At 49.7% G+C, this 71,656-nt stretch overlaps 2 protein-coding genes across 2 annotated transcripts in view; both read right to left on the bottom strand.

Annotated features, from left to right (window-relative positions):
- LOC128271176 (uncharacterized) overlaps nucleotides 1-7,364 on the bottom strand; it is an 8,802-nt gene extending 1,438 nt beyond the window's left edge. The window contains exons 1-7 of the mRNA XM_053008617.1: nucleotides 7,355-7,364; nucleotides 6,206-6,394; nucleotides 2,067-2,207; nucleotides 1,706-1,825; nucleotides 1,288-1,371; nucleotides 1,005-1,112; nucleotides 1-916 (exon numbers count right to left, since the gene is read on the bottom strand). The exon at nucleotides 1-916 is cut by the window's left edge and continues 1,438 nt beyond it. Coding sequence (XP_052864577.1) covers nucleotides 1-916; nucleotides 1,005-1,112; nucleotides 1,288-1,371; nucleotides 1,706-1,825; nucleotides 2,067-2,207; nucleotides 6,206-6,394; nucleotides 7,355-7,364 — 1,568 coding nt within the window. The remainder of the gene's footprint in view (nucleotides 917-1,004; nucleotides 1,113-1,287; nucleotides 1,372-1,705; nucleotides 1,826-2,066; nucleotides 2,208-6,205; nucleotides 6,395-7,354) is intronic.
- A 16,750-nt stretch (nucleotides 7,365-24,114) lies between these two features.
- LOC128274281 (nitric oxide synthase) lies at nucleotides 24,115-69,366 on the bottom strand. The gene is made up of 19 exons (XM_053012421.1): nucleotides 69,265-69,366; nucleotides 54,373-54,509; nucleotides 41,807-41,969; nucleotides 39,092-39,183; nucleotides 38,463-38,604; nucleotides 38,085-38,399; nucleotides 37,829-38,010; nucleotides 37,642-37,756; nucleotides 36,805-36,899; nucleotides 31,706-31,850; nucleotides 29,400-29,504; nucleotides 27,241-27,648; nucleotides 26,926-27,180; nucleotides 26,635-26,782; nucleotides 26,380-26,549; nucleotides 25,883-26,314; nucleotides 25,679-25,816; nucleotides 25,420-25,611; nucleotides 24,115-24,222 (listed from the first exon to the last, which is right to left on the bottom strand). The coding sequence occupies exons 1-19, from the start codon at nucleotides 69,349-69,351 to the stop codon at nucleotides 24,115-24,117; spliced, it is 3,429 nt and encodes a 1,142-aa protein (XP_052868381.1). The 5' UTR covers nucleotides 69,352-69,366.
- Nucleotides 69,367-71,656: the final 2,290 nt, after the last annotated feature.

The raw sequence follows: 71,656 nt of genomic DNA, 5'->3' as shown, positions 1-71,656 counted from the left end.
GTTTCGGTCGCTGCCGGTGACCGCTCGGTGTACATCTCCTGATCGTACACGTTGTCGTCCTCGCCGCGCTGCAGCCCCTCGACTTCCTCCACCTGTATCACGGTGATCGGTTTCGGTTGGTTGTGGTCGACGATCACGAGCTTGTCACCGATTTGCACCACGGCCGGGAGACCGTTGTCCGACGGTTTTGCAGGCTTCATGCCACTGTCTTCGTTCCGATCTGGGGCCGGATCACTCGTGGATGGAGCCGGTGGTGGCGCGGTGGTCGACGAGACACTAGCCGACGGGGTCGTGGACCAAGCGGAAGACTCGGACTGTTCCTTCACGTCGAGCCACTCGTCCGATTCGGAGACCGTTCCGCCGGTGGACGATTCATACGATTCCACCCGGTTCTCGGCCGACGTAGACTTGGGCGGTTCTTCGCGCGGCCCGTCCAACTCCGACCGCATGCTGTCCCCGTCCGGGGTGTGTCGCACGATTTTCGTTCCGTTGCCCCCATCGTCGTCCGGTACGTTTACGTCCAGATGCTCCAGGTTGACCAGTTCTTCGCTCTGCGACGGAGTCGGTTCCGGCGCCGGTGCCGGTCGGTTGTCGGTCAAGCGGATCTCTTCCGGTTTGGTGATTTCTTTGATCTTGATACCGAGCGGATTATCGTTCGACATTGCCGTCGCGGTCGCCGCCGTCGGACCGGTCGTCGTCACCGGCGCTGCGGTGCTGGAACTCGCAGATGCTTGTTGTTGCTGCTCCTGTGGCTGGGATTGCTGGATCTTTTGATGTCCCGCAGCGAGGTCCGTGGCCTCCGAAGCAGCGAGCGGTGGCTCGGCGGCGTGACTTCCGTTCACTTCGTTCGTTTCCTGACCGCCGGCGACGCCAGCGCCCTCTTTCGGGCTACCGGATTCCGTCAGCTTGAAGTGCTCTGGAGAAAGAGTGCGAAAGTTAGTCCTGTGTGTCCCGACGGCACAAGTGCGCCAGACCGGAGATAACACGGTCTCTCGTTCCCTTACCCAGCGGTGGACAGTTGTCGTACTCCGGGCAGCACCGGCCGGGGATGTATTTTGGGTCGCAATCGTTCCGCTTGTAGCAGCTCACCTCATTGCACGTCACCTCGCCGCCTGCGATTGACCGTCGTGAATTGACGATTGAAGTGGATGAAATTGAAAAATGGCTTATTGAGAAAATTATCCACCGTGTGGCCAATAACGATGCCTCGAAACTATTTAATAACTTTGCTAAATTTTAAAAGCTTGACGTTTTGGCCGTTATCAATATTGTTATCAGGAAACTTACCCTGACAGTAACAGGACCGGCACGGTGTGTTCGGGTCCAAAAGCTTCTCGCCATTTGCGTACGTTTTGCCATCGCGTTGACACTCTGCAAATTGGCGAAGGAAACTCAAAGTTAGTTTAGTAGCCAATCCCTAGCAAGCCACGGCGCAGAAGAAAAACAAGGTGACCCTTGCCTCAGTGTAAATCAAAGTACAGGGTGTTCCTTTTTGTTTGAGTTTCTTTTGGAAATAAAAAGCTGATCAGTTTGTCAAAATTCTGATCTATTGTCGACGACAACTTCCTCAAATTTTCAACAACTGGTTTTGACAAACTCCAACTTGTAGGAGAAAGGACCAAACGTAAAGGAAAATCCTGACGTGCGGCCCGTTTTGCGTAACCGGATTCACCGGGTCAAGGGGCAACCCGGATTCACGACGTACCGCACTGAAAGTCTGCACAACACTCGCCAGTCTTCTGGATCGCCCGGCAACCGTGCTTCTTTTCGCACGAAATCGCCGACCGCTCGACGTACGCACCGTCGTGCAGGCACATGTCACTTGCTGCGTTGGTCCGCAGTCCGCGTGGCATTCCCAGATGGCATTCGTGTGTCCAGCGATGGTTGTGGTGCACGGGAGAGAAAACGAGAGAGAGAGAGAGCGGGGGGAGGAATTTTAATGAAAGTTTTCACTTTTATTGAGCCGAATTCAGAGCAGCGGTGCAAAACGCCCGCTTCACGCCCTCTTTCGACAGTCCGCTGCGCTTGGTCACGGTGACGTGCGTGTGTGCGACTCTGTGACTTACCGACAAAATCTGCGGCCGGGCTGCTATCGCCGCCATCGCCCGAGGCCTCCACCGAGGCGCCCTCGGGCGCCGCTACGGACGCCGACGGAGAGTTTTCGACATAAATCTCACGGATCATGCGGCGCGATCGGATCACTGGACCTGGGGACGGTAAATGATGGGGTTAGCTTGTGGGTCATTAATCATGTTCCAGCGTGTTTGTGTGAGTCGGTGGAAAGAAATCTTCTGCTTCTCGGATACGTGGAGTGAATTTCACCACTTTCGGAATGAATTCGAGGAATACTTTGCAAAGAATCGCACACAGGAGCGTTCAGCAATCGTCTGACGTTTGTCAGCAAAACACCGATCACGATTCCACCGGGGGATCGTGATCGTGATCCCTGGCTGATTGGCTCCCCGCACACATGACGATGGTGATGATGACGGTAGCACCGATGGCTGATGAGTTACGAGATCGTTAATCGAAATTAACACCGACTTAAGTACGACTTATACGGCTGCCCATTGTCTTCCTTTTCACCCAGAAACATCCACCAAAAACTGACCCCTCACGGTGGGCCCGTTAGGATATGCCCGATCGAACATCCGGTTCCTGGTCCTTTTTTTTCGAGCACTTACATACGGGGTGCTCTTCCTGATCCGGACCTGTAGCAACCTATAATTTGCCCCCTAATCACAATTACCGGCCGTCGATCGTGTGGTCATTGCTGTTGTCATTGGCCGCAATCGGCAGGCGGCAGACATACCCGAGCAGTGAGATCATCTTGCCGACCGTCCGATGTCTGGAATGTTTCCTTTTTTTGTGCAAAGTCACACAGTCCACAAGAGTCTGGAGCGAGAGCAAGGAAAAAAAAGCCCGCTGCATCCGTGTTCTAGGCTAATCTCAGCTTCGCACGGCTGCGAAGTATGTTATTATCGCGCCCCGAGCCAAATGAAGAGCCGATGTAATAGTAGCCGTCGTCGTTGGTCTTGCCTTCCGCCGGGCTAGGCATTGGCTAGGGGTTTGCAAATATCTAGCCTCGACCGCGACCCCCCGCCAATGACAAATGAACGTGACATCCTGGCGGGTCTGTCTTGCTTGGAAGGCGTTCCGTCTTCGAATAAGCCTAGTGCGTTCAACCGGGTAAAAAAAAAAACATCGAAAACTGTTAAATGCATCTTGTGTGTGTGGCTGTGTACGTGGAAAAACAACCCTCGGACGGAGAAACAAATAGACAAACAAGAATCCGAACTCATTCTCGCGAACTGTGGCGGCTCGGCTGTGGCAGAATGGCATGGCCGACGACCGTCATGATTGGGCAAAGTCGTGGAGAGTGACCATGAAGGTGCCGCCGTCACAACGAGTCACACAAGTGTGGTGACGACAATGGTCCCGCCATGCGATGATAAATAGTTTCGCACAAACAAGCGGCCAACGGCGGAGCTGCGCTTTTGACGAGGAAATTAATACACCGCACGGCTAGGAAACGCACCGGAACGTTCTGCTGCAGAGTTTAATTGATTTTCTTCGGTTTCTTTGGCTTTGAAGTCCGCCGGATCAACAGGCGTCTTCGAGGCACAAAAGTGCCTGCATCCATCCGACCAAGGGTGTCCCAAGAGTCGGTGAAGGGTATGGACGTTTACTTTGGCAACGTTCCATGTCGCGCTGTTTGCCGAATGCAAACGGTGCAGTTTCGCAGGCTCTGGCCAGCATCAAACGGCCGTCGGCGGCTGGTTGTCTCTGCCAAGCTGTTATTTCCCGAGAAAGTGGCGTGACATTCAGATCCTTTCAGCATTAGTGGTCAGCCCACGATCGTTGCATAATGGTTCGAAAGTCTGACATTGACCCGATAGCGACACTTCGTGCCCTTTACGTCGAGTGATATATCCCCGGAGGTGGCGAGTTTCCGTGGCCGATAACCGACACCGGCGACGTCATCGTCCTCCGCGACGATCGCCACCTAGAGATAGAAGCCAAAATTTGCATAATTTGCATTCCACATATGGTCAGGGCGCTTCTTTCCCTACTCTCTCTGGCCAAGGTTACCGGTGGGCTCCGGAGTGTTGCACCGGACACCTTCCGTTCGGAGCGAGGTTCAGGTTTCCACAACGGTCAGCCGTAGGTCGCTTCGCGGTTATTTGATGGTGTGTGTGGTTCGGGGTGGTTCGGGGTATTCCGAGTGTTCCGTTTCCCGATCCGCTGGTGCAATTCGAAGAAGTAACCGATCCTTCTAACTCAGCGATAAAACGAATCCACAGAGTCGAGCCCACGGTCAAAAGCATTGAACTTGGGCCAAACTAGTTCCAGCTGGTGGTAGGTGATGCAACAGAAACGTGGCACGGTGGCCCCCCCGGTGGGAAAATAACTGGATTTACCGAGACGGCAGACTGTGTCAATGAAGAAATTCCGAGAAGTGTCAGTCGACACGCAAGCCGCGCTGCGGTTCATGTACTTCGGGTTGTTATTGGTCACAAATTACGAGCCGTATGTCCTTTCGTGGCCTTCCACGGGATGAGCTACAAGCGTGTCTCGTTGACTGTGTAGCGGTGCGCACTGTGTCATCTGTCTTTCCGGAATTTCCTGCCCAGAGTTGCGGTATGTTTAGATGGCCTGCATTTGGGAATATCCAACCAGTTTTGAGTCGTACACTGGAACGGGTTTTTTTTATACGGAACCAGACCACGGCAGTCAGGTCGGTCGTCAACCAAGGTAGACGCCCTCGTAGTGGTGGGACTTTTCAGACGATAACTCGCACGATTTCTCGGAATTCGGAAATTCCACTCCTGCTGGGTTGATCGTAATCATCGATCGATCGTACGCGCGCGTGCGAATGTCCTGCTGTGCCGAAGACCGGCCGTCCAGTACCGGAAGTAGCTCCCTGTGGACACCTTAACTCCCAAGGCGCACGGCGGCGCCTGACCTTTGGCAAGGCTGGAGCGTGCGGCGTGACAATGTTTCCAAATTTGTAACCCTACACCGGTGGTCAACATCATCGTCGCCGTCATATCAGTCCCCGATGGCGGATGGATGTGCTTTGCAAGCGTAATTAGCAAACGGACCTCGAATATCGGCGGTCACGCTAGGTTCCTCGGCCGGCTCGACCGTCAGCCGGGTGCACTGGGTTCGAAGGTCACACGGGACGTTTCGATCGGACTCCGGCGGCGCACTATGGGCTGGGTTGCCGGCTACGGGGAACGGCTTCTCCGGCACTAGGACTCACTGGTATGTACGGCGCGGTACTCTGGACAAAAATGTTCCATAAATGAGTTGGGCCGGGCCGGGTTGGGTGTTTATGGCGCCGTGCGGCTCGGTCGCGGTTCAAGGTCAGCCCCGGCCCAGGGTTTCGCTATAGACCATAATTCGCTGACCGACGGACCTAGGAGTCCCCGGGTAGACCCCGGGTGGGGACATACATAAATTCGAGCGTGACGAGAGCGTGCGGTGACAGCATTACGGCGGGGCGAAAGGCAAAACGGTCGACGCAAATAAACTCCGCCTCGGCCCCGTCGTCGACGACTGTCAAGCTCCTCGTCTTGGAGGTCCGGTCCGATGACCATCCGGCATTAGGTCGTCTGCCCGACCGGCGTGGATGGTTAATTGCATTCAAATTAAACATAATTCAAACGAGCGTCTAAGTTACGGTCGCCTGTAAATTATTCTGCTGCGCCTCGGGCGGAAATCAATAATGGTGGTGGTGGCCACGGCGATGAAACTACTATTTTGATGGTCACGGGCGTTAGGGCGGAAGGCGTAATGGGAATGTCAAATGCATAACTAGACGCTGCGAATTCGCTTGCGACAATCACCTTAGTGAGGGAATTTGATGAATGGGACTGTCGGAAGTCCGTAGATCAGTTGTTCCCGAATTAGAGCACACTCCGCCTGGAAGTGAGACGCGGGCTAGAATGGCGAGCAAAATGCTCCCGCTATCTCCGATCGGTTCGGTGGCGGAATTTCTCACTCCCGTTAAACACGGCAGCAGTGATTAAGTTGTTTATCGCCACCGATAATTGCCGGTCACGTGTGGAACGCGGTGGTCGGGCTGCCCAGTTTCCCAGGCGAGGTTGCTTTCCCGGCGCGGAACTCTCTTCCCGGAGGGCTTTACTTTTTACTTTACAAACGTCGGCCGGCGATATCGCGTGATCGCGTAATTACTCACCGGTCTGTACGATGGACGCACTGAGCAGCAGCCCCAGCAGCAGCGCCAGTCCCGGCGGCCAACATTGTGTAGTCTGGGAAGTTTGCGGCCGCCGCCGCCGTCGTCCGGTGGCGTCCGGCTTATCGGTGTGTCCCATCTTCGGGCCCTCGGACACGGCTGTGTTCCCCGTCGTGGCGCTGAAGGTGCGATCTGAAAGCAAGAGCGTGAAACGAGCGTGAGTTTAGAGATGTGGCACTATAGATTGTAGGCTAATGCTATTTATGGAGCGAGCTTAACCGATCGGCTAAGTGCACAACTCGCCGGTCGGATCGGAGAGAAGTCGAACAAAACAATCGATCCGAACAGTGCCGGAAACGGGTTAGGAAAGTGAAAGACCACGCCACTCACGGCAATTAACCCGGTGGCACACAGAACCGAAGAGAACAACACCCGCAAAACCCGCACGTCGCTGGTGAACTTGACTGTCAGCCAAACCCTTTCGGGTTCGGGCTCCGGAACCCCCTAGGCGCTCGGTGAAAGTTGGACCGGCAAAAAACCGATAGACACCGCTTACGGCTTATCGGCTCGTACCGGCATTCTTAGGGCAAACCTTATTCCTTCACCGACTGGCTGGCTGTTGGCGGCCTTCCGTGGCACCAAGGAGTGGCCCAACCAACCCAGGCGGCAACCCAGAGACCGGTCCAAAGGTGGCCGCAAAGGTCAAGAGAATTTATTGCCCGTACGCTGGGCTGGCTCGGTGTGCAGTGCAGTTTCAAGTTCAGCTGTGGAAGGTTTCTTGTTCCCGGGCCCGGCTTGCAATTGACAGGCCATTTGCAGGACCGTACCCGTGAGAGCTTTGCAGACCGGGAGGAACTTCCGGATGGCCCATCAACGTCCGGATTACGGGTTGGTGATGAACGGTTTGGTGTAATGGTTTATTATGTCACGTCGGGCATTAGTCTGGGCGAGGTCGGAGATACGCCGGCTTTGATTAATGACAGCCAAATTGGCACACACGTGCGGACGGAGCGCTCTGTTATACGTTTCATAATGACAGTTTTAGGCTCTAACGGCGAGCTGAATCTGGGTTAAAACCAATTACAAATTTTGTTAGGTTCGAAGGGAAAAGAAAGGACAATTTCACGTAGCTTCACACTTTTCACTTTCTACCGTTGCACATCTTTGCTCTCCATCGACGCCCATCGAAGTTTTCCTGCAGTTCGATTGATCGAAGCAGACGATGCGTTCCGGCAGAGTAGAGCAGAAGTAATGCAAGGCATGCTCCGTGGCGATCCGTGCCGCTCGTGACACTGATATAGTGTGTGGTTTGTGAAAGTGACAAAAAAAGAGTTCACCAGCACCGCACCTAGGCGGTTACTGTCCTTCCGCCCACACGACCGACCGCGCGAGGCCGAGCCTAGACGACACACACACACTCAAGCACACCGCGGAATACCAGATACTATACGCTACGCTACGTGGGTTCTGCTGGTGGTTTTCTGGTGGGCCGCGGAGGGGCAAGAGTTGATGATCGGAAGAATTATCAACAAAACAAACGACGACGTAAAAAGTGAAAATCTAGGTCAAACCTCACGCGCGCTATTCACCAGATCGGGCTTTGTCGGGCCCACAAGGGGGGTTGGAAAACTCATCGAACCCCTCGGACGGTAACCCCTCGGAGATGGGAAAAAACAACCCCCGATGAGGCGCGCGATGACAACCGCAACGGAACTGACATTGTATGGACCGGGCGGGAAAAGCCCCGTCCATCGGCGAGGCAGGCAGCGAGAGTAACTGCGGCGTTATGTGGGCCGGAAAATGCCGCCATGGTGAACGCAGAAACTTCCAAAAACACACCACGCCACGTGAAGCGCCATGTGGCTCATAACGGCATGTGGGGGCACCGGAAACAGATCGAAAGCCGGAACGCGAATGGCGGATCGAAGACGAGACATAAACAGCGAACATACGCGAACAATCGGTCACCAAAAAGGTAACAGTCAGTCGGGTGCGTAGCAGCAGCACCACGTTGGCTGGTTACGGCGTAAAGCTTGGAGTAAATCAGCAAACACATTTCTCAACCGGGGAAAGGGGCACATCGGTGCGGCTTACCCACCGGGGACTTTTGGGAAGCGGTGGGTTTTTGGTTTTTAGAGCGTAGGTTTAAGAACAATGTGAGCACACAAATGTTATTCAAACTACAATTTACAAACAAAGAAAATTTAAAGAAGTTTTGAAAAAATCACTCGAGTTTCAGTAAATTTTATGCACAATGTTACCATGCAAATGACATAAAACACATTGTATTAAAAAAGGTAGGTCACGAATAGTGTAGAGACCATTACGAGAACTTTATTTTACTTCTCTTCAGACATTAAAACTCTGTGTGTGAATCACGTTTGTTGGTTCGATAATGTTAGTGGAGGACACTGGCACACTGTTCGTCACGAGTTGGCCTTATACAACGCAACACGAAGCGCTGCCAATTTCATTTCATTTCCTACAGAATATTAAATGTATAGTGTCTCATTCAACAACCCGTATTAAAATAATCTAGCGGAGATCAAGGGGTAAAATTGAAGTTACTAATAGCATTAGCATTAATAGCAAAGCAAAACTCTTCGCAAAGAGAAGCTTAGAATGGCGTGAAACAATTAGGAACGGAAGAAGCGGAATTGCTTCTTGTCACACCGGTAACCGAGTAACGCAATAGGTAACGGGAACTGGCTCCGAACCGTTCACTCCCAAACTCAAACGCCGCTGCTGCTCGGGAGTGTCCGGGTTGCGTCATTAAGTGAAACGACACCTTCTCGAATGCGCTTCCGGCCCGAAGTTATGCGGGCGTCAGGTGCTCACCAGACAGTCACCGGGCACCGGGTTGGCAAGGTCAATGCTGTAAAACCGCGAGCTGTACGTAAACCGATGTGTTGAATGCCTTCGACTGGTGCGAGGATCAGAGTTGACTACGCACCGGAACCACCTATCGACGCCGGCAGGCAGGAGATGATTCTTCGCGCGAGCGCACACTTGAGCCTCGCGGTCACGTACGCAGCCACGCAGCCTTCGCGTCGTCGATCACGTCTTCATTGAGTGCGTGCGTGTATATTAATGGTATGCGTACGATTTGCTTGCGAACCTGCTCCTCCGGATTCGCCGACCCCGGCAAGGCTACCCCGGCAAGAATGAAAGGTCTTTCGCACTGCGGTAGCAATTCCTTCGTGATGTGAATCGTGTTATCCGTTCGCCTAGCCGGGAGTTCATTCTAGTGTCGTGTTAGAAAACGAACGGCGTGTGCGTCAAGTGAAAGATGACAGCTCCTAGACTCGCAGACCGACGGTTCAATTGCACCCGAGCCACTCGCGAACCGCGAACGTTCATTCATAACTAATTTCATTCATATTTAAATGGACGTGGTGGCCGTTTTTTGAGCGCACGAGCCAAGGGTGCCCCCGAACCGTAGACCACTTGGCGTGACGACTTTCGGAAACGCTTCACCATCGATAGGGGTCATATCAAGGCGCATCATCTCGCTCCTCGCGTCAACCTGCCGTCGGCTGGCTTGCTTTGCATACTCATTCTGCGTGCGCAACAATTGAACGGCCAACGAGCCGGGCGGGGGGCAGCTGTCCTGAACCATCTCTTGGCTTTGTCTCCTCAGATGCCTGCGCTTCTGAACACCCCCACTGGCCCCATGGGGAGCGCCGCGCATGTAGCATATGGCAACCCCGGGCGAACAGGGGGGACGATGCATAATTCATGGGCGTGCAGTTGTGCTGGAACCATGGCCGTACTGACGTTATTATGCGCCACGGTTAGGTAAACGGATGCGGTGTGTCAAAATGTCCCGAAAACAAAAAGAAAAGAAAAGTGAGTGAATAAATGTGATCCGCGCGTGCGTGCTGGTCCGCGATATGGTTGGACACACGATCGTACGATCTAATCAAAGGTTGGCGAAGAAGGATCATGCAATGTTTCCCGACGGTTTAAGTCGATCCGATTCCGGAAATTTGAAATGTAAGTTGTAAGTAAGTAAGAGGCTCAAACCTTTTTGGCAATGGATTCTTTTTAATTCTAATGGAGTAAAACAATCCATTTCCATCATCATCACGGCGAATGATGAAAGGGAATGATTGGTTACTTCAAAATAAATTGATTTTAAACAAATAATTAAAAAGACAAATTGGTAATCCATTTATAAGAACCAAACTTTATTACATTCTTCACGTAAAACAGCAACAAAACAAAGAAAAGGAAAATGTTTCACTTGAGTATTGACCATATCTATTCGTATTGTCTTAATTCTATTTCGGATCACACCTACGAGTAAGTAATTCACTGGCCAGCTTGCCGGTGAGAAAGGTTTCAACCCAACCCAGCTGGAGCTGAGGTCGATGGGGACACAAAAATCAATAGGCACAGACCGTGACATTTATCGGTCACAATCCGATCGGACTGTGGGCTCGACCACACCACCGGCCGTAAGCCCTCATCGGTCATCGGGAAATCATGTATTTATGAAGACGATGAGCTCCTCCCGAGGTGTCCTAGTAATTGACTTAAGAAACGGGCTGCCTAACGTTTCAATCACTCTGGGATAGCTGATTAATGTATCACCTAATTTTGGCCATCGAAATAATCGAACCGATGTAACCGTGAACCGCCGCCGCGTTTGGGTGAAAGTTAGAATGTTGCTGGCTGGTGCTGGCTGGTGCCTAACCTTCAGCATTATAAATTCAGAACCGGCATTTAATATGCAAACTGTCGATCGGCGGGCGGCATCATTGGCGGTCCCATCGTACGGCGCACACGTTCCGGAAAATGCCCGCACCGTATATTGCGGAATGAATCATTCAAACGGGTAGGGTGTAAGTAAATTTGAAATCGTCTCAAAAACACAAACCTTCCACCAATGTCTACGTGTGTGTGTGTGTGTGTGTGTGGTAAACAGAAACATGGCCACCCGCCCGGCCCGGCAGCCGACAACCGTTTTCCGCTGGCAACGTGCTCAAACATTTGCGGAATCGGTTTCGGAGGGTCGAGGCCGAGAAGCACCGTCGTCGGTGTTTAATCAGTTGCGCCCGGTAAGGCCTTTTGGGCTAATTAGTCACCGGTAGGTTTCGGGCCTCGACTTGAGCGCGAGATTTGAGGATGTGTCTTGCAAATGATGACGGCGATGACGGCAACTCTGCACCCATTAACTATGTTGCCACCTCGGGCGTATTACGGGTTTACGTCAGAACCGCCGTCGGTGCTGCCGCAACATGCCACGGACCGATTTGTTAACCAAAATGACCATTAGTTTATCTTCATCTTTTGACGCTCTCATAACCCGCGGCCGGCCGGCCGGACGGAGCGCTGCAACGGAGTGCAGCGAACGCCGAGGGCACGCAAGTGGCGGAGTTGGGCGCAAAATTGCACGCGGGGCCGTTATTTTGGGGGCTTTTTTGGCAACGTACGATGGTAAAAGATATTGCGCATTACGCAATACACGGTGTGGCAAGAGTGAGAGATACTATCAGGGCGTTGATGTGCACTTCCTTTTGCTGTGATAGAGTAGAGAGAGATGAGACCCACTGGCGCTGTGTGCGTGTCGCGGATTCGAGTCGATTGCGATTCGAACGCGAAAACCGTTACACAGGTGCGCGGTTACGGTTCGCGTACCCCAAGAAAGAGAGCCCGGGGCCGGTATCGCGGCTATTCCGATGTCATTGGCACTGCGCGGAGCGAATGCGTCACGGGCAGGAATTCACGTCGGCCGAGGCGAGGATGAGACCGGTTCCATCCGTTTGGATGGTTTGGAGCCACTCAAGCCGTGAGCCACGTGAGCGCCCAATCCGATTTATTGGTTAAATGTTTCAAACGAAACCTCAATCAGTTTAAATGGCGCCGGTTTTAGTATGGGATAAAATTCGTGCAAAATTGGTTTGAAATTAACATAACCCGGTGCCGAACCCGTTTCCGCAGGTGGCGGTCAGAAAATGTAAACCATGGATCGGCCTGGATCGGTCTCCGGCGTGCGACAGTCGAGTTTCGGTGTTTTCGGATCCGGATCGGATCCGTTCGCCGCATTCCTCCCATTCCAATTCGGAGATTCATTTCGTTTTTGGTGTGTGTTACTTTTTGGGACTTCTTCTCGACGGATTATCTCTTCGGAATCGCCGTCGGAGCCACCGTCATCTGGTGAGCCGCCCTCAGAAGAAATTCGGAAGCACCACCTCGGGCGTACAGAAAACAGACAATGTGATCTTGAGACGGTATTTTATGGCCTCTTGTAGCGTGGGAACCGAAGGATGGCGGGATGAGTAATGCCACCGAACCGGACAAAAGGGAGACCTGCTACGTTTACGAGCTGCTATCGGAAGTCTCCGGTGTGTCCGGGACACGACATAAGGTAGGAATGCAGCAAGGACCGTCTTGAAGAAGGCCTGAGACCCTCACCGTCAGGTAGCAATGGACTCCCCGTGGCTGTGGCACGATGTAAAGCCTACAAGTCGACGTTCCGAGAGCCAGCCAAAGAGTAAAGACTGATAATGAGTCTAACGCTACTGGAATTAGAACTTCACACGGAATGTGCAGAATCAGGCCCGCTGGGGATACACAGTAGCAGCGTTCTTGGCCTCTTCTGCCGTAGATTGATGATTCGCTTCATTGCCAAGATCAAGATCGATCGTGCTCCTGTGTGCAGAGTAAGAGAGAAGGAGCGTGCACCAGAGAGAAGTTGATGAAGATCGACTCCAGCACACACACACACACTTGCGCGTGTGGCCAGTATGTTGTTTCGCGAAATTGTCCATCCGTCGAAAGAGGAGTCGTTAGGGCAAATTATATGTTGTTAGAATCCATTCCACGGCTTCTCCGTGCCCCGAGCTCGTATCGGATTCCTGGGCCGATGCGCAGATGGCTGGACGGCCCGGTCAGATATGTTGCCCCGCAGTGGAAAGGAATGGGACGGAAAAAACAGGCCAAGGAGATGTAGCAACATACGACACTCGGAAAGAAGCGAAGGTATTTGGTGCGCAGTAGAAATTGATAAAATTCCTTCCGGATAAATTAGCCGGTCACCGTTGATCATTCAGTTTTTTCTGTAAAGCTTTGAGCAATTTGCCAGATGGGTCGCGCAGCTTCCGCTAACGCAAGGATTTACTCACTTCCTCGGTGAGCTGATATGACACAACAGTTGCAATGGATTCTGATAGCAAATACTTAGACAGTTAGACTGTTCGATCGTACCTCAGGAGTACTTGAAACGAACTCAAGGGAACTCGATCGTGCGGAATGCACCACTTCGCGGACGGACCAATGTCGCCCGGTTACCTTCGAAATTCCATTACCTCAGAACAATGGTGTGTGCGCCAGCGAGAGCTATTAAAGATAGCTTTACGGATAGCCTAACGGGCGGCATTCTCCAACTCCAAGCCCACGGGTTGACAATTTCTTGCTGTACGAGAGATTGCTCCGATTGTCCTTTTGGGTTTGAAATGGACAAAAATTTACATTTGAATTGGGCGACCTCGTACGTGCCTTCGGCCAGCTGCACTTTGCGGCGGGCTATCAGGATCACGGTCCTCAGATCATTGGTAGTCGATCGACGAAGCGACCGATCGACCGTCTACATAATCCATTACTTTGGTTCCTCAAAAAGCCTTTTCAGCGAAGTTAGTGTCAAGCGTTTTCAACCGTCCCTTGATTCGGAGGTTAAATTTTCCACCCGCCAGGCCGGGGGGCCGGTGCTCTGGTGCACCGACACGGCCACATAAATCACAGTCCCAAGCTTGTTGATGGTCACTCGTCGCAGCTCGTCGTCGTGTGATTTGTGGTGGAAGGTCGGCACTGCCCGGTCCGTTTGCTTTGGCTCCAGAGCGACCAACTCACCGTTTGTGTGGGTTTCTTGCCTCTTCGCTAAAAGAAGAGCCAGCCACGGTCGTGGGCCAGAACCCCGGGCCATGGAATGCGATCTGGGTACGATGCATACGCGAAGCATAATTAACACAATGGGCTACATGCGCCCGAAGAAGAAGGATTCTCGAGGTGCAACATTTTATGTGGCCACTCTCCGAACGGACCGGACCGACCGTGATGGGTGATTAGGCGCTAAATATAGACAACAATTTGTTGCACCCCCCTCCGTGGATTGGACCTTCGTCCCGGGGATGGAAAATTGCGCGGCGCATCTTTTTCTTGCGCCGGTGGCCCTATCACCCGACTCGCGATCGATTCGCGGCCATTCGCCCGTCGGCCCGTAAGAATGTTGATTTAGAAAGTGGTGGTGCTGGTGCAAGGAACGACGGTGCGAATGGTGCCGGTTGCAGGCCCAGCTGGGTCCGCGCGGGAATGCAACGGCCGTCCATCGTAATTGAATGCTTCTCAGGACCGTGTCGGGTATGTGATGTAATGGTCAGCCGTAGCACCCTCATAAAGCGTCCTCCGGCGGCGGGACGGGCACGGTAACATCATCATTATCATCATCGTCCGGCTCCGGCCTCCTCTGCACCGGGCCAGCTGAGAGCGAACTAAGCGAATCAAAGTCAGGGCCGCGCACGAGACCGTCCGGACCCGAGACGGGAACCGTCCTGTAGGACACACCAAGGGCGAGTGGGGGGGCGAGTGCAACGCAGAGGGCCCGTTGAACCGGAGCCAGAAAACCAGAACACCAGCGTTCGGGCTATCCCCGAGACCCGGGGACCATCTTCGGCCGGCCAGCGCAATTATCACATAGTGAAGGAATCAATGAACTTTCCGCCGGCCAGCAAGTAACTCGTTTCGCGTCCGCCGGGTTCGCTGGAACGGGTTCGACGCTGGAACGATTGATTGTGTGTGGCTGTCGATCTTGCCTTGCGCCGTACGACTTATGGGGAATGGCACAAGAAGAGGAGCACAGCACAGCAAGAGTGAGACCTTCGAGTCCGGTACTTGCATCACGATCTGCGAATCCGGCCGGCCACGGAATTATGTTATGCCCCCGCCCGAGCAGACGAAAGGTGCTAGAAAGCCACCGCACTCCGCGGATTCCTTCGAGGCTCGATCTCGATCTTACATAAATCGCCGCGTTCGCGTTCGCAACCTATTATAGATGGAGAACACGCTGGGCTGGGCGGTGGCAGCAGCTGGTAATGGGTTGGCAGGGGCCCTTGGGCTGGGCCCTGGGTTGGCTGACTGATTGTCGTAATAAGTGCCGGGCCGGGCAAAAGATGATGCAATAAAAGGATACTGAACTTGAACTTGACGCGCGCGGCGTGCGATGCGGTTGTACGGCCTGCTCCCGACCGGCCGTCGGGTGTCAAGTGGGGTCGGGCGCAAAACAGGGTGAACATTCCGGTACCACCCGAACGCCAGCGCGGTTGTTGAACCGTGTGGCAGGGTGAGATGTTGGACTTGTGTGTTTCACACCGTTTCGGTATTTTCATTTACTGTTTTTACAATTTTAGTGAAAGAGTTTTATCTGCATTTAGTGCATTTTTAGGTTGTTGAAAATCTTGAAGTTAGCCAACATTCTAAAACGATTTAAGGCATAATTGTTTTGACGTTGTTCTGATACAAAATATTGGTGCCTCAAATCCTATCAAAACATGACGCATCCCTGTCGCCCCGAAATGTCCCATTTTGCGTCAAATCGAAAAGAAACCCATCGATATTCCGTGAGCTGCAGTCGGGCCAAAATCGCCCTAAAATGGAGTCATTCTGACAACGAAATCATAATAAAACGGCACGAAATATACGTGGCCCGCCCAGCAAGGAAAGTTGGTTACCTACAAAACAAAACGACTTGACGTCCAAACAAAAGCGGAGCCCAGCTCCAGCGAACTGGTGCATGGCGCAGCCAACCGGCGGCCAAAGCATAAACCGTTAATGAGTCAATAAATGATAAATTCACAACCGAAGCCGGCTGGGTGGCTGGTTGGCGAAAATTTTCCGCGGACCCACCACCCGGCGGCGGCGGTCGGGTTGGGTGGCTTATGATGAACGCTCGAGTTGGGTTATGTAAAAGAAAAACATTTCAACCATCCTGCGGTGCTTCGAGAAGCAATAGTGAAAGCGAAGAAAACGGGGTGAAGTCACACCCAGAGAGGGGTTAGTGCTTCGGTGTGTGTCTGTGTAGAGTGGCGGACAAATCGCATCGGTCGCGTTCGCGGCGTCCGGTGATGAAATTAGGCATGGCACTTTTCTGTTTTCCCGTCCAACTTCATCTCAAAGCTAATGCACCGACGGCAACCGGAGAGAGGTTAAACGAACCAAAGCAACCGGCGGCGATCCGAGAATGCAGACGACGGTCCATTTGCTACGATTGCACCGGAGACAGTCTCGGAGATGTTTCGCTGGTCGATGACCGACATGAGCTTTTCCACCTAGAACGCCTCAGCCACGGGGCCTTTATTGATTGCTTTCGAAGCCCCGGGAGATGGCAGCCGCTGACATGGCAAGCGAAAGTATCTGATTTGGGTTGCATAATTTCCAGGAAAACTCGACTTGACTGGAACGGCGAATGGGGATCGATGTTTATCGCTATCAATGTCAATATTCTACACTGTTTTTGCGCCCCGAAGGCGCCTTCATTTGACCCGGTTCCCCGGTACCCGGTTGTGAATTTCTTAAGTTTGTTTCAATTTTCACTTTTTCGAAGCGCAGGGCGCTCGCGAAGTAAGTGGCACAAAACAGGGGGCTGGAACATCGGTCATCAGGATGTTTTTGGGGCCACCCAAAAACAAAACAGCAACAAACTTGGTGCACTCGCGCTGTGTCAGGATTTCTATACTAATAGTTTCAGGCTGTGGCCCCTTTGAAATCGGCACGCAACTGTTTGCACCAACACATCCGCGGCCGCCGTAAGGACTCGCAGGCGGTCCGCAACGGAAAACGGCTACCGGTGCCTAGCAACGGGCGGCCGCTTCCTGACGGAACCTGCCCCGCCCGCCCGGGTTGAAGGTTGTTTTATCGATAAAATATTTAAAATCGCGCATAGTTTTGTGCCAGTTGCCGGAACATACCGAAAACAGTCGGAGCACGTGCTGCGACTTGTTCTTTTCTATTTTTGCCCCCTGAGCCTGAGGTCCTGAAGAAAATGTCCACCAACAGGCCCAACATGAGGTCCACCAACAGGCGAAAGGGCTGCGGCGTAATGAAAACTTACTTGGAATTTCCGGACCGGAAAACCGGAGTCTCTTCGGGTTGTGCCGCGGAATACGCAATACGCTGTGGTGCTGTGCACTGCGAGACACGCTTTCGTTTGAGACTTTTCTTTCAAACCACGCTTTCGTCGGCTTTCGTCCGTTTCCTCGGATTAAATTCAAATTTTCCCGCCACCCGACACTGTCAGCCGAACCGAAACAACCTGGCCGCCGATCGGCACACACTTCATTTAGCACCGTTGGCCGCACACACAGAGGCACGACAATTGTGGAGTTACTTTCCACCCGCAGCCCCTCCCCCGGCAACCGGGGATCGAACACACACACACAGGGGTGGCCGCGCGTAACCAATCGGTTAACCGTTTTCACTAATTTCCCTTTCAAACTAATGGCCAGGTGCTGGTGTTTTTGGTCGGTAACGGATCGGATTTTCGGACTGGTGCCGGCAAAGGGGGGGAAAGCAGCTGGCTGCACAACCGAGGAGAAAGATGCACTTCGCGGGCGCGTTAGATTTCGCGATTCGATCGTGGTCCGTTTGAAAATGGTCCGCGGACAGTTAACGATTCTTCCGATGCCTGGGCTCGATATTCCGCGCACGTGGCGATTTGGGTTTGATGCGGAAACTGACACACAAACACACACGCAGGCACACGACTTTCACAGAGTCACCGACCGGCGGTCCTTCCGTTTCCGTTGCACCGTTTCGTCTGAAACAATAAATATGATTATGTTTATATATAAGACTCGGATCATGTTCAAAGCTGACTTTGCTTCGGGAAACGAACGAAACCGAACTGAACCGAACCGGGTTCGGATGAACGCACTATGGGTAAAAGGCGGTCATAAACACACTTTAAAAGGTGAGGATTAGTGAAAAGTGATTTTAGTTATATTTTCCTAAAATAGATAACACAATGGAATAGATTGTTCGGATCACGATTCGAAATTTAATAATTTAAATAATTTTGTTCCGAGCCGCGTTCGTTCATCCGTAGTGTGATGAACACGGGGCAGCCGTTTCTGCATTCTACGAATCCGAAATCGCATCCCTGGCGCCCCGAAAGGGGTACCAGATTGATCGCTCGATTGACGGATGACGACGGCTAAACGATGAGGCTAATCTCGGAATCAATCTGGCGGGTCAGCGATAAGGCCCCCCTTGGGTCGCCCGACACGTGGCCAATAACACGTCGTTGAGTTCCGGCCGTTTTCGGTGCGATCGTTAATTGATTTCCAACCAAGCGACCTCGTGGCCGGGTGAAGAAGATTTTCTTTTTATACGACACCATTCGAAGGGGTCACAAGCACTCTGTCCTTTTTATTGCTCAAGGGGGCGGTTGAGGTGGCGCATAGTAATTAAAACGAAAATTGGCACGCAGAAAGATGGCCAGCGGGCCTCATTAGCGGCGTCGTGCCATCGGGTTTATTTCGGATTCGGAGTTTTATTTTCCAATTCCCCCGTGAGGGGCTGGAGCTAGAACGTGTTTCCCGGAGCTCGTGGTTGGAATGTAAGCAAGGGGGCCTCCCTGAGGCCAGTGTCCAGGCTTGGGCCGCCGATCCCGATGATCGATATTATAAACTTTGATTGATATGTTAATGGTTGGGCCCCGCGAGTTTACAGTTAAACACGTGGCCGGTTCTCGGGCGATGCGTTTCTGCAACGGTGAAGATTCGTTTCCTGCCTTGGGCCGCTTGGGTCCAATGATGTTTATTTATTTCTTGTGCCTTTCTGCTTGCGTTCGTTGCTTGCGCCGCTCGGAATGCTGGCACACAGAGTTCTTGCGCTGGCAAACGTCTTCGCCGGGTGGAATCGTGATGCACGACACCGCGAAAGTTGTTCAATTAAGTGCACAAGCTGTCCGCGGACTTTCAAAGTATTTCTCAGAAAATACGGTTATTGGATGACTATAAGAACGTTTTTAATAAATTAGTATAAAATGGGAAAAGGGGAAGCAACATGATTATCATTTTGCCTCCTCGACGGTTAGACGGTTAATTAAAACCCAAAACCGTTTCACTTCACTTTTACCTCTAGGACTGTCTGCCAACGGACCTGCAGGACCGCAAAACCGGGCCGATCGTAAAGTTCCGCCCCGGGGGCGATAGCGATCAAACCCATTTACCTTCCATTAATCATCCTAAAGCCCGGCAGGGCTTGGAAGTCCCGGGGATCGTGCGACTTGACGCCACCGTGGGTCGATGTGTCAAAACAAGTCGATCAACGTCGTCTTCCCGTCGTCGTCGTCCGGGAATGCTCCCTCGGACGCTGGCCCGAAATCGAAAAGCGAGAAGAAAAAGAAGATCGCACGAATCCGTGTCTGGCGCCTCCCGGGATGGCTTCTGCCACCCGACCACCCGCCGTTGATTAATTGTCCATCACCCGACCCCGGTCCCTGCCCGGCGGCGGGCGTACCTCCTGTCATCGGGGATGGTATTGAGAAAAAAGCCTAAAACAAAAACCTGTTCACAACTCGAACCGGTAACCGGCAGCCGGCCAAAGCCGTTGCCGTTGCTGCAGCCAGTCTGGTGGAGAATATAACGGACCGTGTCCGCACGCTCACCGCGGGAGAAGAGCCACACATTCCAGAGCCTTCCGAACCGGCCGTCGAGGTGCGACGCAATTTTGAGCGATCGGCGAGCGAGGATGGATATTTTTAGCGGAATATTTCCGTTGGCCAGCAGCAGCCGTCGAGTCACATTCCCCTCGGGGCCGGGTTGGCCGGACTCGACCGGACCCGTCCGAGTGTTCCGGATTCCTTCGAGGCGCCAGCGAAACCAGGTTTCTCCCGGGAGCCCCACCGAACCAGCTGACGGCGGCCGCCCGATGACCATCACACGACTGACTGACTTTACCGTGGCCGGGCTAGCGGGCTGATTTATGGCACCAAGTCCGTACCATTTTCCAGGTCTGTGATTTTCATGCCTTCCGCAATCATTGGTCGTGGCCCGATCGCCCGGCTTTCTACCGGATGCGGACCGAATGCTGTTGACGATTGACGGGACAGATTGGCACCGATTCTTCGATCATGCTTCGTGCCGGAGGTTGGGCATAATTTAAAGCGCTCCTCTTGGGAAACCTTGGACTGAAGGTCGATCGGTAAGATGAAACGGAAGGACCGCAAATTGATTTCGCTACCAACGATCGTGGCCACCTTTCTTCGAACGATTCGCTTGGGGTTTCTTGTACTGCAAGCCGGTTCCTGATGTTGAAACCGTTCGTATATTGAATGAAGCGATCTATTTTGGTTCATGAGGTGAATCCGGCTGACAGTGCATTTGCTGGGTAAAACACTGCAAAAATGTATGGAAAAAATTTTACTCACCTATTTTTAACCATTTCCGTTGGCTCGACGAGACTGACCAGAAGCTAAAAGCAAATGAACTAGATCGGTCGATAGTAAAAACAGCGATACCGAAACCAACGGGAACATCACCTCATCGTCGAAGCACGCCTTGGATTGGTGGCTGCCAAATTGTCTGCCAATCCATTGGAAGTGCCAAATATTTTACTACATAAAAAACGTTCGAAACAATTTCATTGACACAAAAAAGCGGCCTAAGCCAGCAAAACGGTGGCGGTGGCCCGGGTGGCTTATGGGTGTGAGAAAATCGCCCCGAGTACCGTCTCAGCTGCGTTGGCAGCTTTATTGGTTTTTTTTTCTCTCGGTCCGATAGCGAATAGGGCAATGGCGCGATCCTGTCACGATTGGTGACCCGATCGATGCGTGTCGCCTTACACCGGTCGCCCGATGAAACGCACGCAGAATTATCATACCGATTTCCGTTCCATCGATCGGGACCGGGACACGGCGACTGTTGCCAAGTGCAGCTGGTTTGCATGCGACATGGCGCACCAAAGTGCAATGCTTTCCGTTCCGGTGTGTGTTGGCCACTTTTTATGCGTCTAGCCCTAGCAGCCCGAGTGGGCGCGATAGAATTTCAGCAGCGATTTGGCACCCCGTTGCGAAACGTTGACGTGACACTTTGGTCAACTGTCCGCCGCGCCTCTACGCGGAGGAAGTGAAAAAGGATCCAATTTCCAACGGGCCCCCCGCCATGAGGAAGCTGTTGAGGGCAATGTTTTGAGTAAACAGAAATGATCTTAAAACACTGCATGAAGTATACGACGCATGGATTGCATCACACTCTGCCACTGATTGCGGATCGGCTTCAAGACTGAGGAAACGATTTTTTGTTTGCACTTTCATGTGCAAGAATGTGGGTCAGAAAGCGTAAGAGTAGCAGAAATTAACGACTTCCTCGAACGGGACGCTACTGCCATGTTTCAGACTGTTTATGCTTCCGCAGATATTTGCTGAGGTTCGCATTCCGCGAAAGAGGGTACGATTGGCTCTCTGGAGCACATCATTCTCGGTTGACGTTCACCCCAAGCCTCCATCGATTGTCGTGCCCACCACGAGGTATTGTGGCAATAGCGACCGCAATATGTCAGCCCCGAAATTGTTTCCTTCCTTTCGTTGGTCGAAAACACCCGAGCGGCAGGGCCAAGGTTGCCCAGGGTCCCAGCCCTCCCAGGAATCGATATTTGACCGGCACCGGAATGCTGTCACGGGAGCATACTTTTCTGTTCCGGCACACGACAAATGGACCCACCGATTCGAAGTTCTTGGTCAGGGTGGTTGGCCACAGCCACTGTTTGCTGCTCCTTTCTTTCGAGTGAAAATACAATAAATGTCCCGCCAACCGCCTTGACGATCGTTAACCCAATCCGGGCGTTGAAGATAGTGTTTATTCTTACCGTTTAATTTTTATTCTCTTTGCCAACTGGCCAGTTTCGTGCGCGAATTTCCTGCCTTCCGTTGAATTAGATTTTCTTGAATTTCCAAGACTGGTGTTTTGTGGCCAAACAGGTCAAACGCACACGTTTCACCGTTCGTATCTAATGTAATAATTGTTGCTAATTTGGAAAGATTCGCAATTTTTTGTTTAATTCGATTTAGGTGTTTGCGTTTGCGCTTCGGTAGACGAATGTCAGTAATGTATTTTTTTTAGTTTGAATAGACTTTGCTGTTTTTGAATCTTGATCGATCTGTTGCGGTAAAACGGGTTGACGATTAACATTTGCTCTTTGTGCGCTGGGAACCGACTGGTGGTGACCGAAATGAGTTTCCTTCCGACCGACTGGACGTACGGTGGCGACGGTGGCTTAGGAATACGGAGTTTCTCGCAGAGTTGCGCACCGGTGGTGTTAGTGTGTATAAGAATATAATCGAAATGTATATATGTGTATATAATTCCATATTTTTATATTTATAGCTAAGATGTTTGATTTGGTAGAGTTGCATGGGTTCTTCTCTGCGTTCGTTCCATTAAAGATTTGTTTTAGTTTGCTTCGAAACAGTTCGTTTAAGATCGTTACTTTTGTTCGTTCTCTTTGTTAGTTAGTTGTTTAATTGTTTTACTTTTCGTTTATAGAAGCATACAATATCACACACAGACACATCCATCAAGAGTTTGCTGAGAAGGACAGAGTAAGTGAATAGAGCAGGAGAATATGTGTAGAAGTGAAGAGCGTAGAAACAATTGAATAAACCCTTAACTCAATCGATCGTTACATCATTGTTAAACTCTTCGATCGGCGCAAAATGTTGTACGTTAATTTTTGGTTAATAACCTCTGTCAAAATAAGTACCTAAATTAATGTTTTTGTTTTTCTAAAATTGTGAATGTAGTGTACATCAATTAACACAAAAAAGCCACCAAACAAATCTTCCCAAACGGATGATTTAGCACCATAAAAAATGAATTATAAATTCGCATTGCTTCATGTGTTGTGTTTCTGTTGCTCTTGCCACTGCCCAACCGGTGTCCAATTTGTATAGTTTATGCTCAGTTGGTTTCCACTTCCGTTATCTACGTGATCGATCACAATCTTCTACTAACAACGGTCTCCGTTCGGTTCCTTTTCTTGGGGTCACCGTTTCGTGCCGCGATTCTCAATATTTAGACTATCCTACACCCGTGTCCACTACATTTGCCCTATCCCTTCACGGGTCGTCTTCCGAGCCACTGATAAAATATAAACAGTGAAACATGTTAACTTGCTCTCAAAATCGGTAAAACCATGTGCGTTACGTTAGCGTTAGAGGCGCAGAAGACACTTTGCACAGTAAATGAGTAAGAAGTATATGAATAGTACTCTGTTCGTGCGTAAGCGGTACACGATAAGAACATAACGGAGTAGTTGCGGTGCATGATAAGCTTGGTCTCGGTAATTATGGCTTTCTCCCATGGACGTGTGCACAACAATGTTCGATGTATAAGATTTTTGCATTAATCTGGTTTCTTTTCTTCACACGCCACCGGTGACACCTCCTAATCGACGCATCGGGGTCCAGGGTTCGGTGTATGGTGCAGTAGTAAGTACACATCGAAAGGTTCGCAGGGAACTGTAGGGTCCCGCGCGGAGAAAGGTGAGATTTGAAAACGTTGTGCTCGAAATGGGTGGCGAATGTTTGGCGTTACAGTTTTGGTCGTTACCATCCGCACCAACGGCCCTCGGCCCTTCGAGCGCTGAAACTCTTCTTAATGTACTTTAATTCTGAAGAAAGGTCGAAGGTATGTATTTTATTATAAGAATTGCTTCGTTGACGAGCACGTCCAAGGTGTGTTTTTGATTTTCAATATTATTATTGATGTTTCTCACGTTAAAACTTCATCCGTCTGGTGACCAAAGCGGATCCGACACCCTGCTTGGGGCGCTGTGTGCCGGTGCCGGAGCGTCATCATCCTTTTATTGCTTACCACGTTTGTGTTGTGCAGGTTGTTCTCGTCTCCACGTGCCACTTACGGCTGCGAAGCCATCCGGATGCGAGCCGTAGCACGTGATTTGTTGTGAATTTCCGCCGTCCGAAGCGTGATGCCGAAAATGTCTTCGTGATAGCGATTTTCATCCTGTTTGCAGTTAAAGTAATCAAATAATAATTCGGTTTCAGTAGCTGGCGGTACCAATTGGGTGCAAATAAACATGGTCCTAATCGATGTAAAATCGGAAGCAACCCGCTCATTACATCTCCATTTGCTTGCTGTGAATGACCTGGCCGGAGGACATTGGAGGATCCGCACTGTAATGCTGGCTACGGAAGTTGACCGGTCGCAACGATCGATTGTTTTCTGTGCCTTACGCCGTAGTCCGTAGGTCCGATCAGCCCGCAAGCGGAAACCTTCACCGAGCGGCTACGTGATCGTAATGCTGGCGCTTCTTCAAGGCACCGATCGATCGGCCGTTCGAGATTGATGCGATGCACCCCCGATCAATTGGTGACCCAAGGGGGAGCCACCGGCACGTTCTGGACATTGATACAAATCTCGCCCGTCATGCGCATCGCACGCGCCAAAATGAATATAAAAACCATACGGCTTCCTTCCGATCGTTGGTGGCGTGATCGTCAATAAAATGGGTTTATCGAACACATAGTGGAACCACTTAACTCCCAATGGCGTTTAGTTGAACGTTTCTGGCACTGAGTCGCGTTGAAGTGTAATGACTTACTTTACCTTCAACATGACTACTTAATGACCGTTTGTTATTTATTCTGGCCCAAAAACGTGAGGCATCTTAAAAAAACATTAAGATTCACACAACATTGCAAAAACAAAGCTACGAACTGTGAAAGAAATCAATTACTAACGCTTTAAATGCTCCAAATCGAGGGGTTCGTCGTTTGAAAGCGAAGCGAAGTCTTTCCAATCGGGAATCGAACGGCCAAAGTGTTAATTGCTCACCATCTCGCCCGGACCAGACATCTCCAGCGCCAACAGCAGGCCACGCGCCGTATCAGTATCGTGAGATCGCGGGATCAATTAACTGGCGTCTGCGAGGAACATCTTCGCAGTCGTAAACATCATTTATTAACCGATCGTTCGCCACCCTCCCTGCACAAGGACACGTGGCCCGGCTCATGATCGCTTGCGCCGCCCGTCCTCCGGGTATGAGAGGCAAAACAAATTGTAGATCGTGCCGTCTAATCGGGTGCCACTCCCGGGTGTGATTCGATACCGTTTCCAAGCATTCCGACAGCTGTCGCTGGTGCACGAGCAACGATCGTGAGCATCACGACGAAAACAACCCGTCGACGGGTGGCGACTTACCCGGAGCGTCAGCATGTACTTCTCCATCTCGGACTCGGTGCGATTCTCGTGCTTGGCCACAATTTTGCGCAGCGTCTGGTACACGTGCTCGGCCATGGTGACATCGCCACACACGTACACGTGAGCCTTCTCCTTCAGTATCAGCTCGGATATCGAGTCGGCTTCCTTCAGTGCCAGGTCCTGGACGTAGGTCTGCGAATGGGACACTTGCGGGAGTGACGATGTCCGAAGTGGAGTCTCAGAAACCCTAGGGTCCTACCTTGGGAATGTTGACCTCACGCGAGAGCGCCAGAAAGACTCGGTCCAGCACACCCTTGGTGCACATTTCTTCCTTCTCGTCCCGGTACAGATCGACGCTCTTGGTGCGACACCCGAAGAACAGCCACACCTTGGGGACCTATCAATCGTAAAACAAACCCCGGGTTGGTACTTGGACAGACTGGACCGAGACCGAGAACCATACCTTCGATTCGCCCATTTCCGTCTGGATGTAGTCCCACTCCTGCCAGAACGAACGGAACGGTGCGATGCCGGTGCCGGGCCCGATCAGTATGACCGGGCTGCCCGGATCCTTGGGCATGTGGAACGACGGAGCGCTGCGCACGAACAGGTAAATCTTGTCGTTCGCCTCCAGGTTGGCCAGATAGTTGGAGCACACGCCGTAGTGCTCGGCACCCTCGCCATCCTCCGCCCGGTACGTTACGATGGCCACCGTCAGGTGGATCTCGTTCGAGAACATGCGCGGCGAGGACGAGATCGAGTAGAAGCGGTGCTGCAGTGGGTTCAGTTGGGCCACCAACACGGCCGCCGGTGGCCGACAGGAGGGGAACTCCTGCAGCACTTCCAGCAGATGCGGCAGCTTCCAGTAGCGCCAATCTTCGTAAACCGAGGGTTCCTGCGAAAGGGCGAGCGAGTTTAGAAGCCGATCGACCCGGGTCGTTGGACCCGCGTTGGACTCACATTCGCCAGCATGTGCAGTTTGTCTTCGTCCGCCTTTTCGCCACAGCATGAGGCCAGATAGGTGAGCAGCTGGCGCGTCGGGGGTGTCGTGATGTCCAGGAATCGGGTCAACAGTGTGCGGAGCGAGCAGACCGGAAGTCGCTCGTGTGGTTCCCATGATTTGTAGACACCTGTTGAGCACAGCGATGTGTTTACGCGACTGTTGTACGGTTCTGTACAGGTCTTGGTGTAGGTCATGGTTTGACCGACACTTACCGTTTTGCGTTTGCTTCTCCTTCAGTACCTGCAGCTGGAGCGCCTCGTCCGGATTCGATACGCCGGTCAGCCGTTCGATGATGCCGTCGACGATTTCCTTTCGATTGGCCGGGAAAATACCCACATGGTCACCGGGCTCGTAATCGATCTGAAAGAAACCGAAAACACAGCTTCAAGGCACGCTGCGCGCAGAACACTACAAATGCTCTCACCGAAAGCTCACTATAATAGCGAGCTTTCGGGAAAAGCTCAAACCCTAGAGCTGGAGCTGGAACGGTAGCTTGTGCTTACCCCTTCGGCGACGATTTCCAGCAAAATCGTTGACCGCTCGGTGCTGTTCTTTTCGAGGTGCAGATTGGTGGGATGCCGCTTGACCACGCACTCGCACGACTTCTTGTTGTGGAACTTGGCCAACGCCCGGTCCAGCGACTCGTACTCGGTGACCGGCGCGTACCGTACCGTGTTCTCCGACAGCTCGCTCTGCATCGTAAAGACTCCGTCCGAGAGCGTCTCTTCCGGATCGAGACAGAACGTTTCGCAGGCAATCTGCGGGCGGATGGAAGAGCTCAGTATCCTAGGCAGCACCTAGACTAACTCGTGTCGCACCTTAAAGACTTCCGGGGCCCACTTGCGGAATGCCTGCTCCTGGCCGCAGATCTCATCGCCGGTCGCCATCTTCATCATCCGTTCGCCGCCCAGCTCGCCGAGAATGTTGTCGATGTACTTACCGAAGGCGCAAAAGTTTGGATAGGCCGACGAACCGAGCGCAAACACCGCGAACCGGACGTTCGAGAGCGGCCCGAACGTCTCCTCCGACAGCGTGTCCGTGGTGGACCCACGGAGCGAGTCCAACCGGTCGATCTTGCGGCCACCGAGCGAACCGAACTTCCCCAGATCGCTACGCGAGTTCGCCTTGATGAACGACTTCGACGACGCGGCTATCGTCAGCTCGCTGTGCACGTGGTTGTTGCCGCTCTCGTGCAGCTTCATCGCGTACAGGTCCTGTGCAAACAGCTATTGTTGTGGCCATGTTTGACCAGCAGGTTTGACCAGCGAGCAGTGCCGGTGAAGTGGAGCAGAGAAAAAAAAACCGGAAAACATTAATACGGAACCGGCAAGCGGGTGGTAAGCTGAATTTTTAACATCGCAACACATCGCATCGGTTGCGGTCGGGACGCTACTCTGACGATCGATCATTCTCGAGCCGCCGGGCCATCCTACTTCCCGTACTGACCGTTTTGCGCTTTCTGTGCTCCAACAAGTACTTTAAAGACTGCAAACCAAAACATGGAAATAAAAAAGGACACGTAAATTGCACACTTTCAGTGAGGTAGGACTTCTTTTAGCCAGAAAACCCCTTCGGAAGGATTCGTTAGTGTCGTTAGCCGGTCTTTAACTGTTACTTTGCAGCGAAGCATTAGTTTAATTTGTTAAAACATATCCCTACGAATTATGATGACGGCACCTCTCGTCGGCACACGTCCAAACGGAAGCAAGAAACAGATGTACATCCTAATTCGTGCTGAACACCGGGACCGAGGGTTGTATCCGAAACGATTCAAACACGCAACATAACGACATCCATAAATAAAGATGAACGAATAACGCTCTCGGGATCGGGCAGCATTATTATTTTCCTCGGCTCGGTGCTCCGTCGACCGTACGACGTCTTCATCTCCGACGAAAGGCAACATTAACAGAGTGCCGGCTTGGGATGAATGAGCTGGCTCTTGAAGCTCTCGTAAAATAGAAAAAAAACGACCCGAGGTGGCCCCGTGCCGGAAGTGCGTCCACCGAGTTTGGTGAAATGTTAAACCTCTTTCGACGTGTGATTTCCCGTTCTCATCGCGCGCTTTCAGCCCGAATTCATTATTCATGGTCTGTCTGCCGCCGACGGTATCGGTTATGGGCCACGTTTTGGAACATCGTTTAACGCGGGGTCAACGAGGCGGGGTCGATGGAACAGAGTGCGTTAAGTAAAAGATATAATTTCGCAAAGCACTGGTAGTGTCGGAAGTGTGGTCGAGTGGCTTTTGGAAGCATATTCGGAAGCCGTTCCGCTGCATGGCGGTCGTTATTCGTTGGTGAATCCGTTGAACAGATTAGAAAACTTTGCTTAATGGCAGTCATTTTTAATCAACCGTTTCTTGTACATCTCTTGAGAGGTGGGTTCGAAAAGAGTTATTGTTTTCAATCAGTGTCCTTTCAGTACGCTCGTTTTTCGGCACATCGCAGAGAACCGGCATACCCTTTGTAAAGACCCCAAAAAGGGCAACTGAAGTACGATTTACGATCCCAGACAATTAATTTGGTTGTGGTTAGCGAAAGCGTCTTTCCCACGCGATGGTAGTCAGCCAAGCCTAACGTTTTCATCACTTCATTAGCTCACACCAGCTCGGTTGCGGGAGGACATTCATCCTCAAGAAGCGTTCCCACAGCAAACCGCATCCGATGGAGTGGTTCGTGTCGTAGTGGCCCCTTCGAAGGCCCCACGAGAAGCATTAGTACCGATTGTTCTGTACCGACCGACCAATCGACTCGGCCTAAGGATACCAATTTTAATGGCGCTAAATGACTACAAGCTAGTTAATTTGGGTTTATTGTTGTGCAGTGAGTACGGGCGCTTAATTACCATCCTAAGAGGCACCATCCCAAGTAAAAACAGGGACAGAATTAATCACCAGTCATTGGCTAGTCATCTACGGGCAGGAAAGCGGAAGCGGATTCACCGTTCGCATAATTGCGACATCATACCTCGAACTTACCTCGCCATTCTCGGGTGGGTCACCGTTGCCGAACGTGGAGGCAACCACCAGCAGCAGGGCTTCGTGTTCGATCGACGAGATATCGTAGTCCGACATGCAGTAGATCTGGAACGAAAGCCAGCGCCAGAAAGCAATATTATCCCAAGGAAATCGCAAGAACCGCCTGTTACTGTTTGCGTCCAATTTTCGTCGTTCGATTTGTGTTTCGGTTGTGCTTGGTGGAGCGCAAAACTACGGACGATTGAAATTCCTGGTCCTAGCCGGCGTCATATGTTGTACGACGGGCAATATGTATGAGGAAGAGCAATAGTCAGAAACAGTCAGCAACGGCTGTTCGCTGGTCTGCTGTCTGAGGCCATGCGAGTGTGTTAGAATAAAGAAACGGACCAGATTGAAGGTTCAGGACAGGGAGCGCAACATAAATCCCCTTCCGATACGGATGATAACATAAAGACCTTCCCACGGTAAGTTATCGGTATTCGGGATGTTTCCTTAGCTCCGACCTTTAGCGGAGTTGTTTGTTCTAGGAAACATGTTTCGCCATATTTCCGAAAAGTAAGGAGTTATGAATTATGAATGCAACTGATTTACGATAATAACTCCGCAGAAGTTAGAAATTAAACTGAAACGCTGATGACAGCACACAGTGAACGACGAAGTTCGAGTACGATACCCCCAAAACAGGGTTCGCCAGCAGCCGGACAAGCGATTCATCATCTCCATCAACCAGAAGCCGTAATCCAATGTGGCAGTGGCCAAAAAACTCAAAGTAAATTGCTCGAACATAATTTCAATTTGTAAGCCACACCAGGCCTCGCTCCGGACGCCGTGATTGACGCGGAAAACACCACAGTAGGCGAGTGCGACGGGGCGACCGATGGGAAGAGGATGTTGTAAAGCAGGAAAAACTCAGAAATAAATCCCCATCCCGCTCGGTGGCGGTGTGCGAATGAAGAAGGACTCAACAATTGTTAATGAACGATAACAAACGCGACGAGGCACCTGCAGGATTTGCCGCACGTACTTGTGCTTGTTGGGAATTTTACGTCCGTCGTTCGGTGGCTTTTGATTCGGCTTTGCGGGCTTTTAAATGTGTGTCCCCTATTGGGAGCATTCCTCCGGCTATTTAATGTAGCTATGCTGGTGCCCTTTTTCGGGGAAAGAAGTTTGTTTGGTGAAGCGTTTTTCGCTAGCTGGAACTCTGAGGTCGGAGTAAGGAAAAGTGTTGTTCAGTGGCACAAAATATTTACGTGAAAATGGCCACGTCGTCAGGATAATGGTTATAGTGGAAAACGCTGTTGATGGCACCCTCTAGGGAGTCACTGGCAGGAGGGCACCACCGTTGGCCCCGATGGGTCCCAAGAAAACGATGAGTGAGCCAGTTCTTTCTCTTCCGACCCGTTCCCCTTCCGAAAACTGCATCTTCCCGCCAGCCAGCCCGTAGGTAAACACTAACGGAACGTCAACACAAACCGTTTGCCTGCTCGGGGGATGCTCCTCCTCGAGTGAGGCTCTTGAGCAGAATGGAGCGAAAGGGCGGGTTTGTAAGGGCCCGGGGCGCTTCTTTGGGGCGTATTTAAACATGCAACACGTTTGCGAAAGGGCAGGCAAATTTAAACAGTTTAAATTGTAAAAGCTCAAGCGCTCAAGTAGCGAACGGCTTGAGGCACGCCGAGCCGCGTTTGTGGAACGTCTCCACCGTGAGCTTCTTTGCGGGCGCTGAGTGGAAGAGAAAAGACCACGCGGCGGGATCGGGAGCTCAACGAACCTCGAAGAAGGTGACAACGCCATTGTGTGGTCGGCCGGCTCGTATTGCGCTGGGAAAATCGAGAATTTTTCCCGCATTATCGTCACCGGAAGAGTACGCTGGGGCCGGTCGGCAGCCGGGGAATGCATCGCTGCTTATTCTGCGGTGTACGAGAATTTAAGGAGCAAAAGGGCAAAAGGACATTCAAGAAAATTCAATTACTTGTGCACCACCATCCGGGGGACACCATTCGGGGAGCACCACTATTCGAAGCGACAAAAGAAATCAGCTGCCATCTGCCGGTAAATTGCATTTATAAAGTGCAGTCCCGCGAGTGAAGCCGTATCTTTAAGTGACCATTTTCAACTGCAGCGAACGAAGGCTAAACTTTGGTCCCATTCCGCCTCCGCTCCGGAGTTCGAGTCCTGATTACCCTGGACACGTGTCCCGCATCCACGTCGTTCCGTTCTCCGTATCCTGGCGTATCAGTTTTCTAATGAACCCGGATGATCGAAATTGGCCACCGGCCAAAGGTAAAACGCTCCCCGACGAGACTTACCTGGGCGTTGAACGCGTGACCAAGCAGCTCGACCAGCTGGCGGGCGTACTGCTCCGAGCGACCAGTTTCCGTCGCGTACAGCACCGTCGCCTTGATGCGCCGGGACAGGGCTCTTCCGAATAGTTTGGATGTAAATTTGACAGCTCTGGGGGAAAAAGAGACAAGAAAACGGAAATGGATAAAGCGTACGGGGCAGCAAAAACACCTACATCGTATCGGTGGCGACGGTGGGCTCCCCCTAATGGGAGTTACTGTAACTTCGTGCCCTCTGTGGCGCATGACGTACTGGGCCCCCACGCACGGAAAGCGGATTAGGAACGGATATGGGCGCCCAAATTGAAACGGAGCGCACTGAAACTGGTCCAAGGTTTCACTTGGCCAAAAAAAACTCAATGCAATTCCAAACCAATTGGAGCGCGCGAAAAGAAGATATAAGGACCCGTAAGGAAAATATTGGCAAAAACGAAAAGTCAACGAGACTCGCAAATGTCCCCGTTAGCGCCCCAGACGGTACGCTGCCGGTGCACCACGTCCGAATGCATTTACACATCGCGCGCCAACGAGCCGCGCCGCGAAAAATGCACGTCGCTGGTGCTGGCTGGTGGGATGGAAAAGTTTTTCCCGCGTGTCCATTTATCACTACGCCACACACACACACACGCGCTCGCCTAAACATCTGGAGCTTTGCAGAAAGTGCGCCACACCGTGCACTTTTTGTTCCTGAATTCTGCTCCGAAAAGTGTCTTAGACCAGGGAAACCCGTTAGGCAACGGCGGGGAAAAAAAGGTAAGCATAAACATTCTTGACATCAAACATCTTTCCCGTGGGCGGCGTCGCAAGACATAACAGATCTGTAAAGAAAAAGGGTCCTTCGTGTGTTGCACGTGCCTTAAACTGCGTTCTTTTAGCGCAAAATGCATCCGAAATGGGCTGGAACTAAATCACGCCATTCGTCTGCACCGTTAAAGAGAGGGTTTTTGCGAATTAACATAACGAGCGCATGATTGACGCATCGCGAGTGCATCGGATTTGAATCTGAGCAGGATTTGCTCCAAAATTTAATTCGTCGTCATTCCATTTTCGAGCTCCATTAAAACATCATTCCGCACGTTGGCAATGACTTTAACACCATTTGCGGCCGAGCCGTGGAATTAGATTTTTATGAGACTTTTATGGAGCTGTTCATGTTGCGCTCGAAGTCGACGTTCAAGAGGTCATCTTATCGTGTCATTTTCGTGCCAACAAACGATCTCGGAAAGGCCTGGACACACTTCCTGAAAGCAAAATCGAAAACAAAAAATCTCATCTCCATTCAACCGAAATCGGGAGCGACGCCAAGCGCAAGGCAGACGTGGCGTCCTTCACGGCGGTCTTTTTGGGCGGTCCTTGAGCACCACAGCGAAGTCGAGGTCAGGAAGTCGAGTCTGGCGTCGTGTGCCGGCGTACGACATACGGACAAATCGTGCAAATTGGCCGTTATGTTAGCAATTTGATGACGCCGGCTTTCGTTGGCGCAAAAAGTGAGTCCCCCGACAATGTCGTCTTACTGAATTTTCGGTTCTTTCGGTATCGGTCCCGGAAAGTAATGTAGGCCAGAGGCACACAGGTGGTTTCACTCGCGACTGGATCAAGCGCCACCGGCACGTGATGATTATTTTAACGGCGTTCGTTACGACATTACATTACTACGCCATTAGGAGATCGTTTTAAAATGATACCCTGCGTCAGGACGCTATGACGATGTTCCGATGATATCGGAACACTATAACTGTAAAAAGCAGTGAAAGCGGAATTGAAATTAGAGAATGTGAAGGTCGCTAAAAAATGGAACACACAATCGGCGAGACCTTTTCCGGCAGCAATTTGATCACAGCACCGCAGGGCGGCCGATACAACCCAATTCCCATTTCATCAGTGAACGACTTTTGATTGAACCAAATAACTCGGTCCTCGGTTCTGGTGCCACATTCCACGCGGGCAATTCGGTTCCGATGGTCCGTGGTGATTGCGGTTCGCATACAGTTGGGGCAAAAATTAGTGACCTTTTCGAGTGTAAGCCATTTTTCTAACACTTCAATTGATAGACCGCGTTTCTGAAGGCAGCCATTTATTTGGTTATCGGGTTAGGCATTAGTAAAATGGGAGCAACCGAAGCAACTCGTAGCGAGTATTGACTTTTAAAATGGATTGAAATTGTTCACCAGTTTCGTGAGGTGCATTACAACCGTAGATTATGTTCTAAGCATCACCGAAAGTGAACCGGAAAAAAAGGCGGAACACTAAAATCGACCGAAACTTCTTCCCACGGAACGGAATGTTGTATCGGCAAACCGTTCGCATATCAAACAGAATGCATTCTCGGTCGGTTGCACATTCGGTCGGGTGGCCACGGCCGACCGACCGGATGGAGCGGGATGATGGTCAGCAGCGTGTGTGTTTGACCAATGGGCCAGTGCGGATCGTCGACGGGAATGTACGCCGCGCCCAAACCAATCCAATAAATGCTGCCAGTACCAGCGACCCGCTGGGTAAGTTTCACGTGGTGGCCACCGTAGTTGTCGAAAATCGAAAGTTAGCCTTTTGCAGCCGGGCCACCGGTGGTCGGGAAGTCGATACGTCGGAAAAACCGTTACCGTTCCGCGGCCGGTGGAGCGTCGGAGCCCTTTTATGTTTTTGATGCCCACCAAAAATGGCTACGCTGGGCGGAAAAAGTTCGATCCGAGCGTCGTGGTCAACGTCAACTTGGCCAAGCCATTCGCTGCAGGAAAGGCCAATATTTATTGACAAATTTGTCGGCCAGCCGGTGGAGGCTTTCGGGTACGGGCCGCGGACACATCTGTTGACCGATGAAGTGTGGCGAAAATGGTGCCACTGCTTCGAATGGAAGGTGCAATTTAGATAAATTCAAATTATTTATCACGTAAGCGGACTAGCAATAAGCTAATGGAATGTGAAATACTGCAGCAGATAGAACACAACTGAAACATCCTTCGGCAGGATGCACGTCAAATGCGTGCGTTTGAGACAATCGTTTGCTCCCCGTATTTGATTGTACAATTCCATTTCATTTGCATTTAACGTGAAGGCATTGAAAATGCACGTTGCATCCGTCAGTTCGAGTTGCATTCTGCTCAATTTATTCAATTTTGCGTACATATTCAAGCCGAAGAAATCGAGGAAGGTTCCGGAGGCCTTTCCGACTTCACGCACCGCTCTCAGGCGCTGCCATTGGCAGCTTCGGACGAAAGATTGATGGACCGTGATTTCGGGCGGGCCGGCTCCAAAGTCTGCCACGGACATCACTACGCGCGCCGGATATACCGGAATCCGGCCGGCCGGCCGGCTGATGATTGGGCTATTAAATTTATGACCGATTCCGATTTTCGCGCACCGTTTTATTCGGGGTCCGTGCTGCTGTTGTTGCCTCCCATTCCGGGGCACGGATTTCGGGATTCGGAGGTCAGTAAAATGGCGCACATTTGTCGGCGACAAAAATCCGTGTCGTTTGATGTCGGTCGCCTCGAATTAACCTGGCACACCCGGTACAATGGGTGCGAATCGAGAAAGGGGTTCAGCTGGCGATTCCAATGTAATTGACCATCGCCCGCCCGCGATTCGCATGGTCTGGGCCAACAGTCCCGGTTGTTAGCTACGCCGGATGATGGGCGTCCACGCAACGGGACGGAAAAGCGGGAAAATGAAGCGAATATTTGGGACGGTATTGGAAGTTCATTTTCGGTCGGTAAAACGTAATGGTCCGGGCGTTGCGTGTGAGTCGCACGTTCGGCTTTTGTGGACTGATTATGATTGTTTTTACGGTCACGGATTTGCGAATGAAATGGACACGGGTTGTTTGCTCCCTTTGCTACATCTTCCTTCCTGCAACGCGATTCGTTTTATCGTTATGGGGATTGTTTGTTGAAATTATAGACGTTGGACCGAAAAAAGCTAAACATTTTACGTCACGATCAATTGCATTCAAATTGTTGCGATTGTTATTATAATCAGACGGCGAGGCGTTCAATGTAAGGTACTCGTCACGTAGCTTTAAGACTGTTTAACGCACTGTTTAAACGTTTTCCGATAAAATTAAACGAGCTAAAACTTCAGGTGCTTGTAATGAATGAATTTGGTTCACGCCAGACCAAACTTTCCGGCACTTCGAGATTAATTATTCACCGTTTTGGGGTAAAACTGCGGGCGAAAGAGTTGTGTTCTATTTTAAATTCCACTTTTTGTCCTCCCGAAAGGGATGACCGAGAAAAAAGAACCTTATCAACCTAATTCTATTTTTTGTAAGCTCGCAGAAAAAGGGTGAACCGGACCGAGCCGAAGGTGCGTGGTCGGTTTCTTTTAATGTTCCGTGGCAGTGCCAAGGAGCAGTACGATACCCAGAAAATCTTGTCCCTGCGACGCCAGCTGGTGGTGGTCAGTAAATTTGCAATCCGTTCGAGCTACAACTTCTTATCTCGGTTGGGGTGGTGATGCTGCAGAAACAATGGAGAAAACCGTTGAAACAGATTCCAGGACAACGAGGACGTCCGTTACTACTTTTTACTGTACGCCAAGAATCCTTATCCATGCTCGAAGTCTGTCTGCTCCTTCTTAGCCAGGCGAAATGGGCCATTGCGAACAGTTAGGAAATCGAAAGCATAAAAAAGTTAACTTAATTAATGAAATTGGTTAATAATGTTCGACTTTTTTTTTTGTTGAAGAAAATGGATCCGAACCGGAATGAAAGTCCATAAAGTTCTGCGAACGGACAGACCGTGGGGAATTGTACGATAGAGATCATTATTTTATGACGGTGTAAAGTATTTTAATATTCTAGGAAAAGGCCTTCCGATCATGCAGCGAGTGGCCCGAATAAGGATACGAATATTTTTAACGAAAATAGACCTCTGTGGACCGGACCGGGAATATATTTTCGCTTCGCACATCAATAACCGCTGGGATGGAAGTAACGATGGCATATGGTTTAAGGGAATTAGGAAGAAAGCCCGGAACTGCAATCAACGGGTGGCACACGGCGGACTTCCCGGGCCTATGTCGCCGACCCACTCGAATCGGAAGCCAACCCCGTCCGCTGCTCCACTTACCTAGCTATTTGTTTGAAGTTGAACTTCCGGCGAGGTTTCTTGTTCTTGCCCGAGTCTCGACCCTTCTTCCAGATGTGCGTCCTTATCGGTGATTCCTGCGCCAAAAAGGGGACAAAAAAAACGGGAAACCGTTAGGAACACGAGCATAAATATTAAGTCACGCGGGGCCCATTCATAAGCGAAGGTTTCGGCGAAGCGGTTAAAATAAAGATGTATCTTGGAAATTTTCTCCAATCGGCCCGGATCTTGGCCGCCGGGGGGAAAAAAAGGGCCCAGCCACACTGTTTTCCCAAGCCGCCACCGATGAGCGTCTAATCACATACACACCACAGGCACCAAGGGCAGGATGGCAAAAGCAGGATTTCGAACCCAACCGATTCGCGTATCGGGATTGTAAGATACAATCGAAAACTTTGGGCGATTTGGGCCCGCAACCCAAGCGCACAGTTTTATCATAAGCCAAGGGAAAAGTAAATCGCAACCGGCTGGCTGGTTAGGCGGGTTGTCGGGGACTTTGCTTTGTTCAACCGTGGGTTCAACAACCCTGGAGGGTGTTTGATAACGATAATAGTCAAAAAGTGGGTCAAAAGTCGGCAACGCCAACGGGGACGGTGTAATCACTCCTCTAAGCCCCGATATGATTTGTCGTGATGAAAAGTGTGATACTAAAAAACGAAACGAAAGGTAAAATCTCTGGACTGGCTCCGGTGTGAAACCGACTCTAACACCGCAACGGCTCGGCGGTTAGCGTCGGGCGCCGATAATTTATGGCCAATGCAACGATACAATTTACGACCAATCGGATCGGTATAAAGTGGCCGGGGCCGGGCTCTCTACCTGGTACTCGAACGAAGGCCGCAGATAGTAGACGGCCATCTCCTGGTGGAACACGGGCGTCACGGAAGCGGACATCGGTGGCACTATCCATATCCAGTCGGCGGGGCATCCGTTCCTGGGCGCGGTCCCAAAGAGCAGGGAAAAACATTAAATTCAGCCCCTTTTGGAGCCCCACGCGCCCCATTACCTCAGCTTGTTTTCGTTCTCGTAGTGCTTCATGAAGCTCTCGCTGGCCGTGTGATGATCGACAATAGTAATATTCCGGCACTGGAACGAGTGCAGTACGGCTATATTAATCTCCACCAGTGCCTTGTCCTTCCACAGTGACGTTGGGTTCCGCGTGTCCAGCCCCATTTTGATTGCAATCGGCTGCGTGGTGGAGGGGAGGAACAAGCAGTAGTTAAAGCTAGCGGGACGAAGGTATAGTCACGCGGCCTCCGTACCTCGAGCAGGTTGCGGCGGTTCGCGTCGCACAGATCGCGACAACCGATCTCGGTCGACATGTACCAGCCGCTGAAGGCGGTGGCCGTGAACTGGAGGCCGCCGCAGTCGAACAGCATCCCGGACACCATCGGCACGGCGTACCAGCGCAGTTCCAGCTCGACGAACCACTTGAACTGCGGGTGACTGAACGGTACCTCCAGGATCAGCTCGGGCGGAAAGTCGAAGTAGTCCGGATCGTGCCCGTTGGCCGACACGACCAGCGGCAGGATGTCCCACTCGGTGCGCTTGCTCTTCCAGCCAAGTTTCACGCAAAACTGGCGCAAAAAGAAAAGAAACCTCAATCAAACACCTCGGTGGCGGTGTCTTCGATTGCCTACCTCGGTAAACTCGACGTTGGCCTGATCGCCGACGATTTTGCCGTCCGCGTTCTTGTAGCCGGCGTACGAGATAATCTGCGGGTTCCAGATGCGGTAGTCGTGCTTGCCGTCCGTTCGTTGCGGGAAAATCGTGATGGCCGATCTGTGGATTGGATTGGTGGGTTCTTGGGTAGGTGTTGAATTGATTAGCGTGTCAATCCCAAACGGATTTGGTTTAGGAGAAACACTAACAGGGAACAGAAACATTGTTTGGTCAGACGGCTGTCTGAACGGAGCTAATCACGCCACCGCCACCAACAATGTAACGATCGATACACGATGTCCTGGCGTGGTCGTAAATTGAAATGTACAAGCAAGCAAGGAAGGAAGCCACCGCTGTCACGGCACCGGCTGATGAAAACCTTACATCCGTTAGCAGCCCGATAACGTCGTAATCGTGATTTTCATTTTGCATAATCAATACGTGGCTTTGCGTGGCCGCAACTGACGACGAAGAATCCTCGTTCGCCCTCTGACGGGTATGTTGTACAGGTATTTTCGCCCCCGGGACTGCCTGTGACCACTTCCTGGCTCTGCGGCCTGGAGCATGAACGATGCGGACGCCGGTATCGGTAGGGTCCCTTACGTACCTGAGGTTCCCTTTATTGGTAGCATATTTGATGTGATTGCACATCGCCTCGAACATGCCGCTGGTCGTGGTGACGTACCGGCAATCGAAAACCTGCGGTGGAAAACAGGGGAAACGAGTGAAAGAGAGAAAATCAAGAAGCGATGAATCGAGGAGCATAAAGTGGGTGCCAACGCGCCGCCAACAGGACGTGTCATATCGACGCGGTGCCGTCCTTCATCGCCGTCGCCGGCCGCCGTATCGCATTAGCAAGTTATTCCGGTCGATTGATGATACGCGTGCCACCGCGATGCCAGAGACCCAAGGAAGGATGTGTCCGTCAAAGTGCATTGCTGTGTTTGGTGGAGCCAATGCATTCCTAACCTGATCGGGAATGTAAACCGCGGGGGCTCTTGAGGCTGTGAGCTTTAAGCCATTCTATGAAGATTGCCTTAAATTTGGTACACGGCAATACGGGAGTCGATTCGGTTAGTGTTTGATGGTGCAAATTGGATGCCTTCTCTAATCGTTTCTGCCTCAGCGGACCGCACCGAACCGGAGTAAGTCCGTAAGTAAGCTTAGCACGCTGTCACCGAGCCGAGCTGTTGAACAAGCAGTTTTGCGTCGGATACAAATCGAACACCATGTCAGCCCGACCCCCGGGGTTGGTATGCTTTTTGGGAAGCATCGTTTCGCTTAGCCTAGTGCTGCATATTTTAACTCCACCTCGTCCACCAGGGGGCCATTCCGCATTCCACATGCCGGACACAAAAGCAGCGCACTGCTACTTTCCAGAAGGGGTTGCTGCATAAATACCTCACATTTGTGAGGATAATCCCGCTGTCGAGGATTGATTTCGCATGCCTAAGCTGCTTTGAATGGTGGCCGATTTCTCGGAGGAGGACGAGGACGAACACGGATTAAGAAACCACGGACCGCCGGTCAGTGTGCCTGGATTGGCCTTCTTCCTTGCCGGTGCCCCGATCCCGGCTTTGTGGTTTGACTATCGGTGGCCGACGGTTTTCCAGCTGTTTATCTTGCGGAGCGATGTAAATGAGGGCCAACGTCTGTGTGGTAGGTTTGTGGTTTGCTCGGGGACGAGTGCCGACGAGTACGGAACATCGCATTCCACCTTACTTTATGGCCATTTCCCTGCGGTCACCTACCGGGTACCGGGAACGAGTGAATCGAAAGCATCAGCACCGGTGAGGCCAGCAAGCTGCTCGAAATGGGATTCATAAAAATACCGACACCGGATGGCATTCCCAGCTGGGGCCCGCCGTGGCACGTGGCTGCACAAAACCGGTGCACCCAGCGGTGAAAGTGAAGATATTTAATTTTACAACTTTCTCCACACGCCGGGATCCGGGTCGGTGTTGAGCCATGCCACAAAGTAGCACCGCGCCGGAGAATGAACCGATGGGGGACAGGAAAATTTATGAAACTACCTTTTGGGGTCAATCTACCGCTCCGAGGACTCAGTGGACACGGTGGGGCCTGGTATTATATCTTTAGTACTCTTACTTTACGGTGCACTTCATTAGGCGGCGTGTTACCCGCCTGCCATCTCCTAATCCCTTTCGAATGTGCACAAAGTAGCTGCAGTGCCGGGAGCTCTTCACAATGCGCTTCCAGGCCCTGGCGACAACTGACCGGTGTTTTTTGGGTAATAAGAACACAATGCCTTTCCTTCTCCAAACCAAATGCCCGGTGGCTGAGGATTACTTTGCAAAGCACCTGTGCGGGTTTGCGTTACATTTCATGGTTGCATTCCGGGCCCTAAATCTTATGATACGTTGCTTCGCTTCGATCGATGGAGGCGCCTGGTGCTCTATCGACCACGAAAAGATCACCTTCGTTCCCACGCGCAGAGATTAATTTTCCAGACGCCTCCAGAACCCACACATCCGCACTGTATTAAATGGGGAATAAAACCCCGGAAGACTCGACGCCTCGTAGACCTCAAAGTGGTCAAGTCTGCTGACCAAACAAACTAATTAAAATCTTGAGGCTTTTCGTTGCACGGATTCCACACCGGAAGGGCCGGGCGTGACCGGGCGAGAGAGTGTAAAACGCCCGGCTTGCCCGGCAGGGTCATGCACGCCGCCTGAGGTCGTGCGAATTGACCACCATATCGAGGGCAGTAAATTGTGCAAACCTCGTGCGGCGAGCGGAAAACCCGGGAGTGCCAGTGGTAAACGGCGGAACTGGTAAAGTGCAGCCCAACACCGGGCTGGCAGGAGCTGTTCCGGGCAGAAGCGTGCCGGGAGCTCCCTATCGGGCGCTCGCAGCACTCGCGATCGAACGACGCCGACGAAGGGGCGATAATGAAAATAATTTAATTTTTCCTCCTTCGCAATTTAATTTACAACCCCCCTGGCCGCGGCGCCGGTCGTTGTGCCACGTGGCCTGGCGCTTGGCGCGTGCGGCTCGCTTTCGTTGCGCTTCATTTGCGGCCCATCGTCGGGTAGAGCGAATCGCCAAGGCGCTAACAATCAGGAGGCAACCACGAGGGAGATGGTGTTCTCTCTCTGTCTCACTCTCTGGGTGCTGGGGACGTGCGTGGAGAATGCTAATTACATAAGGACTATGACTCTCAATTTGAATAATTAATCACTTTAACTATCTTTGCACCGAGGGCTCGGCGCACTTTCTCGGTGGCCACTCAACTTATTTCGACGCGCGAAGCTTTCGACCGGGGTTCCGGGGATGATGGTTCACGGGATGGCCCACCTACCTGAAGCTTGGACCACTGTATCCGGCCGATGCAGCGGGCCGAGTTGCGCCAGGCCAGCTTGGCCCCGTAGATGAGCTCGGTCTCCGTCAGATGGTAGGCGCCTGTTGCTTCCACCTCCTTCTGGATTTGCTGCCAGCGGCTCTCGTGGGCCGGCGACTTGAGCCTTCGGTGAGGATCGTCGGTGATCGAGGAAAAAGGGAGAGAGAGAGTGCAATAGCGAAATAAAATTAGCAGAGTTTACGGAAGCCAAAGTGATAGTCCGTCGGCTGAGCGGAACGGGAACATATTTCTCCGCCGCGCTTATCTCCGCCACAGTTTACCGACTTGGACAACCGATTTCGGGGTCCCGGGGCGGGAGAAAAAACCCCGAACCCGAAAAACAAAGTTTTTCATCCGACGGCCCTGGCCTCGGGATTAAGTTTCGTTCGCCCACCCGTTGGCACTCGTGGCTCGCACACAACTCCCCGAGCCAACCAACGGAAGGATGGACAACAAGGATGCTCGCCGGAATCTGTTGGTGCCTTGCGAGCGGAAACATAAATTTTTCTTCACACCTCCGACCACCGCCTCGGGTCGGCGGGTTTGGGTAGGTGCCAAAAGGACGGAAGTCGAAGATAATTTGCTGAAAAATTTTTTCGCCCCTCGGTGGGCCGCCCAGATTGGTGGGTCCGGGTTTCTGTTCAAACGCTCGCCTGTCGGCACGTGCAGCATGGAAACGCCAGTGGCCAGCGGTCGGGCCGCTGGGGTCGTAGAGTTTTTCGTCTTAATTGGATAAATTGTTGTTGGTCCTGTTACTTGAAATCTTCTCGAATCTCGCTGCTTTGCGATAAGTTGAGTGGAATCATTCGCTGGTGGGCTCTTCTTGAGGTCCTTGTAAGTAATTGCGAAGTTGCTACTGTTTCGTTAAATGATTTTAACTTCTTTATAATAATTTTTAAGGAATAAAATAATTTGCCAATCGACAACTTTTACCTGATTATCTTGAAACAAATAGGGAATATATATGAGGCTGGTGGACTTTTTTCGATATTTTAAGGTATTTTAACGCCTGAAATTATGCATCCGTTATTACAACTGCTCGGATATCAATCATAGTTATGCCTTTTTAATGGAAAGACAACTGCAAATATCTAAATTCAGAAAAAATCTTATCATTCGTGCGTGTACAATCATGCAAAGAAATATTAGCTAGTTGATTTCTTCATCCAAACTCATACCATACCGATAATCATATCTAACAACAATCCTGAAACATTTATGTCCCGCTTCCAAAGCTTTTTCTTCTAAACAATCCAGTGGCACAGGGTTCTGTAGTATTATACACCCAAAAACATCCAGACAACCAGAAGTATTTTAAGGAAATATATCCGCTTTTTTCGCATAATAAAAGATTTCATCAAAGAGCATGTTTTCATACCATAGTTCATTAGTATAGAGTAAACATCAGTTACTCATTTCCTGTTGCTCAAACAATGCATAATGCACGTTATATGAAAAGAAAGAGCTGCTCTCGATGGAAGAAAGGAAGGTCACCATAAGTCCATCGAATCAGGTTAATGTCTGCTCGTCATCTCCCGGCTGACAGCACGGATTTGAACGTTGACCTTTAGATTGATCACAGCCTCGGGTCACTTGCTTCCGCAGGCAGCCGGGAGTAAGATGGAACCACCGGAACCATCATGAAACGACCGATTGGCAGCCAGGCTAAGCTAACAGTTTATCAACATGATTAGTCAGTGACTCCGCCTCATTGTAACTCTTTCCGAGAACCCAAGAAGCACGGCGGGCGCTGAACGCAGAAGTGTTTTGTAAAACGATTCCGTCGTCATCGCCAGTCAGTCAGACCTTCACCTCGTGGGCGGGAACGGGAAACAGTCGTTTGTTTCAAACCCCTGAAGGAAGCTATCAATATCTGCGCAACAGTAGATCCGTATCGGTGTTTGTTTGACTGACACTGCCTGTGCCCTTCGGGCGATCCTACGTCGGAACCAGTCCGACGAAGCGCCATTCGTAGCAGAGGAGTGCTTCCTCTGCCAAGCGGAAGCAACAAATGCCGCTCGGGGGCTCCATCGCTGCAGCTCCTGTGCTTGTTTGTGCTTAGCTGACCTAATTCCTTGCAGAACGAACATTAACCCTTCGTCGTGGAAGCTTCCGAGGACGCTTCCGACGATGTTGGACACCTGCTTTATGGCAGAGCATCAGTGCCCGCAGGCCGGGCCAGAAGATCCTGGATCAAATCGAATGGAAAATGCGTATTATACGAATTCCCGCACATCCTTCAGTGTGATTCCGTTGCGCTCGGGCCAGGACCACATTCCGAGGGCCTTTCTAAGGGCCCTCGGCACTCGGCTTCGGTAACGATATCAAACACAATACCGCCGACTCAGCCGGCGCCCCGATGGGGCCGCCGAGGTTGATGTGACATCAACAATGCATATCCGGCACTCATCAGCCCGTCATCAACGTTGTCAGCAGCGCCATCAGGAGTACCATCAAAAAGACGGGTCATCATCATCGCCTTCCGTGTCGGACGCTGGGTCCCTGCGACATTGCTGCCCGGGACGCACAAGGATGTTCATTCGGTTTTATTTGTGTCTCGTTTCGATTGCTGCACAAATGGATTCGCTCGGCCGACGGGGTTTACGATGGCACGCGGGCCGCGGCCAGACCCGTACGCATCACATCCGCTGTCCGCGTACGCGTGTCCGTTACGCATAGGCACCACTGCACACGGGTGCTGCTGGCGTATGCAATTTTCCGGCTCTGATTAAATCTTTGTGACCCCCGGAGGGCGTGGGAAAGTTTGACCCTGGGCGACAGCAAGCGTCACGTTTACACGCTCGGGTTTGCGGCTCGGGGCAGTAAACTTGGGCTCGGTGCAGCTCTACGACGCTAAGGATGTAATTGAGATGGGCACATTCGTTGGGCGTAGGAAGCATGATACGGTTACGTCTTGGGCCGGCGCTGCTTCCGATGCACAGATGCCGCCGGTCCGCCGGATTGTGGCGCAAAGTGTTTGCGGTGTGCGTAATGGATCTGGAATATTAAACCGAGCATTGCGTGTCCCGAGCACAATGGGTGGCCTAATGATAATGATTTGCTTGCGATTGTTGCTGGATTTTATGCGAAATGCGTCTTTGTGCCGGATGCAGCGTGCGCGCAAGACGTCTCCGATGCAATCTGATGCACATTTAATGAAACCCTTACGTTATTGCAAGCGTAGCGTTCATACGCAGTTAGATCGGTAATTGTGGCAGCAGGTTTCAAGTTGAAAGTGGTTCAACCAAAACAACAATTACCGAATCGTACACCAATTGCTTGGTGCCACAAAAAAGGATCGTGGTAATCCTCCAGTTTGCCCGGAAGGACGCAGCCGCGAAGGATAATTACGAGCGGGTCCAATGTAACTACCAACCTGGTGCGGACTCCCGCGGGCGATTGCAGTTAGGTGAGCGAAAGTTTTGTTGTTTCAAGTTTGTTTTTTGTTCCCACCCATTTTTTCCATGCACCACGAGAGCACTTTGGCTTGTGTTTTACAGTTTATTTATGCTGGCCAGTGTACTGCACTCACAAACAAGGCCCTGTGCCACGAGGCGGTGGTTATTTAAAATGCATTGCATTTGCGTAGAAAATAGTGCCAAGAGCACAACAAACAACAACAACGGGCCAAGATGCACACGACGCCATTTCTTTTGTGTTGATTCTGCTTTGCCATTTACGGAAACACGGCTAATTAGTGGCGTAATTTTTTCGCACCAGCGTAGAGTGTGTTTTGTTGTTGTGAATAAGTGTAACTAATTTTCCGGCTTTCCATCTCGGCGTTGGTGGCTTGTTAGTTGTAGCACTCAATTATTTACACCCAAATAAGGTCCAAACAGTACGTTTTGGGTACCAAATATCAAGCATTCTAGAGCAAGCGTGTGTTATAGTTACAACACCAAACGTGATGCGCGTTACATTAGCGTTTCAAACGATATTCCGATATTCCAGTGGCCAACAATAAAAAAGAGGATTTGCCATCCCGGCGAACAATTAACAGCGGGTTGTGGTTTCCTATACTTTGATTTAGCGTCATTACTGCACGAAATGCGATTATAAGCGAACCGTTTGTCGATTGAGCGAGCCACCAAATGTTGAACCAACTGTGGTGGTCTTGGTCTGGGGCCGAGGTGTTGCTGACCAGATGCCACGGTCCATTGCTTGCCGAATGAAAATCACAGCCACAAGCTGTCGTTTCAATTGAAAACTTAGTCTAATCCGCTTATGATCCGCGAGTGGCATTCAGAGGCGATAATAATTTCACACATTAGGGATTCGGCGCGAGAATTTTAATACACACATTTGCGTAGTTTGCTTTGAAACGATACAAAAGGCTTAAGCAGTATCATAGAAAACCATTTATGGGAATTTATGCAGCTGAAATTACGGGAGAAAACTTGTTGATGTTTCGTTAGGTTTTTTTTTCAATTAGAATATTCTGTCCGTCTTATGTCCTTTGTTCCTGCTGCCTTGTGAAAGTAAAATAAAAATTAGGTATAGTGGCTAATTTGAATAGGATCATAGACACGTTGCAGGGTAATTATTATTTACATTTCAATGTAATGGATAACGCAGCAGCTAGAGACCAACCGATTCATTTCGCAGATTATCATTCTCAGTCGTTGCTGTCTAGCAAAAGTGTAAACACCATCGTCAAGTTGAAACGAGTTTGAAGAAGCGTGTCCGAAATGCTGATGCTACTTCGTAATTGCTCCCATTTCGTGCCAGGAAATGAGTGTCACCATTCACCGGTCTGGAACTTTAACCGTTGAAAATAATTTCGAAAGCCTCGTTGGCCATCGTCCCGTTCCGGATTCGAGGTATGACAAGCGGCAAAGTTCTGTGGGAAAAATGTTTCAATTTGTTTTGCTTCTATTTCAATCAACCTCTAATGTCGTATCGTCGGCCACATCTCGAAACTGACCCCACGTGAAGCTTGAGCTATTTTTTCTAGTAACACACCAGTCTGAACGATTTGGAATCCTGATTTGGGTTTCAAAAGTTCCGATTCTGGTTTGGGCTTCTAAAGTTTGGCGGCAGGTGGTAGATCGGATGTAACAGCCCACACTAATTAGCGGGTGAGACATTTTCATAATCAGCCGCCGGGTTTTTGTGCATTGGGTGATCGAATCAGCTTCCAACACTCGACGGCTTTTACGCGCTCCGGTGGTCAGTAGTTACAAATTGAATTAATGTTAGGCGAGGGAGAAAATGGCCGGAAATGTGCCGACGTGGACCGCGGGCCGCGGAGTGACCAAAATGATAACATTGTACGCTATGCCCAAAGCTGGATGGGTCTTTCAGTTTAATGAAATTACAAAAGTTTGCTCAACTGTCGAGGGTTTGATTGGACAGCTGCGCAAACAAATGGTCGTGATGGTGGTAGTAAGATAATGTACATCGAATGCGGTACTAAAAGTATGCTAATAAACAAATGTTATCAGAGTTTTATGTGATTGCCTAATTGTCCATTAGCGTTCATTGCTTAGTCGTCCATTTGGCGTTGATTTGTTTGGTTCATTGCATCGCTGCGTTTGAACAAACACATTATATAAAATCAAATTTTCTGTTCATCATGAGAATAATCCGATTATTCGATATCCTGAAAATGGTACAATTTTAGCCACTGCGGATTGTATTTTTTTAGAAATGTTCAAAATGTTCGAATCTAACGAAATGTGAATGATTTTTTTGGGAACCTCAACTTAAACGCTCATGACGCTTCCAAGAAGATGTTCCATTCCGTTGGCAACGTGTTGCATGCCGTCATCATTGCTTTCGGCACAGGCTCTACAAGGACATCACCAGAGAGTGTCATTTTACGTTGCTGGAGACTCTAGAGACGTACCAGTGAACGAAACATACAACCGAGAGTTCTTCCCTATGGAGGTGTTAAATCATTTAAGCCTCTTACGGTTGATGATGGTCTTTTAAACGAAACCAGAAGATTCTTTCGCATTGGCTACCCGGAAAATAAGTGTATGCTACCCTTTGAATTTTACACTTTGCAATAAATTGCTTTTAGGTCAACCAACAAACATCGTAGGTTATGGAAGTATTTCCGGTGAGATGGTACAAAATAGGCAACAACCCGCAGTTTCTTTCCCGGATATGTTTCGGTACAAAAAAAAACCGAATCACTGTGACCTGTGGTGACCCGGTCCCGGTTTCCAATGATTCCGGCGCAACCCATTAGTTTTCCGAAATGTAATGTGACAGCAATGGGCAAACATAAAAGAAGGGAGCCCGAATTCCATTTCGTTTGATACGCCCAAAGTTGCATCCCGAAGCGGAATCGGTCGCGGAAGCGGCCTCTGATGGCAACACATGAAACGCGATGCGGTGTCCTTTTTCCCGGGGGCCCGGAGGGCTACCAATAATACGATACCGTCAGGCGGGCGTAACGGGAAATACCTTCATCCAGAGGTGGATTAGTCTGAACCCGTCCGCTGCTAGCGACTGGCCGGCGTGGTCCGTTATCCTTTTCCCTTTTCGGGTGAACGGATAGTCCCAAACCCGAACCGGCCATCGTAGTGGGGATCGTAAATCCTTCTACCTTGTGTCAGTTCGATTGTCGTCGAAAAAATATGTACAAACCGTTGGCGAAAGGAAAGCCAACACAAATTAACCGTAGCCAATCGAAAATCATTCGCCTACGAAGGGTGGCATTGGGAACGGAAGGAAAGGGAGCGCCGGAAAAGCGGGTACCCCAGTTCCTCCCGCAGGACTATCGTCTCCAAGGATCGATCAATCGAAGACAGCATCAACGACTGTTACGATAGGCCGGTGTGCAGCTCACAAATCGTCGCTGTCCCGAAGCAACGATCCGGACGAGACCACAATAATAATTCACGAAACAATTTTCGTCATACCCAAACCCAAACTCCGCACCGGGCACGGGAATGCAAAGTAACAGAAATCGAATCATTATCGAATCGACGACTCGCTTGTGTTCTGCTCCGTGGCTCAATTATTCGCCAGGTGATTATCGAGTCCCCGTAAATACATTACTGTGGTAAACCGTACGCCATCACGTAGTCTCGTTACACTCGGTCAACGAAACACGAGCCAACCGAAAAGCGGTGGAATTGGTTCGTAATGAAATCGCTTATTAACAGAGCTCAACCAACGGCGCGCCGGGCTCGAGGCGTGTCAAAAGCAAATATTTTGTGAAAATGGGGCTCTCGGTGCCGGTGGTCATCGAGTGGAAACGGTGGAAAACATGTTGCAATGTGAGCCGAAACGTTTCGAACCGCAAAAGCCATTTCCGGTTGGGTAACGTAGCGAATGTAAACACGTGGATAGCCCACAATCAACGTGCCGGCAGCCAGCTACGGCCCTTGTAGTCGGAGCAAAACCGTTGTAGACTTGCGAAAATCGAAAGTCAGCATGAGTGATTTATTCACCATTCACACCAACACGCTGCCCGAACCGGAAAGTGCACCAGAAGTAGAGAAAAAACAATGGAAGCCCGGAAGTTAGGCTGTGGTCAAGCGAGCCGACCAGCGGGAAGTGCCGGTTGGTAGAAAGATTTAGCTCGACACCTTTGCATAATTGTTTGTTTTGTGTGACCATTTGAATGGTACTTAGCCGGATTCTTGCGGTTTCCTCAGGCAGGCCCGAAGGCCGGAATCAGATTCTATGGACACACAATTTTCTTCGCTTCGTATCCCTTCGGAGCGACAGTTACGACGAGCTTTAGGTCACCATCTTTGATGTCAAGTGCTGGTCAGTTCAGCAGGTCCTTTGGTGTCGCTGCCGATAACGTGAGCCGCATGTTAAGTTGAAGGAAAGGACAATTGTTTTCTTGACAAGACACGACAAATGGAAAGACAATTGTTTCGGTCCCCCGATGGTTGTACGAGAAATGCTTGCAGAACACATTAACTATATCTGAAGGGATCGGTCACGTAGCAGAGCATTGACCGACGGTTGCTGGTGATGGAAGACAATCAACTTATTTTTTCATCATAATAAATCACATGCTTCGTGATTTAGTTGCACACTTGTATCAGAGTTCAACAGACGTCCTAAGCAGCAAGCGCCAACAATGATTGCAATCCAACATAAGGTACGGTTTTTTCGTTGGCTTTGACAGTGACAAGAGGAGTGATTTTGAAGTATACAACGAAACATGGAATCAAATGGTCTACCTAAGTGGTTGTATATTGACTATTCACGATGTAAAATACTTTAAAAATTAAATTTAAACGATAATAGCGAAATAACTCACTGGCAGGATGAGAAGTTACGCAAAAATGCATCGCTCCGTATCAGGTCGCACCGAACGATTTGGTGCAGGAAATATGGTTTCCTCAATTCTAAAGAACGGGGAAAATTGATTTACGTGAAAACGGGAAAACCTGTCACATGCAGGCTCGGAGCAAGTTTCCCCTCGCAGCCGGTTAAGCGACAGGAAGATTTCATTCTAAAACACATGTCACATAAACTAATACGGGATAGTTTAACTGGAACTGCTTCGGAATGGGTGAGAAAACTTTACGAGCGTCTTGAAGAACACGTGAGAGCTTCGCTCAACGAAAGTACCTCGCCGTACGGAATCCGTCCCCTAGTTGACAGCCAAGAGTAGCGAAATGGTGAAATCGTTTGAAAGTGACGGCGTTCGACATGAGGAAAGTGTACGTGCCCGAAGTGTCAGCCAAAGGCGGGGTCCGATTAAGCATTCAAAATCTTTCCCGTTAGGTTCGAAATACTAGTTCGAAGATGAAACCCGTTCCAGGAACATTTCTGTCATCCCGGCACTGGGTACCGACAGACATTCTGCATTTGCATCGGCAACGGGTTTTCCGCGGAAGGTGTTTCACTCTTCAATTACCATAGAAATTGCGCATTGTTTGATGTGCACTTCGAATGCATCGCATATTTTTTTCTGCTGATCCTATCTTTCGGGGCCATCGAAACGACTCAAGTTCCTACCAATTGGGAACAGGGCAGAGACAGAGTGTAAAAAGCCTTTCGAACCATCAAGTTCACTGTACTGAAGAATCCTGTCAAATACATATTTTATAAAGATGCCAATGCTTGTAATACGCTGTAAAATGTTTAAAATGTCATGACTGTTATAACAAAAGAGAATGTAGCTTCGCCTCGGCAAACCATGGTCTGTGATAGAACAATTTATCTTGCATCGTTACTGGAAACACCTAGTGGCGTATTGTCCCTTTTATTGATCACGATCATTAATTTTCGTCCTCGTATCGATTTTACAAACTTTGGCTTTTTAGTACCTTTACAACAGAATTTACATTTCTTACCGATTTCTTGTCTTGTTCAAATTATCTGCCAGCATACCTTTCTACTGTGAGATTGGAAAAAATACCCTAGCGTAATGAATATACAAGAACTAAGAGGCGAAAAAATCGGAAACGAAATACCAAAACCTTGATCCATGCCGCGGAGTAAAAGGATTCTCGCGGGGGGCCGCGTACGCGAAAGAATTTAAAATCGATCAATATTAAACGAAAAGTTTTCTCCTATCTGAAGGTGTTTTTTCACGGTTTTCAATCAACCCAGTTACTTTGGGGGCCCTCGCTTTCGGAACACCTGACAGCAATTGGAAATTGATATGCTTTGAACCAGTTTAACTTTATTGGATTTTTTAAACATATAACGAAAAAGAGAAAAAAACAAGTGTACAAACTGAAAACATATTCTCGGAATCTTTTATGCTGGGTTCTGTAAACTTCAACATGTGTGTTAAGGTTTGGTTGGGATTTCCTTTCTACAAACGACACCTTTTAAAAGCAGCCCGAAAAGCTGGTTGTTTTTACACTGCAACGACTTAACTGATTGAGTCCTGGTTTTTGAAACAGCAAAACTTTTTTTGGTTTACTAAGAATCGAATTTAAGTGAAGTCGCAAAGTAACAGTGGCTCAGAGCAGTCGAATGTCAGCAGTGTTCTGAGGTTGAGGTTGAGGTTCGAGAGAATAAAGCCTAGAAAGCGGAACTATTGGTGTTAAATTCGATTCCTCTTCTTACATTTATTGCATAAACAGCACAAGGTACGATTGTCATTAGATTAAATGCGTTTTAAATATCCAACATTCTTCTAACATTCTTAACACTCTCTTAACATTCTCTCTTAACATTCTTCATTCTTATCCATTATTTTCTAGAATTAATTATTTTTAGGTTGGGAAAGAAATGCAGAAGGCATAATGATTTCGAATGATAATGACACCGTTCCCAGAATGATTGAATTGTTTATTTTGATGAATTTCAAACGAATAATATCGTTCATTTGTCAATGCTGTCCAAACTTTTGGCGCATGGATAATTATGTGAAACTTTTGACAATGGTTCCCAAATTACCCTTTTTTTACCCCAATTACCCCAAATTATCCTGAAAAGGTTCTGTTATCATGCGATGCACGTTGATCAGCAGTAGCAAACTGATAGCAGCGGCCGTTGCATAACGCATCTGTCGACGTCTCGACCAAACGACCCATCGGGGACACTTTGCAAAGAAACGACGCTGTCGAGCCAGCGATGGATGCATCATTATGGCCATGTGTAATTGTTGAACGGTGTCAAAGATAGCACGCAAACTAGTACGTATGCTGCGGTTTGCGAGGCCGAGTTCCGACAAGTTTCCGTAACCCCAAAAGCCACCATCACTAGTTAAGGGCTTCACGGCCACGACCAGCCATTGCTGCATTGGGCCCACTAATGAGCAGGTGGTTGAGTTGGTTTCTCTGCATGTACCGGGCCGTTCGTCCTGCCACAGTGCATTGTTGTCCCTGGGGCCGAATATTGAAACTCGCAAATACCAGCGGATGTAACGCACTTCGTTAGCGCTCCAAAACGTTCGCCCGGAATGGAAGTTTTGCAACCGAAATGAAGGTTATCAGACCGGTTTCCTCGTGGCATTGTCATCGAGCTGGCATTGAAACTAGTGCACGGTGGCGGCCATGTCCTTCGGCTTCGGCTACATGTCGCGACAGAAAAGTGGAGTTGAAGTTTCGCTAACAAACTTTACCACTTTCATTCTCGAGGTTAGAGACCTTAATGGGCTAATGTTGCGCACGCGAAACTTCAGTTGGTGAAACTTCCTGGGCACAACATCCTGGGTGTGCTTTGAACTTGGTTAGATTACACATATCTTAATTATGTGCTCTTTAGAGATTTTATTGCACCATGCTGCTAGGCTGATCACACATATCCTAAAGCCATTCAAAACTAAAATCGCCGAATTTACATCTACATGTTGGGTGGCACTTTTTATCCTGACGAGTAACGAACCGACTATGAATCGGTTAGAAGCCGTTTGTGAATCGGCTAAAAACCGGTTCAAGGAACCGGTGAATCGGTGAAGAGAAATTATAATATGAGTTTAGATTTGTTGACTTTCTCAGTTGAACTCAAAGTTTAGATTCTAGAGTCAATATTTGTATGGAAATAAAATGTCAACAAAAGTCGACACACTTCCCACACCCTCAAGCTACAACCTGTCTTTTACCTATTCATGAACATTTTATTTCTATTCGTCGAGTGCCGTAAACGAAATTGTTTAATATCGCAAAAGAGAGGCGACGGTAATATCGTTTGCCGAGGCAAAATGCTAAAACCAAACCCCAAAAGGCTTTCATATTCTAGCACGTACTTTAAAAGAGCAGTTTGCTGCAATGGATTCAAATATCGTCCTCCAGGGGGTCTGCCAAGTAGACCGAAAGTGTATCAAAGAAATGCCCTCCCAGCTGGGTGGGACGAAAAAGAATTCCGACGAACGAGGCAAAAAGTAATCCACCTCAAGCAGCACTCCGCGAAGGAGTGCCGCGTCGTGGTGACGCTGAAAGGCGCCATGTGTCTCCCGTGACCTGCCAAGAGCGACACAGATCCTTCACGCTGCGGCAGTTGCTTCTCGGCGGGATCCTTGAACGCTGCGGTGCGGCGCTACGGTTTCCCACCCAGTGTTTGTCGATATGTTTACAGTTCACCCTCCAGTTCAGCGTCCTGAATTGTTGGCTACGAGAATGCAGCGAAACGCCACACGCAGCGTATCCGGTTTTGTTTAGTTTTATAATATTTTTATGCCTTCTTTTCGCGACAGTCACAGGAGAAGGGAAACTGGGGTAGGAATCACATCGCAGCGCATTGAAACGAAGCACTTAAGGTGTGTTTCGTTGGGCCCGTAAAACAACAACAGCGGATGGATTGAGCAAAAAAAGGGGGCTACGTAGAGCGCCCTAACAGGTTGCCACGTGGCACCGATGGCGCACCAGGCGCCTCCATCGAGTTTTGAAAGCATATTTCATATCATAACATATTTTATTCCAGCCACAAGTATTCATGTATTCATCATTTATCTTACGACATTGATGCATATGGAATAAATGAATTCCGGTAGAATTATTTTCACCTGGTAGATGCTGGAGCTTCTCTGAGCGTTTTAATTTCCAACCATAAATTGAAAGCGTTTTGAGTAACTCACTCGGGAGCTCCGACAGCCTGTGGTGCTACTACAAGCCATTGGCCGGTTCAATTCATCAACAATTTTCCCCACTTACCGACGGATCGAGGAGTAGTACTGGTCGAGAAAATCCTTTGCGTGTTGCAGCACCAGTTCCGGTTTGCGTGGCTCCGTGCCGATGAGATGCGGTGTCATGACGCTGCCCATGCAAACCTCACGCGAGCACAGCATCACCTGTGAAAGCAAGCAAACGGTGGGTGAGACGTAATCAAAAGCATATGCGTCCATTTCTTTCGCCGGCAGAGGGCCACAAATTGTTTCTGCATGCGGCGGAAATCTCGACTTCAGCTTCGTTCGGCGAATGATGACAGTATGAAAAATTGCGCCATTCCCGTAAGCTCCCAGTGCGACCCCCTGGCGGACTCATGTCCGCCCGCCCCACGGGAGTTTTGGCCAGGGGTTGAGTTATGAGAAATATTAAATCGAGAGACATGTCAAATCGCTTCCGGTGTTCCTACTGACGTAATCTCTCACAGTGCGCGGAGTCGGTCGGCGGAGGATAACAGCGAAGGCGAAAAAACAACGTCGAAGAACAATTTACTTTGCCCCATGCGCCATGGTCAGAGAGAGTTATGGGTGCAGTTGTCGTGTGGTGAAGCATGTTGTGTGAATTATTTTTCCTGACCTTTTCGCCCGCTTTGCTATTACCAGCTCCGCGGAAGCTTACCAGGTTCCGGTGCGGAACCAGTAAAAACGGAAACGGTGCTCGGAGTGGTGTGCCGTCTTTTAAGTTTGTTTTTGGGATTAAAAGCGTAAATGCTTGCGCCCCACTTTCGGGAGATTTGTCTTGGTAATGTTTCAATCAACCACTGGAAAGTCGTTGGCAAACACAACGCGAGATTAAAGTGAGATTTTTGAGAGCACGGATTGCAAAATGCTGATGGGCACACTTTAATCAAGGAAGATCATCCTCGAAATGAGGTTCTTTAAGTATCTCCTATTCCTTTCTTAGTAGTATTTTTTCAGTTAAGAAAAATATATTTTAAATGCAGAATCACAGGATAAACAACAGATTATTTCGTAGGCACAGTTCAAACAACCTGAATGGGTGAAATGGCCATGACCTCATTTTCCAACAATTAGTAGGTCCTAACATACGAATGGCATCACGTACGGCTCCCTTTTCTCTGCGTGAGGGTCTGGTTTCGTGAGACATTTTAATTCTCTCCCAGCGGGCCCAACATAAACCGGAACAATGTACCAGTGGCCGTGCTATTTCCGTCCTTAAAGCCCGAATATGGAACACGGCGTTTATTTCATTTTCATTCACCCCAAATCCCACCGGGTGCCCCTATAACACCGTCTCTGGCGAAGAGGCGAAATCTACCAGTCCGACGCACCGTGAAGACAGTGACCCCGAATCCTGCGAACCTGTCCACCGGTTCGGCTTAATGCCCGTGAGTATAATTTCAATTTCGATTCTTCGCGCTCTGTCTAGAAGCACCTGGTCAGCGCAGGAAACGGGGTGACACCAGGTGCTTTAAGGGGCCGAACGCGCTCGAAGTTCATGAGCACACGTTTCGACAACCGACCCCCAATAACGGTGACAATTTTCATTTCATTTATTGTTATTTCTGTCTGGCGCATCGGGTACCGAAAGGCCGTGTATGTAGGAACCCCTCGCGCTCCCGTTTGTTAATGCGAGCATTAGGTTGATCCTGCCGGTGCTAGACCACGCGCGGCGGAATACAAAATGCGAACCTGCGAGACCGGTAGCGAACAAGGCGAAGTATATTGCCTCCCAGGAGACGGAGCACGAGCTTGGTAAGTTTAGTCGCAGGACCTTTTTCGAGCCGTTCGCTTACGTCATCAGACGCATTTGTTTTCTTGAATTTTGTTTACATTTTCATATTTGAGCCTGAAAAAGGGGTTGCTGTCCGCTTAAGGGAGGCAACAGAAACCGCCCTCACGAATGGGGAAAGAAAGGAGAAACACTTTCCATTAAAGGACACGGCGACCCGAACCAGATGGTATAAAAAATTCTCTCCGACATTCCCAGAAAAGCCGCTGGGGGCTGGTCAGCGGCACAAAGTTTATCTCATTCGTTGCGGCAGCGACGGCGACCGGACCATTAGCATAAACACTGTTGCGCTCCATTGGAAAACCTGTGAATGTTGATGGAAATCCAAGGGCCTAGAGCTTTCGTAGAAATTGCACCGCCAAAAAACACACACAAAACGAGACGAGCCGAGCGCAGGTTGGACTTTGTACGGTTACGGGAGGTAAACAACCATCGGACGTTACAACGTACGCATTCGGATGAGGTTGTTTTGAATAAACAAGTAAGCGAGTCGAGTTTGGGAACTTACTATTTGCTTGACTGACGTGTCAGTGGGTCAACAGGAGCAGAACCGAAACAAGATCGTTAGCGGGGAACCTTTTCCAGGACCTTTCCCAGAAAGAACAGTTAAAAGCGGTTTCATGAGGCTGTCAAAGTATGCGTCGTTAGTAACACGGAAAGTTGAAATATCGTAGCAACAATCAATACGAAGCAGGGTCACCGAGTAACCTCCAAGCTTCCAATCGGTTTAGTGATCGTTTTTCCATTTTTCCCGATCAGCATTCATCGTGGGTTATCGAATGGCATCTGGTGTGTGTGGCAATAATTGAATTATGATTGGAAATAAAATATTTATCGTTCCGGTGGCAGTCTGCCATTTGTGAACCGGAAAAAAGTGGCAAACCGAGTTTCTTGTGCCGTTTGAGAAGCGAAGGAAGTGATAAGAATTCATAGAAAATGTACAATTTCCTTTGCAGACGCCAATGGAGCAGACATGGTCCGGTCGCACGGTTTCCATCTTCCCACAATATTGGCCACAATCGTACTGTATTGTTCAAAAATTTATAGCCATCTTATTATTTCACCGTCCAATAGAGAGCGCTGGAAACTTTTCCTCAGCATCGTTCGACTTCGTGTCCATCGTTTACAGTACAACGAAAAAGATGGTATTAATTTAGTGTACATCACTAATGGCTCTCTTCGTCTGCGCGCCACCAGCAGCGCGACTGCAACAGCGCCTTCGGTGGAATTGCAGTTCGCTGGACTTGTGGAGCAATAGATAAAAACCGCAATCCTCTATCATCCCGCTTGGAGAGCGGGGTGGCGATAATTTATTAATAACGACCAAATGGGTAAGCTCATTTGCGCTCGTAAACTTCCCATTTGTTAGAGCATTTTTTATCGCTTCAGCCCTACTGCGCCCTGCGGCGCTGGAGTTCGGAGTTCGTCCCGCTTAACCTTCCTTCACTCGGATCGAGCCGGTCGGATCGCGCGAGCGGTAATGTGGCCAATTTTTCGCCATCCCAGTCGCCCCACGGCGTGCCACGTGTTAGGGGTGGTCGTGGAACGAAGGTAAACATTATGTTTAACGTCGTAGACGATAAAACCTCCCGCTGCCCGCGAGGCTTGCCCGCTGTCCAGCGACGCGGGTTTGGATCGTAAATTAAGCTTTATCTACCACGTAAGAAGGTTGACGAGATTTTATTGTACGCCGTTCGCGGTCCATGAACGGAGATAGATGTGTCTGTGTCAATAGACCTAACCGCCATTGTTGAACCGCCGAGAGTAATAGAGCGAATCACTACTCAAACCCGCTTGAAGTGAAATGCTGTTGTGTAGTAACAAATCAACACGTGAAAAATGAAAATTGTAAACCAAACTTAATGAGGCCATTACGATGCAATATTGGACCGAGCTTCGTGAAAAGTGCAACTAATCGATTACCAATTATTCGTTCGCATTTTCGAGCCAATCACTTGCCTGCCATTGTGTGTTAGCCATAAAACCGAGAGCAACTTTAAAATGAACTGGAAATTAGACTTTTACATGATGCAATTTTTCAATAATCACTGCGAGTGCTTAGCACCATAGGAGAGAATTGGAATCTCATGGAAATCCCGGAGCCTGTAGTTGGTGTTGTTGGGATTATAATATTTGATGGTAGTTGTATGATTTTCAGTACTGAATCAGTTCGCTAGCAAGAAAGCTGCTAAGGCTTTAAGGATAGCGTCAGAAAAATACCTAACAAACCCAAAGATAGACAACACCTAACAATTTATTCCTGCTGCAAATGTAACCAAAAAATCTGTATAAAAAAGTACCACAATGTATTGCGGTTTTTTTCGACCAAAAGCATCCCAGCCCGCCAGAAACGTGACCGGCAATCGCAAGCCAGCCCACATGAGACAGTATGTAAATGCGGATGGATGCTGTCCTTATAGGGAAAAATAAAACAGTACAATCCCGGTTGGGATGCATTTTTTGTCACATTTTAAGCAATCCTAGACCTGACAGCCACATACCATTGGATCAGTTCAACAACCACGCCACATTCGGAAGAATTTCGGCAAAGGCCGGCGGAATTTCAAGACAGTACATTCTTGCTAAATATGTCCTACCCACATCCTGCAGTACTAAGAAAGAAGGCAAAACGGTCCACCCACGACATGACTTGTGAACCTTACACGAAACAATCAAAGTGTAACAATTAAATTATACTAAAGTGTCATCGAAAAGCCGAAACAATAAACTAGTCGAATGAATGGCAAAATAAACGCAATTGATAACCTAAATCCGAATGCTGTCTAGCTTTAGTTGGCTTTAATATCTCGAATCAACACAATTCCTTCCTCCTTGTACAGAGAGAACTGTCACTACGTTCGTTCGCGAACGAATTAAACGATTTCCGGTGACCTCTTCAGTACTGCGAAGCGATGTCCTTCTACGTTCATTCGTTATGAATAATATTTAGGTCTGAAGTGTACACTTGATTAGCATTTGAAAGCAAACTTGTTTGCGTTGAAGTACCCGTGGGTACGGATTTCAATCGTTGATGGCGATAGCGTGGCGATAAAAAAGAATTCCTCAAAAGTCCAGGAAACGCAGATCAACAAATCAATCTAAATTAGGCTGTCCGCTGAGGGCGCAATTTGAAATCAGATCTTTCATATCCGCTAAAGGTGACGTTTGCGAGAGAACCCTCAAGATAAGGACCTTAAAATTGGCCTTAAATTAATAATCCCGTCAAAAACAGACTAAGTTTCAGTTGTAAAATAGATCTGTTTTAAGAACTTCAACCATCGGCCTATTGTTCTGAATCCTTGAGGCTCGGCAGCGGCACTTAAGCAGCCTTTGAATAACTTTATTGATTTCATACCGCGAAAGCTCGACCACAGACCGAAGCACAGTAATCCTCTACCGCAAACCTTCCGAGAATACTAATTGACCTCAACCCCAGCGGAAAAATCGCAAATACCAAAGCACGGGCCGTCGCAATGGCCGTGATTCTTGACACGGCTCCGAGCGAAAACACGTTAAACGTGCTCGGTGCTCCCGAGACGATCGAAACTCCCGTCTCGCCGGAAGCACACCCACTTCCGGAAGCGCCATTCCGAAGCCTTCCGAAGACATTAAACCCAATTTAACAGAATTAAAACCACTTGGTTCCCCGAATCCACTCCGGCGACACGGTGCCGCATTGTAACACGCGTTGGATGCTCCTGGTTGCTGGCTCCTTGTCGGAAGCTCTAAATTCAAAGCCCTCCGGCGGCGGTAGATTGGGGCTAAATTTGTGTAACCACTTGACTAGACGTTCGTCCAGCATCGATTCGAAAATGAAGATAAAATAATAGGTCCTCGCACTTCCCGTTGTCAGTGTTTCCAGGGTGAAAAGGATGTGACTGTCCCGCGGGAGAGGGCTCCTTGAGGGTGAAAATGGCACTCCCAATGGGATTGTTTCTACCGTTAACAAATCCGTCCGACACCGGCACGGCAAGGCTTCGTCGCGTGGAGCCAGATAATAAAAATATCATTTTCCGCTACCAGCAGATGATTTAACAGTCGTTTTATGCAGAAGCTTACAGGTTCAGGCTCGGTTCGGTGTGGGCCCGCCGTAAATTGGAAAAGTCGGTTCAGGGCTTCGACGGATAACAGCGCAAGTTGAATGGCAACCGAAACTTGGCGAAGAAAATAAAGAAATTTAAAACGAAAACAACGAACGAAATAAAAAATTGAATTCTTTCCCATTCTTTCGTAGAATGCCTGCTGTCGCTAGACACTTTATCAGGGCGAAGAAATCTAATTTTTAGCCACGAAACGAGTGGTGCCGGGTTTTCGATGCTCTCTCTCTCTGTCTCTCTGTTTCTCTGTTTCTCTGCATTTTCTTCGCATAACAGATAACAGCATTCGCAGGTCGCATGCAAATCGCGGTTTCCGTGAAACCTTTGAAGATACACAACAGAGGCCGACGGTGCAGAAAACCTGTCCGCTAACCATCGGACCATCGCACAATGTCTCCAAAGATAGCAAAATGAAGCCCGCTGTTGCCGGTTAATTCCATCGCTAGGTTTTTTGGCCCTTTGGGCCACTGCACAGTGTACATTAAAGCATCCGAGAACCCGGGGACGTGTTACAAAATGTTATATCTACCCTTGGTGTCCGTTCATCCGAGGTTCTGTTGTGATAGGATCTTCCGGCCGCCGCTGGCCAATTAGTTGCAGCTCAGATCAGCTTTCCCAGCTGTAGCTTGGGCGCATTATGCGAACATTATTTCCGAAAGGCTTAAAGCTATTACAAACTTTACAACTACCGGACTCGCATCAAGCTGAACAGTGAATCACCTTACTATTAGTCAGCTTCAGTCTGAACACGTCTTCCCATCCAATCGGGGAGATAAACTTTACACGGGCTGAAGATGGGACGCCGGCCGGGTATTTCTCCGGGGAACGAAATAATGAGTCCTGTGTATGATGAATATTTGATTACCCCGTGCTTGCGCGCATAGCAAATGATCCTTATTATCACCCTGCGGCCGACTGACGAGAAGTGGTCAAGATGGTCCCATCTTATCTTTCAAGTCATGCCCAGGCAGCACCTGATGCCAGCGATGGGCCAGCCGGACGGTCGACCGGCTACCGTAAAGTTTGCCAGCTAGATTGAGTGTAGCAAAGTATTGAAATTAAATTTTACTTGCCAGCTTTTCGTGCCGAATCATGGGTTGAACCTTTCTTAAAGCAAAGTTAAATCTTACGCCGACGGTGCTGTGTCATTCCGCTTCCGGACACGAGCGTTCTAACGTTTCGCTCGGTCGTCCTAACAACACCATGACCTAGCTGAACGCTGCCTGGCACCGGTCAATTTTCCAATCCACCGTCCTGCGCCACAGTTCCACAAAATGAGCTCCCGAAGCAATAAATTATTTGCTTGATTTACTCAACTTTCTTCTTGTTATGCAAACCCGCTATTCAAGAACCACTCTTCGGGCTAAGCCGCGAAGTTGAACAGCGAGCCGTAGCAATCCGCATCGCGTTTGATGTGAGAAAAGGCTCGAAACAAACTCTCAGTCACCCGCATAAATACTTGGCAAAACCACCCGGGGCCAAACCATCGATAAGTCCGTGCCCCGGGGCGTGTGCCACCAGCGGTGGAATTTTATTCGGAAACAACCAAAGTGGGAGATTACCACTGGGCAGGGTTTTGGGTGTTTGCTTTTTTTCGCCAGTGAAAGTGTAGCAGAATAATTGAATCACACGGAAAACATGTGCCAGCCGTGGCTGCGATGTTTCAAGCGCCAAGACCAACCTTATCCCTGGTCAAAATCAAACAAATCCCTTCTGAGAGGGGGTGTGCAATTTCGTCTCTGCGTATTTCACTTTAACGATCAACAGTCTTTTATTTTTTTTCTGCTCTTTGGCGCTAATCCACGCAAAGACGCCATGTCGGTACGCAAAAGTGCTCAGGCCGCGAGGTGCCGGTGAAGCAATCGAAAGCGTATGGTAATTGGCCAACAAGTACAATCTCATTAAATTCCAGTCCATTTTTATACAACCTTTCTGAAGGGGGAAGGTGCCACGGATTGGCACCGTCAGGTCTGGCATCGCTCGATTAACCGTTCGGTTAATGTGTAAATCCACTGAATGCTAAGAAGCTCGCAACCTCACGATCGCATTAACGAAGCCGTCAAGGGTGAATGGTGTTTTCCGTTTCCTTATTTGCATTCCCAGGCAGTGCGGGGGGGTCGGCAACCGAAAAGGAACATAAACGAGTCGGTGAGGACCTTTTCGCACGCTTACAGTGGCCGGAATCAGGCGAAGAAAACATAACACTTCTGTAACGGCCCTGAAGGTGTCGGTTCAATGGATTTCAATATCTATTAGCAAAAAACGGCTTAGCAAATCCTTTTGCCCTATCGGTATTGAAAGCTTGTTGAAGCTTCCGTTTTATTCCGCTTACTTGTCTACACTTTAAGGCCCAACATCTTTAGGTGTGGACACATGTTTTCAAAGTTCATTTATTTGCACAAATATTTCCCATCGCAAGGAGCAAACCGACGGCAGACCGCCGGGTTTATTGATTTGATCCAATTTATTTACCGACAGCCAACGAAACCTGTTTCGAGCCACCATCAGCGATTCGTTCGATTGTTAGTCATGTGTTTAAGCATTTACATAGGCATTCAGGCACCGGGTTCCATCGTTTCATGTCGCCTTAGCCACAAAACCGTAGACCATCCGTAGAGCCCATGCAGAAATGAACCACTTCACCGAACATTCCCGGAACCCGGTTGCTGCTTGTGGCGTGGCACAAATTGTTACCATCAGGCGAAGCAAATCTCCCGCAAGGACGGTAACAACAATGATGAAAAAATGTTCACACCGGTCCTTAGTAAGCCATCATCTATTGCGAGTGAGCTCGGGCCCCGGGCACGCTGGAAGGCAAAGATTATCGATAACGGAAGTAAACGGTGGCTTCGGGGAGATAAAAATAAATTTACTCCTATTGCGCTCTCTGCCCGTTCGTTCGCACTTCCGGCGCTTCCGGCTCGAGAAGCAAGCCAACCCTTAGGCGCACCGCGCGTACGTATTTTGTAGATTCTATCAACGGTGCGCCGGCACGACACGACACGGCCGAAGATGGACGGAAGTTCAACGTGCACGATAAGTTCTCACTTATCTCGAGACTTCCGTGCGATCGATGACGGCCATCTGCACGTTACTCCTCGGTGTCGTCCGGCGCCCCGAAGAGTCTGGTGTGAAAAATTAGGTAATCTTAGGTCCGGGTTTCTGATTTGGCACGTAAACAAGTTAATAGAACGGGAGCCGTCATCCGTCATCTTCTCATGCGCCTTGGCAGGAACTCTTTTTCGCACTCCGCCGCCCGGGGGTAAATCGCGCCTCCCGGGACTGCGTCAGTGGACACCGGATGAGGATGATTGCATTGATAGCCGTGCCGAGAAAGAAACTGACAATCAGCAAGTTAATCCGCATCGCAACAGAGACGTCGAGTAGCGAGTGTTCCAAGGGGCCAGAGTACTTCAGCCTGAACCTCAGCAGCAGGATCAAAAACAAAATGTACTTAAAGTGAAGACAGATAACTCCCAAGGGCCAGCACGGGTCAGCGGATGTCGATCTCTGCCTTGCTGTGCCTTGCTGCGAGAAGGCATCCGCGTTGCTGGAAATGAAGAACCTTCCGTGACTGGATTGCAATAATAAGCGTCCTCGGGTTCGCGCTCACAATGCGGACGAGGAAAATCATTAACTTCCTTCGCCATCACCTGAGAAGACTTAATCACCCAGCGCGGCGGCTCAGCGACGGATCTCGACCCGACCTATGGCGGATCTTCGGCTGAGAAGTATCCATTTTGCTACTTTTCCATCGCTGCAGTAGCAACTCGAAAAGGTATCATCGCTTTCGCATTGTTATTTTACTTAATATCTCTGCAACTTTGAGCCCGGCCCCGTTGACGAGATAATTGTACAAACTGGCCAAATAATCCGATTTCATCCCAACAACTACACCCCGAGCCACGGTGGTTCATCTGGCCCGGTGTGCAAACATCCCATCATTGTTGGTACGAAACATTTGTCTGATTGATTGGCGTAAGCGATTGCGGCCAGCAACTTTTGCTCGAGACAAACCGGCCGGAAGGCATTTAACTTTCTGTTCTCCGAATCTACTCTCTCTCTCTCCGGCCACAATCGGATGCACAGTGTCGTCTTTCTTGTTGCCGAGATGCAAAAGTATGTTTCTTCAGCATTTCTTCCTCGGCCGGTACCGGGAAAAAGCTGTTGCGAATCGATGCCGGGCTGGAAGGAATCGACCGTACCATTTACGATGGTAACGGGTAACGGGTAATTGGTAATAAAGTTGCTTCATAAAATCGATTATATTGGTCTCCCCCCCACACCCGGACCGGACAGGCTTCCGGGCGATCGGCAGGATTTACTTTCGAAAGGGTTTTACTGCCATAGAATGCAATAAAATCATTTACGGAATACTTTTCAGGAAAAAAAACGTTGTAGACATGAGCTTCGTTTGGGGAACGACTTTCTCGTAGCGCATGAAATATGTTGGAACTTTCAAGCCCAGTTCAAGGTAGCCCAATGGCGTACCCTTTTCATTGATGGATAGATCTTTTGGGCAGTTTTAAGAAGCTCACTGTCGTACGTTAGCGCCGGTACCGGTAATCCCCGTCGTGCGCTTTTGAAGAGCTTCATTAGTGAAGGGACTCTCTCTCTTCAAAGGACCAATTTATGGTATCCTTTATCGAGTTCGGGCACAAGCCACGGGTACGGGCAGACAACACCGAACAATCGTTACGGTCTGTTCTTAGAAGGCACGGCTTTCTCAGCCGTCTGGATCGTAGTCAATATTAATGTGTGCCATTGGGTTCCCGTTAGCCGAAAGTTTTAAAGGCGGAACAACAGAATGCCATAATCTTTAAATCAATACCATCTTGGCTTGTGGTGGTTCAAGGCGGTCCTAGTGCTGTTGCCGTCGATTTATGGTAGAGCTTTAATTGAATCGCGGTCCGTTCGGAATGGAACCGCTGGAATAACGCCTCCGTGAGAATAGAAAATCCATCCATTAAAATGGCAACCCACCGTGCTGCCCCAGTGCTGTTGTTTTGCCATAATCAAACAACAATATTTTCCGGACTGCGAGATTGGAATTCATCGCCAGCGAACACGGACACGGTGCTAGAAAAACGCTCCATTGGCGCTGACTATCATTAAAAATGCCATAAAAATGGAAATGTTATATTCGCTCTCATTACCGTTCACCGAGCGCACTGAGCGAAAGATGTATTTGGCGGAATGTTGGCCACCCGCGGGCACGTAACGACAGGACCGTACCTCGCTGAACCACCGTTAAGTGCTGACTGTGAGCAACATGAAACTGTCAGTGCAAAAATTAGGATTCATATCACATTACATCACCGTATGAGGGCGCAAAAAAAGCTCCTCTCAGAGACACACTCATACGGGCCGACCGTCTAACGAAAATATGTCTGCCAAGCGGCACCCAGGACGGCGAAGGATCGGCCACGTTGTCGCCTGGCCACACTACACACACACACACACGTAGAGCCATGCCGGTGTGTGGTTGGATGAAGAGGAAGTTGATTACTACCGCTTCGCGTAACCGCTCTGGAGTCCCGGTGTCCTGAGACGGACCCCACTGCCCTTACAGAGAACTGTGTGCAGTGGGTGTGTGTGCGTGTGTGTGTGACGGCGAAGGACTCCCACACGGGGCTCGGTATTCCAAAGCTTGCCCACCGAGCGGTTCCCTTCCAAGAAGGCACAACCATGCGTCCAGGTGCTCTCCATCAGGAACGACACCACCTTCATCATCGGACGATGACGCCCTCTTGAAAGACTTCTCTCGACTAGCCTCCGATTACCGTACTCCGACGGCGCGTTCCTGGTTCCACTTGCTTGCTTCTTCCCAGGACATTCTGGCCCACGTCGCGTGGAGAGCGTTGAGCTTCGGCAAAAAATGGCTGCGGGTTTAAGAAGTCTACCACGGGGACCGAAGATAAAATTATTACCTCAGACGTCGGGGAGAAAGGTGTGCAAAATCTTAAAGAGCCCAGTTTTGCCCCAGAATGTGTGTGTGTGTGTGTTGGTAGGACTACGGCAAGACTGTCGTTTATGGCACATTGGCACCCGTGGGAAAGTTATAAGGTTGGCCATCTTCCAAGCGCGGCTCACTGAGGACCCACACCGGGACTCGCTTGTTTCTCGTTGAATAATGGTCTTATGAGTAGATTATGATGATGATGATGATGATGATGCTGGTGATGATAGTGCATAACTGTCACTCTGTAGGCAATGGTCTATTTCTAATGCCCTCAACCGCGCACTGCAAGCTCGTGGCACCCGCGGAAACGATGACAGCAGCGCGGCGAACTTGAAAGAACGTAAAGGTAAACATCGGCGACACGAGATGGGTGAGCGCTTCATTCGCCCTTCTCTCATTGTATTAGTGCTGTGGCATTATAAACGAAATGGTTCTAAAATGTCCTGATTCACTTGAAACAATGTTGTTTTTAAGCACGGCAATCCATAATGCAGTCTTCGCACCGTCAAACACAGAGAGCCTTTCGAAGACTCCGTTGCGAGCGTCCTGTGTCCGTCCTGCAGAGGTGCGAACACCTCGCAAGCACTGCAACGTGAATCCAATCTACTATGGCAGCCAGGTGGAATGGCACGGTCATAAAAAGTAATTAAACAATGCGAATAAAGCACCATCACTGTCTGCACGTTTTCTAAAATGCCCGAAGAGGTGAGTATTTGTGTGTTCCGGTTGTGGGAAAAATATTTCCACCACCTGCGACTGAGCTCGCTGTCACGGGGAACCGAGCAAAAACTCCTCACATAAGACGGTGTCGCAACCGGCAGCGAAGAAAGAACGCTCCGAGTGATGAGGTTTCGCAAGGTGTCGAGGGATGTTAAGATGCAACTCATGTTAGCTTGCACCCCACCTGAAGTGCCATTGTTGATCAGATGTGTTTCCGTCTTGTGTTTTTGCCATTAGCAAAATAGAGCGAGGAAAACTCTTGCTTCTACTGCCAGCTTTGGAAATGTATTGGTTGAAGTTTTCTTTTTTCCGAATAAGTGGAAGCCACTTTTATTTCAATCATCGGTATGGCTTTCGTAAATTAGCATACGCAAGCGGGAAGGAAGAGTCCCGGTTTCGCTTCCTCCTATTCCCCCATTTCTACTTGTTTGTCGCAAACGCTACGAACATAAATCTCAAACGTGGCAAAGTTTAGCGAATAAACAAACAAACATAGCAAAGCATAGCATAGCACCGATAAATCTGTCTCTCAAAAAATGCACCAGACAAGAAAATGACACCAAGATCCGGGGTCCGACTCGAGATACGTGAGGTGAACCTATTAAATATACCACAGTCCTCCTTACTATACTTGCATTACAAAAGAAAAACCGTATCCCTCCATCTAAACACTCTTTAGTTAGAAAACTGTAAACAGTTAGGTTTAGTTTTAGGCATGGCAATACAAAAAATAGGAAACAAATAATTAAAACAAATAAATTCTTAAATTAATAAATAATTCTTTTATAATGAGTTGAAGCTCAGCTGCACTCCGAAAACATAATTCTCCTTGTGCTGAAGAGTTTTGAGTTGTTTGTTCGTTTTAAAAATATTTCATATCAATGCCAGACATCAGGTACCTTTGCCTTTATACTAAACGTTTTAAAATGTTGATACTGGAATGTGAATGGAATGCGGCAAGTGTTCGAGTAATGTCAACAATTTTCTCCATTAAATTGTTTTTGGCTGATGAAAACAGTTTCCCTGTCAAGGCCCTTAGATCATGTCACGAGTAAGATCCACTTTGTGGAAAACCAAAACAACTAAGGACCGACCTTTCCACCATCTAAGGAAGAAGATTGGCATAATTTCCTCACAAACTGCTCCATGACGCATACTTTAATATTGTTTGTGGCTTTACACTGCCTTCTACCTTAACCTTCACACTTGTGCCCACCGACCTGATGCAACCGATTAAAGCCCCGCAGACACCGCAAAGTAGCTGCACCTTCTACACCCTACCGATCCATCCGTAACATCACATCTGTTGTGGCGGCGGCTCCGGCAGCATACTTTTTGGTCGGAAACGATTATCGCTGCATTAAAGAACGGGGAAAAGGCGGCTAAAGACTAGTTCTTCTGGTGTTCCGTGTCGCACACTTCCTCGCGACTCGTCCTGGGAGATGAAGATAAGCTACGAAGTGCCACCATATAGGGCCCCCGCCAGCCACGCTTCTGGATGATCGGAGACCCGTTCCAGGACGACTGCATCGCAAGGGGTTGCTGCCCCTGATGACGGGGCAGATTATGCATTGCGCTACGGCCATGCGTCACGCAGGAAAGGTCGCGCGCCCCGCCCGGACGAGACTGATGAGGGAAACGGCGAACACGGGTTCATGGGCGACCCAGCGACTGTCAACAAAATCGCAACATTTCCCGGGATCCGGGCGATATGTGACGAGGATTTTCTTTCATCATCCGCATCGCCCGTCGGCCAGACTGCAGCAAGGGCGGGATGCAAAGCGGCGATTAATGTGCACCCGCTACCCCGTACACGTCGTAGAACTTTCGCTGGCTTCTTCTCTTTCACTCTCGCGTTGGCAAACAATAAATTTCCATCCATCCCAACCGCAGTTGTTGCATGTTGTGCGATGCAGATGCACTGCCGGCACCAACCCAGGCACCAGCTGCTCGGGACTTTCGACATCGGCAAAATCGTTCCTGGTAGGAGGACGAGTAAAGTGTCCACCCCGCGATGCTCTGCGATGGGCAAACATTACTCAGCGGCATTGTAAATGTGAATCAATAAATGAAAAAATATGTCCCAACGGAGAAAGACCTTCCACAGAATGAGGTCACCAACTGGGGACGGCCATCGTTCTAGAGAATAATTCCTCAAACAATGCTCTGCTCTTTGGGAAAAACGGGACCCCACTTTAAATACAAAATCCCAATAATTTTAAGCTGATGTGATGTCCAGCAAACTCAATACGCTTTCCGGGGAGCTGTGTAAATGAATCCTGAATGAATCCTGTGATACGCACTTGACCATCGTGCACGAGACAAGTGCCCATTCGGGGCGGTACTTACGTCGGTCGCTTTGCCGTGCATCGTGTCGTACGTTTCCGCCTTGGTGAGGACGCTCTTCAGCTTGATCGGCTTCACGACGGTCGGCATCTTGCCGAGGCCGTCGGCACCGCGCAGAGCCGGATCGTGCTCGCCGTCCGCGCCCAGCAGCGTGTTGCGTATGTCGTGCGACGACTTGCGGTGGATGCGCAGCGAAGCCGGCGAAAGTTCGCGATAGTTCGATCGGCCCGACTCCGGCCCGTTTCCGGCGTGTGGCTGCACCGAGATGCTGCACCGCTTCCGGGACGCGTCGAACGGGCGCCGCTCGTCCGCGCCCGGCACGTGGTTCGGTTTGTGGTGCTCGCGCCCGTCGGCCCCGATGGCCACGGCCGGAATGGGCGGGCTGCCATTGTTTTCTGCCACCAACTTTCCACCTGTCATCGAGCCACCGTTTTGACAGTTGCCGTTCGGGTGGCCGAGACTGGCCGCGAGCGGAAGGACGCAACCGTTCGGCGCACCGCAGCTTCCGGTGGCCGTGCTGGAACCGGTGGTCGTGGATGGCTGTGGCTGTGGCTGCGGTTGCTGTTGCCTGTTGCTGCCGGCCTTGTTCATCAGCGAGGACATCTTCAGGTGCTCGAGCATCGAATTCAGATGGTGCGACATCATGGTCCACACCCTCGGCTCGGCCCACACGTCACGTCAGAAGTGTTCTCAGAAGCCACCGTCACGCGACGGGCGCACCACCGACTGTCCTTAGTTCGCACTCCGGACTATCCCGACGACAGCCACACACAGACACTTTTCGTGGCGGTTAGTGACGTGGCACCCGTTCATGCCACCACGCCCCGTGGGGACGAATCGAGACCTGTCATCGACTAGTCGGACACCCGCGGAGCTAATTCGGGCATTTGGGCCGAGCGACAGAACGAGTGGCTGAACGAAAACGTGCAGATGTTGAGACTTGATTGATGCTCGTCGTCGCCACTACCGAAAACCACCAAAACCGACACGGTAACACCTGGAACGAGAATTACAACGGTATTAGTCGATGTCGGTGACACGGAATTATGATGCCAGAGCCAACACGGAGCCACGGAGCGGTGTGGTGGGGATGACGAAAGTTTTAAAACTGTAATAAGTTCCTATGATCGATGTAATGATGGACCAGAACTAATGAAGAACTAATCGTGAAAACGATGAAAAGGTCATGAATGGAAGCATCAATCAATCGAAAATAGTATGAGAGCAGTGATCGATAGGCATATAATTAAGTCTTCTTTTTATAACCATCTAATTATTATCCTTTTTTTTACGACTGAACTTCCATCCTCAATCGGATCGAAGTTTTATTGTGCAATCGTCCACCGCATGGATCATAAAACATGGATTTCTTTTTCATCACGTATGGCCGATAAATGTTATCCTCCGGATCGGATCATACGCAGGACCGTGAAGCCAATGGGTGCGAAAATTGTTTATTATTTCGAGTCGGTCATCGCCTGTGTTATGCTTTGATGTTGACAAATAAACACTTGTCAGCTGTCCACACACACAGAGAAAGGCAATATTTTCTCCTATCCATTCATGCCTCAGACAAACCCCGAGCCAATGTGAACCACAAACGGCCCGTGAGCCTGCGAAGCCGTCGATTGCATTTTCCTACCGGCGACGGGTGCACTACGGGTCAGTGATCCGTATAATACGGGGTTAAGTGCAGAAGAGTGAGCGAGATAACAACCCGTTTCCAGGGGAGATAATTCATGTTTTCGATGGCGATTACCATCATCCGGTGAGGGGAGAAACCGATCCGATGCCGATGCTTTCCGGTGCTTCATGTCACCTTTCATCCATTTATCCAATTACCGAAGCGATCAGAGTTTAATTATTTTAAGTGTTTTTAAAAAAGGGCCACGGGTTACATTCAATTGTGGGTACACGTGTCAGCAAAGTTGTCGATAGCGTGGGGACTTTGGGGCGCAAACAACACGCTGTGACGAGCGGCACGAAAATGGCGTGTGACATGTGTTAATTCAGATTATTGTGTGGCAGTCAGATAACTTAATCTGAACCGAAAGTACAGTTTATCTTTGCCCGGCTGCTATTATGTTCTTGTGAGCGGCTGTTTGACATAAATTATGCATTTAATTAATCAGTAATCACACAACTTGAATCTGTCACCGATGCATCAGCACCGTGAATGAAAGTGTTTACAACAATGACGCCATATCATGTCAAACTATTTCATAAAGACACTGTATCCACAAGAACAGGAGTGCGTTTAAGACCTTGTTTACTTTTGGGTGATCAACCAATGAGCCAACTTAATTGCTGTGACAAAACAACGTTTACTCTTTTTGATAGTCCCCACACACACTCACGCCGAAGATGATGGACCAAAAGTGGATGCTGTAATTCC

Source organism: Anopheles cruzii, chromosome 3 (assembly GCF_943734635.1).
Source record: "Anopheles cruzii chromosome 3, idAnoCruzAS_RS32_06, whole genome shotgun sequence".
Lineage (NCBI taxonomy): Eukaryota > Metazoa > Arthropoda > Insecta > Diptera > Culicidae > Anopheles > Anopheles cruzii.
This window is presented reverse-complemented; position numbering and strand designations above follow the sequence as displayed.

What these genes read in the sequence shown, in the direction of transcription:
- LOC128274281 (XM_053012421.1), bottom strand. Translation starts at nt 69,351, where the DNA reads ATGCCGACCGTCGTGAAGCCGATCAAGCTGAAGAGCGTCCTCACCAAG. An exon ending in TACTACTCCTCGATCCGTCG is followed by an intron (nt 41,970 to 54,372) that starts GTAAGTGGGGAA and finishes TCCTCACCGAAG; the next exon opens with GCTCAAGTCGCCGGCCCACG. An exon ending in ACCCACCCGAGAATGGCGAG is followed by an intron (nt 27,649 to 29,399) that starts GTAAGTTCGAGG and finishes CCACAACAATAG; the next exon opens with CTGTTTGCACAGGACCTGTA.